The following is a 70,789-nucleotide window of genomic DNA, read 5'->3' as shown; positions in this document are numbered from 1 at the left end:
AAATGTTCCATATCCCAGGTCTATGGCACAAGAGATGCAAATAACATAAATGGAGCACACGCGAGTCTTCTACCAAATAAACCAAGCAATGATGAAGATGCTCAAGTACCTATCCATCTCCAACTAAGCCAGCCGCATCATCAGAACTGTGAGACGTCATCTAGAACTACAAACTTAGGGTATATAGCTTCTCTCGACATATACTTCAATTTTTGAAGGTCACATGCTTACAAACTTTTTGACCAAATTCTACTTTACCGATATTGAAACAGATTGCAGCTGCATTAGCAAACTGGGTGCAACAACTGCAGAAGTACATTATTGAGTCTCTATCAAGGGACCATGCAAACAAAGTAATGTTTCTTTGACTGAGATATTGTATAAGAGCCAAAGCTATTCAGCCAGACATGTTCATAGGGGTTGATTAGATTAGCTTTGAGCAACCATCTGTTAATGATATAAGCCGATGAGATCATATTAACTGTCACAAATAAAGACGAATTCAAAAGCCGAAATATCATTATGCAATGCTTAGTGAAACCAGGGAGGAAATATAGGCATATGTATCTGATCTATCATTCTCCTAGGAAATTAAGAATTACATGGAACAAAAAACCTAAGAAGATTCACACACTTGGAAAATGTCAACACACTGAGATTTCGTTCAGCTTTACATTTGTACAATCATATGATGCAGCAACTCCTAGAGATTAGTTTAGCCCAGAGATTATTTTATAGCTTCTGCCGTTTTCAACAAACATCAAAACAGCCCAAACTAAGTTGCAGCAGCAAACCGCCTTATGAGATAAAACAGATAAAAAATTGCTGAAGGTAATGAACACAACGAGCATTGAAACGTTCTATCCTAACGATGTAAGATTTGATCATTTTTGCTAGGTGAAGAACATGAACATGCGTGTTAACTGCGAACGGCAGACTCAAGTGTCTAATGAACTAGAAGAATCAATGAGAAAATTACAGATGCTGCTTTTCTCAACACAAAGAGAACCATGGAATGAATGAATTACAAAGTTTCTCTTAAAAAAGAAATCATCTAAGTCAGATCAGCAGCATTCTTCCTGCCATTTTATGATGTAAGGCACTAGAAAATCTCAAATTCTTCTGTCTAAAATTTTTTATTTCTTCTATACGACAGGACCAGCGTCATGAAATACGTGAAGTACCTTTAATGACATCTTCAGATCCCTCTTTCCATTAAAACTTAGCCACACAAGAACTATTAATTACAGCTTTTTAGGCCACCAAAGAGATAAATTGTTCTTGGGGAATGCAAAAGGCAACACACTCAGATTTTCCAAGCTAGGGGCAACAATAATGTTCACAGAATAATTTAATGATCAGAAGCTCATGAATACAAAGAATATACTCACATACTTCTGCTAAATCTCTGTTCCAACAGCAGACGGTCTTCCCCTTTCCTTACAAGAACATAAGTTACCTTGTATATTAGGATGTTAACATATGTTTTTCTTTATGCAGGGACAACCGGGAAGAGCTATGAAAGTACGATGCAACTGGAGATCAAGCACACACCTCAATAAAGAAGCTAATGACCCAACTGCAATTCAGATAGATAACTTTCAAGTTGATGGAATCTACTAGGTGTAGTGTTTCTGGGTTGAATATTAAACTTCGATCTCAGAAACAAAATGGAATCAACAATCTACACCGGTATTGAGCATATTCATGCTCGTGAAATTATCTGATTGAGAATAAGCCAAAACTTTTCACAGAATTCATAGACACTTTCTCGTGTGCATATTTTGGCTTCTTCAGCCCATAAAGACCCATTATGGTTACATATGAAAGTGTGTGACATACAAAGTGGACCACAACTCAAATGTCGAATATGATTGCACTTGCTAAACCATTTTATCAGTTCCCCTAAGAACGATAACAAGTTTTGCCAGAAACAGCAAAAGTAGAGAATATAAAGTGGCAGAGAAGTCTGGTATTGTGCAGATAGGAACCAAGAGCCACACCTGCCATTAAGATTTGCCACCTAGTAACATCATGTTTAGCATACAATAGAATCTGCTAAATAATGTTGAAGCTGATACGCTGCACCTTTTACCATAACCAAAAAGAATGAGCTGAAGCTTCATTTTACAATTTGAATCACAAGCAATTGGTAATTTGATGTCCTTCATGGCATTGTGTATCACTTGACCGTATGATTAATTTTTATATCTTTCATGAACATATGATGTAGTAAAGGATCAAGTGATTTCTTGAAAACATAACCAGGAAGTGAATACAATTCAACATCAGTATAAGGCATTTCAAGCATGCCAGCAAAGCAGTTGACAAGAGCCTTGTCAAAGTCACAAAATGTGGGAGACTTTGCTGAAATAGTTTGTCCAAGTACTAGACTCATGAGCACTGATGTGAAGCTATTTAATATTTTCTCAAGAAGCTACAGCAAAGAATAAGAATCTTCAATTAATCAATCCCTCCACGAGAAAGCATTCTCAACATATTCTCAGCTAATACCCAACTTGGCAGCATCCACTTGGTAACGTTTTCTGGTGGGGTGCCAAAAATAATATCCTACCTTGATACTACTAGCCCAAAAGGATCAAGATAGAAAACAAACCCATCCATCTTATAGCCCAAATAGATTTATTTGGCTTAAGCCAGGCCCCAAGATAAAAGACCTCGTAAGGAATTCTAGATGCTAGAACCCATCATAGTCTGATAATTAAATAGTCCTCCCATGTTTAAATTAGTCTTCATGGACCATTTAAGTGCCATGGCACAATGGGCATAAAGCATCCCCAAAACATTTTTAATCACGAGGTTCAACTTTTACAAATAAATAAATAATACTCAAGCATCTGAGTCTAAAGAAATCAAATCCATAGAATATGATGGCAAAGATACCCTGAGATATAGAAATTCAATACAGAGTGGGATCCAACAGAGAGAATACAGTGGACCAACTGGAGGTTTTTCAAGTTCATCCCGCATCATGCCCTCGCAAGGATCATTTAACTTCTCTAGTGGATGAATGGTGTGGAATCAAGATGGCTAATGTTGGGACCTTTACTAGGTAAAACTGCTAATAAGATAATAAAACTTGAATACCATTAAGAAGAGCTGGTTCTCTCATTTAAAACCTCGTCCATTCTGCATAACGCATACAGGCTGCACATTAAGATTTTTTCAGGGGACAAAAGACCTAAGTTGCAAAGAGCAAGAGCTCTGTTCCAATAAAACCTACATGTGGATGCAATATATATATATATATATAAATATATATATATAAAACCATGAGTCTCCAGATTAATCCATGTGAAAAGAATGTGTGTGTGTGTGTGTGTGTGTGTGTAACTCTACAACATAACAATGCAGGCATTACCTACTGCTACTTGTTCCATTCAATTGCATTTTGCCACTACGTTCAAAATAGTTAAATGTGTGGAGACACCAAAAATAAAACTCATCATGATAAAGATACATAGATGATAGAAATTACAATTAGAAACAAATATGCCGCAAAAGAAGTTAGTATTGCACCACGTAAGTGTAAGATCAGAAGTTCTGAATTTATATGGGGGCACTTAGCCACATCAAAATGGCAAATTTCGAATTCTCTAGCCATAAGATTTGACTCAAGAGAGACTCTAAACGGGGATTGAGACAAAAAGTATACATCATGAGGACCCTTTATCTTGGCATCTTTTGCATTATATTTCTTTACGTGGACTACATGGTGGGTACTTTCATAGAGGAATCTTCGTATGGGGATCAAGGATTTAAATGACGTACACATGATAGAAGTACGGTACAAAACGCCTTTTCCCATGATTGGTGAAAACAACTTAGTTGTACTACTGGTCTTCCCACTGAAGTAAATGGTAATCTAATGGGCCTTCTAGAGGCCATTTCTAGTTATATTGCTAGAGATCATCTCCTTAGGCTTTTGAAAAAACAAAGCACGAAAAGAACCATCTAGGAATAAAAAATCCCCTAAAGTGGTTGCGAAAGCCAAATGAAGACTGAAAAGTAGTATTAAGTGTTGAACCATTCGAAGCCATCTGCTACCTCCATTTTAATAACCTGGAAGGGTAACAAAACTATTGCCAAATCCACCAAATTCACAGTCCAATCTCTCTACAGTGCCAGTCCTTGACCCCTTTTTCTACTGAGGCCACATAGCCATGAATGACTTTGACCTCAACTGTGTATTTGAAATCTTTTTTCATTTGTGTGCTCTTCTTCACTCCACAAAAGGATTACCAGCCAAATGAAGAAGGGAAATAAGTAGCAAACACAAGCAAATTACACTACATAGTCCAAACATTACATCATAAAAAAATAAAAAAAGGTTACGAATTGATAGATTTAAAACATAATTCCCAGGTAAAAAGTTCATTCACGTGCTTCTCATCATGCACCGTTTATGATTTTCCCCTTTTTAACGAGGGGTTTCCACAGAGTACTACACAACTGACTATGGACTTTTCTTCCTCTGCTGAAACCTTCAGCTTTCACATCTCTATAGCTTGATCCTAAATTTTTTATAAATAAGATCCTCTTCATAACTTCTTGAGTTCGAATATTATATGCGTTCATTGTTTATAAGCTATCTGCATAAGACAGATTAATTTACGGTCAATAATTTTTTCCCTATTCAGGAGGATTTGTCTTTTCTAATTAAGAATTAATGTCTTCCGTTGTTACGAACCATTGGTCATATCTATACAGGAGGATCTTAGAACTCAAAAGAAATGACATCGATGGTACAAAGATGAGAGATAAATGCAGTGAAGAATTCCCGCATGTTACTGGCATTCGAGGAATTTGGGAAGAAATTATTGACCAAAGCATTTTTCATGAATTCTACGTGCAGTTGTTAATGGAACAATTCTTAGAATCCAAATAAAGTAGCCAACCAAAAATCAAAATGCCTAAGCTGCAAGAACTTCCAGTCAGTTGGCCCCCATCTTTGGCTAGAACCGAAAGAAATAATGTATTGAGATTAACATTCAAGTGCAAATTAAGTGATCCCACCAAATTCTAACTCACACCTCTGGTATTTCCTTTAGCAAAGGCTGCAAATTCAAGATCATTCTCTAACTTCCCACAGACAACACAGAATGGCGACACAAATGCCCTAGAGGAAGATGTAGACGGTGCCAAGCAACTCCAAAGTGTAACAGATATATACTCCAAGGCATATGATTCCTTGAGTTGACCAAATACTGCAAACAGATAATGAAGTCTTGGAAAGCAATTTAGACAATACTACTTACCACGAAAGGGATTTAGAGAAATCTTTTGGTGCTGGCTCATTCTTTATCTATCATACATTTCTAACCTAATTTAGCCTTGTGCACTCCCAAAAGAACAAAAAAAACAAAAAACAAAAAACAAAACAAACACACACAATTTGAGTGATTCTTATTCGAGCACTCCAGCTAATATTCTACTGCATATGTAGTTTCAAGACAAAGCCAATATAAAGAAGCAACATACACCTGCCACTAGTAGTAAATGACCCCGAACCGACCACTTCGAAACGTATGGCGATCTAAACTATAGAACAGATATTCCCTCTCAGTATTCAGTTCTTGTTGAACCGTAACTAGGATGATCCAGGTAGCTACGCACCGCACCAAAAGACCAGGAACGCCCGAGCACGACGTATCTCGCGTCGAGCGACATCATCAAGGCGCGAAAAACCCTAACCGAGCTAGACTTAAGAAGCCATCATCGAACAAGGCAAGGATTTCCTCTTCGACCAAAATTCCTCGCGGAAACATCGAACGGAATTCCGAACCGTAATCGCGAGCCACACCTCACACCGACCAAAAAAAGAGAAAAAACCGCGAACGGCATCGAACCGCGTCCGGAGTACACCTCCGCCGATCCAATCACGCGTCGCGTAAAGCCGTCGTACCTGCGCGAGCCCGAAGCCGCTCCGCCGCGCGGCTCGATTCCACCGCCGAGCCGCGGCGGCGCTCGAGAGAGAGAGAGAAAGGCCCGAGCTTCGTCTCCGCGCGGCCGCTTCCTCGAGGGAGACGCGGAGGACACCTGGCGTGGCCGAACGAAAGCGAGCGAGAAAGAGAGAAGAAGAAGAAGGAGAAGAAGGACCAAGGAGAGGCGGGAGAGAAGAGGAGGAAAGTGAATATTAAATATGCTAGTCGACAATAAACGAATCTGTTGATCTCGACGGGTCCTGGGGTTAAGCGTGGGATTAGGGTTTGAAGCAGCTTCGTACGATCTGTGCTAATCATGATTAGGGAACAGATCACCTGGACTTGCTGCTGCTCCCGCCGTAGCTGGCACCGATTATAATACAAAGTAAATGTTGAGAGTTTAATTTCATGAAATTAACATGTTAAACAATGTGCATAGATTCTGATTCTCAGTACCATAATACAGCTGGTTGAAAAAGCCTTGAGTCTACCTTTTCCATCCAAGAGGCCCCTAAATTCTCACCTAAACTTTCAAATTTTTCTTCCTAGATGAGTAGGAATACGAAAGTGACATTACTAGATCTCTTGTCCTCGAGCGAATCTCTCACCTATTTTTTTTCCTTGAGCCTTTTATGGGTCCAACGCAAGCCTTCAATGTGGCTTATTCAATTACATGCCCGTTGCAATTATTAGAGGTATATTGTGATGCATCGAAGTGTCATGCATGACACAAGATCTTCCCTTAATTTAGTTGTCGTTCCCTTAAAACACTTGGAACAATAGTGAAATAGTCACATTATTTGGTAATGAAAATTTAACAGGTTTAAATGATACGCCTATGCATCTTTCTTTTATGTCCATCTTCCAAGTATTAATATGAGTATTCGAAATAATATAGAAACCAACACATTAATCCTTGGGAGAAGGTTGGATCAACTAGCATCATTGCACCCATAATTAGCCAAAAGACTGTCTATTCGTTATTCAAATCATTGTCCGACCCAAGGGTTTATGACCTCGGGTATCATCATGACCAAGTGGACCATCGAATCCTTCAATGGTCCTAGGATCTCACATTAATGTCAAAGTACATCGTCATGACGAGGGATTAACTCTGGCAACCCTACTTCAACCCAAATAGTGGAAGTACATTTAATACACTAATATGAACTCCGGTACATGTACATTCTAATAATCACTTTCATAATACGTAGGTACTCCAAATCATAGCATGGAATGAGGATCCACATTACATATTTGTAAAATAAATGAGGAAGCCAAATCTTAGTAATAAAATCTTTAAATCTAAGGTAAGAAATCATATTACTCCTCGATTCAGTACCCAACAAGACAACATAATATCATGACGAGTATGAGAAATTGGTATATGCTAAATAAATGAAATAAATGCACTATCATTAAGTATTCATATACTTGGCATATACTAAGTGAATGAATAAATGCACTATCATAAAGTATTCATATACAAGCAAATGATATATTATTTCGTAATGTGCCTACCGCATATTCCCTAGCGTCACTAGCCAATACCCATATCGACTAACAAGACATCATCACTGACAACCATAGGCAACGAAATCATATACACCTCTTTGCCACCTATTTATCACATATATGATTCTTTAAAAACCTAGAACCTCTTTGCCCTCTTCCTTTCTACTTGATATGATTATTTAAAACTAGAAATATCATGATTAATCTTGATAGTATGCTTTACACTTGCCACCAATATGGAACCTATGCATCATGATTATGTTGCCTTTAAATTTTCTATGATATGAGTCAAAAAGTGAAAAATGAATTTGGTGGCTAACGAGTAGTCCCTATTCTAAGGCCAAGGAAAGGCTATGCGTGTGAGATATCATAACCGCCACAAGTTTTGTTTTTGTTTTCCCTAGCTTGTATTATAGGCAAATTTTCTAGTATTAAAGCCATACCATTTTTCAGTGCATTTCTAGTTTGAAGTTGAATATTTAGTGCAGAAAGGGGGAGAACTTCCTTGGCATGACTAAATCCTCCGAAATTTCCACACTTTCCACTATAAATGCTCATGTTTCTCGTAGTCCTTCTCTTGAACTCTACACTTCCAATTCCAATGTCTCCAAGATTGACTGTCTTTATGAGGTTTCTACCTCAATTAATATAGCAAAATCTCCGAGACTCATCTTCCACTTATAAATCCATATTTTGCTTTTGCTAAACCATCCTCTTTCCATATTATCCGTTCTATCTAGTAGCTTGTCAAACATATTCCTAAAAAAGTTAAAAGAGTACATCTAGTCCTCAAAATTCCACTAGCATCCTCTTCTAATTACTTAGCATGACCATTTTGTCATCCTTCAAATCCCTTCTGTTTTTCCAAGATAGTGGATATAGCAGGGCTATACACAATTTTATTTTAGTGCATTAGACTTGCTTTATCCTTTCACAAAAGGAAAAGGTTACCCGTGGTTGCTTGAATGGTACTCTTATGTTTGATGCAAATTGTGCAATCTCAAGATCTCCATAATCAGAATAAGAACATGCATAATTAATTAGAAAGATTAACGCACTTATTTTGGCATCCATCGTTCTTGAAGCGGAAAAGGAAAACTAATGTTTCACGCGCAAATCATTCTCTTCTATTACCCTCCGTATCACTAGCTCAATGAGGCAGACCCTTCACCCTTTAACATTAGGTGAACACTTCTTATATGAGGATACATGTGAGAATTAGGGTTAGAGGAAAGACTTAAGCACTATTTATAGAGTTTCCAGCTAGGCCCTTCATTATAGGTTAGGCTATACTAGCCAGTCTAGCCAGTCTTATATTAGACTAATTAAGAAACATTCTATCTCACCTTAGACCAACCCCGTTTATAATAACCGTAAAACGGTAAATTACAATATTAATTAATGTAGCCCACATCAAAAAAACTCTTACATCTTAGATACTCATTTTTTGGACTATCGGCATGCTTGCATTGGTACCATTCAAACCACCCTCAATGCAAAAATGGCGTTTGTTTCACTGTTTCCTAACTTTAATATGGTTGTCTCGAACCAATGACTTATTTCAGCACTTAAGGTCCAGGAGCTCCTCAAACTCCATATTCTATTATTACTACCTTACATTACCAAATGGTTTATTGGGTCTAGAATCATGTTATTGACCTCAACTTCCTTGGTTCTGAAGATGCTTTATTCATCTCAGTGGATAATGCAGATAATGCTCAAATCTTCTGTATGGATGTTCCTAGACAGATCTTTCGCGATCAATTAGTTAAGTTACTCCCAGACATTTGGGTAAGTAATTATGAAAAAATCCACCAAAACTCCAAACCAATTCAATCAATAGAGTCCTAATTCACTAAGAAGAAGAGGGCACGGTTGTCATAAAATTTAGCAAGGAAAAGGAAGAATCCACATCTTCTATTTTTCCTATTATCTTATGATGCAACCTTGTGCAACTTATGTTCCAACCGATGATAGCCATCCAGATCCAAAATTTATGATTGAGTCTTTTGATAAGGAGAAATGCCCCCTAGTCATTATTACAAAAATCCCCATATAGGACACTATTTCCGAGGTCTTGATGGTTAGTGCTCTCCTTGCACAAATCCCCCAAATGACGAAGAAAACGATAGACCGTCTAGAAAAAAAATGATGAAAAGATAAACTTTATTAAAGGTACCTTGACGAAGACCCCACTGTCGAACCTCTTGGTGAAGATGAAGGAAAATATCAATTTATGGCCTTGTATGGACCACCTCAATCACATTCTCCTCTGAAAATCCTTGAATCATGTGAACTTCCTCCACCTCCTCAGTCACTACCCAAAAAGAAACCTTCACCCCAAAAGCTAATTGTCTCACCATTTTATAAACCATTTCACAATTCACAATTGGGTTAAAAAGAATTCATTTCCTCTTAAAGTACCCAAAACACTTCAGTTCTCATGTTCCCCAAGACAAGAACTACCGCCTATCCTTCCATTTGTCCGTATGTTCTACTCCTCAAACTTTACACCTTTGGAAAGATCTAGTTCCAATGCCCCATTCTTTGCATTAGTAGAAAGTTACGGTTTTTGAATCTATCCTGAACTGGCAATCAGAAAATGCTTTAGCCCAAAATAATGTTGTCAAGACAATTGATACCAAGCTTCCAACTATCCAAGGTTGATCAAACAACTTTGGTCATAAATAAATTACTTAAGAGACATTCCAAAAGAAACTTCATCAGATGAAATTTGGTAGATATGTTTCTCATCTTTATTTTGAAGACCAAATGGCTAAAATGGAGAAATTGAGAAAACAAATCAAGCTCCTACAAGACATAAAATTTACCCCTTTTCTAGATACATTTTCTCAGCCTTGGCGAACAATTCAAATGGACGTGGGTCCTTCTAGAGGTACATCAATTGCTTCAATCATTGACGAATCTCCAAAATAGGATCATCTTTTGTTGACCATGCTTCTAATGGAATAACTTGATTTCGCCAACACAATATCTTATGTAATTCCCGATATTGTCGAGGATAAAGTGAGATTCTACAAGGAACGGAAAATTTGCCTATGATACAAGCCAAGTAAAACAAAAGCAGAATTTGTAACAAATATACCATCTCACAGCACAGCCCTTCCTTGGCCTTAGAATAGGAACCGTCTCTTAGCCAACAAATTCCTTTTTATTTTTTTATTCATATCATGGAAAATTTTAAAAAAAGTAGAATTTTGATCCACATGTTTCACATTTATGGTAAGTGCAAAGCATACTATCAGGATTGATCAAAACATTTATAGTTTTAAAGAATCATATCAAGTAGAAAGGAAGAGGGGAGAAAGGTTCTAGGAATTCATAACAAACCATACAATATTATTTATGGAGAGGATGCGTTCTGCTCCTTAATGCATACATATGCTGCCTTTTATAAACATAAAATAACAAGCTAGAATTTTCCAGACTTCGTTTGGCCAATAAAAGCCAATTATTTGCACTAGTCAAGCTTTCTACTGACAGACTGACTTCTTCACTCATTATCTCGATTTTTTCACTTTTGTTACAATCCCACGGTACCATGGATAGTACGCTACAATACAGTATATGAACAATGCTAAACAATACGTGAATGGTATGTTATAGTACTTTGAGTCAAATTTCTCGTTTCATTCACGTGATTCATCTGCTTCTTTTGTTTTATCTTGAATAGGATTCTAGGAGAATCTTCTTTTCCTTCACTCATTATGCCCATAGATAGGCTCTTTAGTGCTATTGTCCAAGTCATCCGAGTCTTCTCCATACTTTTGCCTTCAATATTCCTTGAGCATTCTTTCAATTTCTAGAGTTTCAAGATATTATCATCTAAAAGCCAGTATAAAGTATAAATTAGACCGAATGTCAGGACAATTAGGAGTGCTTTTTTCTTAATATTGTTGTTTGAGCACTTTGGAGCTTTTCTACCTCTTCAATAGCTGGAGCAACTTCTGCATCTAATTCAACCAACCTTTGTTTTTTGGATTATTGATGAGAACTTGTCGAAGTATCGGTAGAACTTGCTAGAATACCATATTAGGGTAGACACCCAAGCTGGAGGGATAGACTTTCTCTGTCAAGACCTACATTGAGCGCAAATTGTAATTCACTATAGTCAAAAAGATCTTGTGATAGTAGTTCTCCTCATGGATCTTGCAATGGATCTTGCAATGATGAAGCTAGATCCTATGAATTTGTTGGTGATTTAGAAATGTCTGATACATCCATTCCATAATATCTTTTTAGGTAAGCATTAGTCATCTTTGTAATCCCAAGAAATGGGATCATCTTTTGTTAGCCATGCTTATGGTGGAATAATTAGATTTCATTGGCATAATATCCTCTATAAATCCTAATACTGTCGAGGATAAGTTGAGATTCTACAAGGAATTGTTATAAAAATCTCATTTTGAATAGGTTGGGATTTATATGTAGATACTCCAATATTTACCGAAGTTTTACACGTCTCCACTAGGTCAAAGAAATACCCATGGTCTAAAAAATTAGGACAACGGTGTAAAGTTCTGGGTCAAGCCAACATGCTCAAAGTTGGGCTTGGAAAATATTTTTTCATGCGCCTAATGATTTGAGCCAACTAAGCATTTCCCCAAAATATTTATACTTGGCTTCTCCTTGAATAATACTAGTTATAATAAAAGGCATCTTGGCTGTTGAAAACTCAATGGCAATGGCATAAAGATTAAATAAATACGTTTTTTTGGAAATTCTTCTTCTGAGAAGAAAGTGAGAGGATGAAAAAATAGATATTTTGGGTGCAATCCATCTAACCTAAGGAGAAAACCACCATATTCATTAAAAATCTGAAAATGATACTGCCGTATAAGTCTTCTAAGATTTTAAATAAGAACATTGTCTTGGATAAGTCCAAGGAATAGGAAGGCTATTTGAGCTTGATTTCTCATGTCTTAAAATCGCCTCTTGAATTTCTTACAACACATATTTATGGACATGATAGCTATAAATTCTTTTAATCTGAACATAAAATCAACAAATACATTCTTTTTTCCCGCAATATGGTTGGTTTCAAATTAATACTTTGAATACCATTTTGCCCACCTAAGAAGTTGTGGATAAGAAATTTACTTGTATTTGAATTTCAACATTCGAGAGGATGAGGACATGTCCATCTCCACATGGAAACAATGTCCTATGAGATGAAATTTAAACTTCTTGATGCAATATTTTACTGTCAAGATTTCTTTGAATGTGAAGTGATTTATCCGTTTGCGTGAATTTTCCACTCTTATGTCCACAAACTCGTCGCTTTCCATCTATTTCTTCAAATAAAAAAGGCATCCTAGTATTTATCATTGGCATTTGTCTGCCATATCATTTTTTCCATAAAAGGGATTTGCCAAGGAGGAAGATAATGTAGCATTTCTTTAAGCCTGCATAGAGACTTAGGGCGCGCATGGTAACGTTTCTACTCCGAAAAATAGCCCCGTTCATCTTCGGTGCAAGAGCGCTCGATCAGTGAGCTTTTCTTTTCAGAAATAGTTCTTTTCTATTTTTACCGGAAATAATTTCTGAGCAAAATAACGTGTTTGGTAATTTATATTCTTGGAATAGAAAAAGAATAAAATATATTTGGTACGATTCATCAATTTTTATATCTATTTGTTTTTTCTTCTTACTCCCGGACCGCCAAATGACGACCGCCGACTGGCGCCGCACAATCACCGACCATTGACTGTCGCTACGGCCTGCTGCCGACAGTCGGTGGTCGTGTAGCGGCGGGAGGCAAGAGGTAGGTGACGGTAGCAATCGCCCGTTGGGTGGTGGTGAGTGGTGGGCTATGGGCAGCAGTCATGCGGTGGCAAGTCGTGGTTGATAGCGGTTGGCTAGTAGTGGCTGGCGATTAGCGAGCGGCCAACGATGGCCGCGACAAGGAATAAGCACAAAGGAAAAATACAAAACAAAATAGATTATTTCTAAAAATTGTTCCTGGAATAAGAAGCAATTTTTTTTTTTTTTTAATATTCCAAATCTATTCTCCAGCTACTTTTTTTATTTCAGGAAATAAAAAAATAAGCTGACTTTACCAAATAGATTTCTATTCTTTTTTTGTTCCGGAGAACAAAAAAAAAATATAAATTGGGAGAAACAGAAACGTTACCCCCGCAGACCTTCAATTTGTTGTGATTCCCATGAAGTAAGTTAAGGAATTGTTGACCCTACTTGGGAAGAGATTTTCATTAGGAAATTTTTGCAACTCCTCAACAATATGAGGACCATGATAGCAAGTTATATCTTTAAGATGCATCCCAACAAATTCAATTTATTTCTGGGTAATAATCATCTTCTTTTGAAATAGCATGATGCCATGCTTTCACATCAAGTTTGCAAATTGGATTAATAATTTACAATGAGAATTCGGCTGGATTGTAGAGGAGGATATCGTAAATGCAAATTTGAGCATTAGTCAAGATGGGTTGGATAATTCTCCACATAATTTTCTGGAACAGCGAATTAAATAATATTTATAGACTACTCAAGCCACATATCATATTATATATAAATCACAAAGACTTTATGTTTTCTTAACCTTCTAGAGACTTGTCCCGAACGGTAAAATATTTGACTAACTCTAGAATTTTATATACATACTCATACAATAGAGTTCACTCCCTTGCTCCCTTGCAAATAAACTATGACAAAGGTTTTCATCATGTGGCATAAATGACAAACAAATCATTATAATATAACAAGTATGTACATCGCAATAGGATACTAGCAATGTTTGCACATAATATCAACTAGCCAGGTTGAAAATGAAAATCCATTTTTCTATTTATCATGATTTTCAAACCTATTCATGAAGCAATCATCATTCAATAGTACCTTTGTAAATTCATAAATTATTGGGATAAATTATCATATAAATCCATTTTTCCAACATTTAAGTAATTATTACAATTTTTCAATTCTAAGAAATGTGAATATTTAATTTATACTCTTGTTGACACAAAAACTGACCATTTTGGATGGTCAATTGATCACTTAGTTAGAAAACCAATAATTATTTCCCAAATTGCGACTTTGGCCAACCTTCCTTTAGGTTCCCGATAAATTGAAAGAGTTCAAGGATGCAAAAAAAAAAAAAAAAAAAAAACAGCTTAATCGAACAAAATCTCTTCCTTTTAATAAACCTTGAACATGCAATTCTAGGTTCACTATTTTCTCGGTTCTTAGTAAAAGGAAATCAACAATTAGTCAATTTTATACTTAGTCTCAAAATTGACAACTTGGTCAAGTCTTACACTTAGTCTCCATATTAATGTCTTGGTCACTTTTTATACTGATCACATTTTTCCCATCCAAAATGCTACCAAACCTCATGGAAGTAAGATGTGTTTGATCTACCAAGTCCTTAGATTTCTCTTACTTTAAACACAGAATTAGACAACTCAAAACTTTGACTACCTTCAAAGCAAAATAAATAAGAACAAAAGTTAACAATCTCTCAATTTTTAAAGCAGCAAAACTAATTTGATAAAAAGGTAGTGAAGCCCATTAATCACCCCGTAAGCACTTGTAAAATGGAGTTAGACTCTATAGCGATAGAAGATAGAAGCATTAGGTCTCTTTTTTTACTCGAAAGATTGGAGAGTGAAAATTGAAGGGGAAAGTAACGTGTGATTTCTTTTCTTTCTTTTGACACTTGAAAATTGTGTGGTAGATTTATAAGATCAAGAACGGAAGTGTGCTAGGAAGACTACATAAGTGTTATAAAGGGACAAGAACAATTAACCAAGGTTAAAAACAATGATGACATTGGGGTTAAAATACTAGGTGGAAAATGGACAAATGGGTGTTCAATTTAAAAGGCATTTGATAAGTTACTAATGTATCTTGTAATTCAGTAAATAAACAAGGAAATTAGTGTCCAGTTTAAACACCAATAATTCTGGAAAATCATATTGAACTCACTAAAATTATCTACAAAAGCTATCCATCATAAAGAAAATCTCGACTCAATAAACATTGAATTTTGAAAATTATCTAATATATATTTCAAAGGATATTGCTCCCTATCAACAATTATTATGGTTGAAAGTTAATCACTGTTACTCTACACAATGTATATATCAATATCTATCAATCTAATCTACCTACCCAAAAAAAAAAAAATCTAATCTTAATGCTTCGCAATCTGCGAACACGAAAATCATCCTTCTAACTTTCTGCACATCACAAAATTAGTATTACACCTGAGATTTCATACGTGCCATCCAGAATTCTAAGTTAATTGATAATTAATTTTATATCCTAAAAATTATTAATGAACATAAAAATTTCACGTCACATATTTAAGGATTGTGTATACATGTCCATCATTGATATTACAATATCTTGTTACTTTAAAAAGAATCTTTTAAATGTAAAAAAATATTTTTATGTACTTTTTCATCATGAAATACATAAAAATTATATCCGCATATTCATATCTTCGTATACGAGGAAATTGCAAGTGCACTCAAGCGCACACATGAAGCACACATCTAATCTCGTGTCATTTTTTTCTCAATCGCTATTTGTCGTGATCTCTCTTTTCTATTTGAATGAGGAAAAGATGTAAGTTTAGGTGTACTACATAGGCAAGCCAACGACTCTTGATTAGGTGCATGCTTTTCCAAACCCATACTTCGCACAACTTTGATTTCATTTTTTACGTTCTTAACAACCAAAGCACTTTCTAAGATCACCACCAACCATTTGGGGTTAGCTAGAAACCAATTGAGATATAGGAGCATCATCTCAATTCCTACAAAACCAAAGAGTCTAGAACCAAAGAGTCTAAAGCAGGGGGGCTTAATTACGTTAACGTTACACTTAGTGCCATTTCAACATCTCTAACTTATAGGGTTGTGTAATATAAGCGGTCACGCATTCTTGATTACCAATTATGAACCTAAAGATTATAAGCTGCTAGGTAATCATGCAAATGTTTTTGTAGAGTTATTTTTATCAAAGTCTAAACTAGATCTAGCCTAACCTAGAAAAGCAATTAACACACAATTTATTGAAAAGCGGTGTGGTAAGAAACACTCAAGTAATTGAAACCAACTAGGTAATGGTACGGAAGGTAATAATCCGATACGAGTTGGGTAAAGAATATACATCGCCTTGTCATAAACCTCAAGACTTAATCCATCGGAAGCTTGGATCCCTAACTATGGTGAGCTTGAATCTAAACACATTATGATAGTAGACGGATCTAAGCCATCCTAATTATCTATTTAGAAAGTGATCTTAAGGGTCCGTTCATTTCACGAAAAATGACTTCCGAAAAAACATTTTTCACGTTTTTTGGTGTTCGTTTCACGGAAAATTAACTAGTCAAGGAAAATGTTTTCCATCATTGGAAAAAATAACCTTTAAAGTGAGGAAAATATTTTCCACTTTTGAAAGTGGAAAACGTTTTCATGACTTCTTCCCTCTTACTTCTTTTTATCAATACATTTTCATTTTTTTTTTTGCTTTTTTTTTTCTTTTTCTTTTTTTAAATGGAGTTTTTAATTTCTTTTCTTTTCTTTCTTTCCTTTTCATCTTATTCTTTAGCGGCCGATAACCGGCCATGGTGAAGTTCGGCGACCGGCCGCAAACCGAGGTTGACGACCTCACCGGCCGGGGCAAAGCTCGCGGCTCGCTAGATCCGATGAGCCGGGTGGGGCTCGGGCCTCGCCCGAGCTCGCCGCGAGTTTGCCGAATCTAGCGGCAAAGCTCGCGGCTCACCGATCCAACGAGCCGGGTGGGGCTCGGGTCTCGCCCGAGCTCGTTGGATCTAGCGGCGGAGCTCAAGCTACCGATCCATGTGAGCCCAAGCTACGCTACTAGATCCGGCGAGCTCGAGCGAGATCGGCTAAGCCTTGAGCTCGCCGAATCTGGCCACGAGGTCTTGGTCAGCCGTTGGGCAACCGGACATCGTCGGGCAAGAAAGAGGCGGTGGTGGCGAAGGAGGAGGAAGAAGGAAAAGAAAAGAAAATTAATAAAAAAATTGATATTTTTAAATATAAATAATTAAAAATTCATTTTTAAAAAATATACAAAAAATAAAATTAATTTTTTGGTCAATTAAAATATTAAAATTCAATTTTTGATATTTTTCCAAATAATTAAATGAGCTAACGAACGGTGAAAAATATTTTCCACTCAAATTTTAGGTTTTGACCGAACACCTGGAAAATGACTTCCAAAAAAATGTTTTTCGGAAACATGATATTTTCCACGAAACGAATGGACCCTAAGTCTAATTTGATTTTATCGAACGAAAACTAAACTAAACGTTTGAAAATAACCTAATTTCAATAACTAATTGGCCTAATTAAACTAACTAGCTTATTCGATCGAAAAACCAAAAAACTATCTAGCCTAAACTAGCTACGTTAAGCCAAGTGTCGCCTTGGGCCACCATGGACCGCCGCTATTGACGTTCAGTCTTTGAGGAGTTTGTAATTACCAACCTCATTGGTTTTAAACATTCGTCTCGTCTGACGGTCACATCATGCATACAATCAAAGCAGTCAATTAGCAAGTTCATCAATCAACTGCAAATGAAGTCCGTCTCGAGAATTTGATCCTAACCATGCCATACGATCAGCCCAGCGACTCCCTAATCAACTAGAGCCTACTTAATTATGGTTAATGATCATTAACCCCCATTTGCGTTTTCAAGATTATAGGCTAACATTAAGTTCCAACTACCTTCTTCCTCTACTCGCTAAAAGGCATGCATTGAAGTCCTAACATTAATTTAGGCATTCACATGCAAAGTCAACTTAAACATCCAATTTAGACATACGAAACATTAAACAATCAAATAAGCAAGGGCACTAATTAGACTAAAAAGACAAGAAGCAGCTTTTTCCTAACCAAAATTCTATTTTATATTTTTTATCTTCGACTTTTTTTAAATAAAAAATATTTTAATATCAAAGATGGACCTGGGCCGGGCCCTAAACCCAGACCAGGCCCAAAACCCAGGTCTATCCGGGCCGGGCTGTGACGTGGATTGGGCTCTCATTTAAGCCTGGACTAGACCTAAGCCCAAACTCACGTTTCGTCTAGCCCAATCCCTAGGTCCACCTCTAATTCGACCCAGACCAAGTTCAAACTTACTAAGGCCTAGACCAGCCCACAGTCGGCCACGAACCCACGCCCATGGCCGGCCTCCTCCTCCGCCGAGCAGGTCCAGCTTCGTCCCGTCGCTGCCAAACCCCTCAAGATTCAGGCGTCACTCCCCCCGCCCGGCGACCGATTCTGGGCGCAGTACGTTTACCCGAGAGCCGGTCACCGACCAGCAATTCAGACCGACGCCAAGCACTACTAAACATATCCAGGGCATTAAACACGAAGCTTTGAAATAGAGCAACCATAGCAATGAACTGCGACGAAAACATGCTTAAAGAACAACACGGGCCCGAAACCCAGAATCAGAGAGGTTCAAACATTTCATCAAACATGTCCGGGGCATCACTCGAGTGGGAACATAGATTCACTAAGGACTCGAGTCCGCATCCGGGCTTAAATATAACCAACCATCAACAGATCAGATGAACGAGGGACGACCCACTTGAACTCAGCAAGAGTAAGAACAGGTCATAGCGAGTATCGGCCTAATCCAGACAAAACAGGGCAAATCAGGGCATCCGGCCTTACCTTGTTCGAGAGAGGTAACTGGTTGAGGCCACTTGCAGAATCGGCACGTGAAGAGGTCCCTGGAACGTCTCGGTCGAGACCGGGCAGCGGTAGCGGGGTTGTCACTGGGAACCCGTCACTTGGTGACCTTCCGACGCGGAACAGAGCCGCCGGTAACAGAGCGTGCCGAGAAAGCGAGGTAGTGGCCGTAGCAATTGAGGGCCGGAGAGATGGAAGAACTAAACGATTTCTCGGGCCTCTCTCTGGAGAAGAAAAACTGATTCCCTCTCCCTCTCCCTCTCCCTCTCCCCTCTCTCGGTCCCTCTTTCTGGAACGACAGCAATTCCTCTCTCCACTCTCTGACGTTTTCGTTTTCTCTCTCGTACGCACTGAAGATCAAAACAGGTATCACGAGGAACCTTCGGCTGTGGTGGAATTGTGATGACGAGAGACGGTGAACAAAGATTATATAAAAACAAAAAAAAAAAAAAACTCCAGAAACCTCCCTTCCTTTTCATTTTCCTCCTTTTCACTTTTTTTTTTTTTAAAATTAATATTATAAAAAATTTAAATTAATATATTTATAAAAAATTATATTATTGTCTTTCATGTTAAATTTTACTATAAATTATTGAATTAAATAATAAGAGTTGATGAATGTCTTAGTTCGGAATTTTACGCTTTTATTTATCATGGATAAAATCTAATTTAATAAATAATTGACAAATTTATCATAATTGATAATAATTTTTTATTTTTTTTCTTTCCAAGAGCCGCCTCGTGTTGTCCACGTCGAGACAAAATCTTTCACCCTCCGCTCTACAGAAGTCACTGGGAGCGAAAATATCTCGCCAGCTCGGTACCTTCCAGAAGCTCTCGTGCGTGGGCCTGTCCCACGTGCGAGCGTTCGCTCGCTCGGCCGAAAGGAGAGCAGAAATGGAGAAAGGGAGCTGGGCTTCTCATTGTTTGTGGGCTGGTCAATGGCCTTTTTTTCCTTTTAACATTGGCTTGTGGGCTGATTAAGGGCCCATGTACGTAATGAAGCCCTGATGACCAGAGCAGCGGATTCATGGGCCTTATTTGCTGAAGGGCCTCGTTTTATGAATTGGGCTACATGCACTAGTCAACCAGGCCTCCAGGTTTTTTCCAGTAAATATACAAAATGGGTTTGGTAAAATATATATTATATATGTATGCTTTGGTGATAAAAAAAATTATCAAAAGAAAATAAATAAAAAATTGACCGAAAGGGCAAATGACCGAGAAGGGCAAGTGGCCATCGGACGCCCACGAAGACCACCCGGCGAGGGTCGCTAGACGTCGGGCGACCATTGAAGACCACCGCCAAGGGTCGCCGGACGTCGAGCGACCACCGAAGACCATCACGGAGGGTCGCCGGACGTTGGGCAACCACCGAAAACCATCGGCCGAGGGTCTCCAAACGTCGGGCAACCCCGCCGCAACCTAGATCGGGCGGCGAGATTTATTTATTTATTTAACCTTTTTATATATATTATAAAAAATGATGCTACACCACTTCGACCGCAACCATGGGAGTTGTCGCGGCCGCTCATTGACAAAATCAGATGTCAACACTATTAGCATCCCTCTTGACATCGATTCTCAACATTATTCGTCTGGCATAATGAAAATTCTATTGTTAACAGCTTTCAGCAAAACAATGCACCCATCATATGTATGCCTTATTTATTTATTCATTTCAATAACCATGTTATTCGTCTCATTTTATCATCATGTCAATAACCATGTTAGTTTATCATCATGTAGCCTCCACATGTTATCGTATTGTTGTAGATTATGCCATGTCTATAGTCACGTCAGCTTGTTATCATGTGGTCTACTTGCATTAAATTCAAATAGTTACATGTATGATTTATTTACGTATTTATTCCCCATATATATCTTATAAAAAATGGCTTACGGGATTGACAAAATCGGGTGTCAACAACACTTTAGCATCCCTCTCAACATCGATTCTCAATATTGTTCGTCTCATTTAATGGTAACATCAACAACCATGTCAATAACCATGTTAACTTATTATCGCGTAGCCTCCACATGTTCGTTTATTTTGATAGATTCAGCCATATCTATAATTGCATTGTCTTGTTATTGTGTGGCCTACCCATGTTGAACTCAAACAGTTATCTACCATGTCAGCAGGCGTGTTAGCAACCATGTTGACAATTTATTTTGTAGTCTTGCCAGACCAGTTATCTACCACCGGTCAATCAAACTCCTTATGCCTTTGCTAAGGCACATCCACTTAGGTGTTTCATTCTCTTTGGACACTTTCTACAAACTTTAATTGAATTCTTATGAGTACTTGAACATTTGAGAGGATGATTGAGATATATATTTAGAAGATCCTTCACATATCCCTTAATTCTCAATATATTTCAAGGTTGTACATACATTTCCCTTAATTATGCATATTCATAATTGGCATTACAATATTTTGTTATTTTAAATGGTCATATTGTAAAGCTCGTATAAATACATCACGAGCTCTTCATGCATAAATTATACATTTCTCTCTTCTACATATTCTTATTTACAATCATTTACATCATCAAATGTTATAGTGAATGCTTTGGTCTTTTCGAAAGCTCATCTTAAGGAGGAGGAAGACAACTATGGTACAACTGTATTTAAAGTAAAAGATGCTCTAATGGAATTGTTCTTATGGGTAAGCTAAAGCTGAATTTCCATCAATAATAACGTGGGTTGGCCGATCCCACTCCAAGCCACGACAACTGGGCAATCATTTCTCAGCACTAGAAAGCTAACAGCAAAACACAACTGGATAACAATGCAAGAATATAAACCCAATCACCTAATGCTCCATAACAAAGGGTTAATACCACACAAAATTTCAAATTATTCTCACTATAATGCTTAAATGCCCCAATTTTTCCAAATAATAGCTTGAAATATCCTCATTTAAAAAAAAAATAAAGGTATAAAGTAAACATCATTTTAAATAAAGACTTAAAGTGCTATTATTTTCTCAAATAAAGATCTGAAATAAACCTTTTTCAAATAAGAACTCGATGTGGCTATATCAATTTGAAAGAATGGCTTAAACTCACTATTTAGTGAATGGTGATTTTTTTTTAAAAAAAAATTTTAAATTTTTCTTCTTTTTATTTTAGTTTTTTCTTCCAAAAAAACTTTAAAAATAAAAGAAAAAAGAAGATGAACACACACAAGAAGGAGGCTCATTCCCGCCTATGGCTGCCACCCCATCGCTAATGGGGTGGCCACGACTCTCATTAAAGGCGAGGCCTTGTTGGCCCGTTGGCACGAGAGAAGGTGATGACTCTCAAAATCTAGGCGAGGGTCACCCTCCTCACCCCAATTTAGGCAAGGGTTGCCAAGTAGGCGTGAGGGTCCCTCGCCCTCACCTCAATGACCCTCACCAGCTAGAGGTGAGGGGCTACTGGCCCTCGCCAGAGACAAGAGGGACCCTCCCTCCCATGCATCTTCTTCTTTTAATCTAATTTAATTTAAATCTAAATTATTTTTGGATGAAAATATCCCTAATCGTCTGAATTTTTTGGCGGCCAATGAAGTTAGGTCCTTATTTGAAACAATCATAATTACTCAAGCCATTTTTGAGATTGATATGATCATTTTAGCCCATTATTTAAAATAATGTCAACTTTAGGTTTTTATTTGAGAAAATGAAAGTACTTTGGGCCTTTTATTTGGTTCCATTTTTTTTTTGTGTCATTACAAATCCAAATGACAAAAATATCACACTTTTTTTTTTATGTCAGTTTTTTTTTTTGAATTTATACTTGTGTAACAAATATATCTTGAATAAAAGTCTGAAATAGGTCACAAAAAAAAAAAACAAGTATATATAGCGAAATAGTATATATATTACACATGTATAAGTTTAGAGTTTTTGGTGACACAAAAAAAGTTAGAAGTATTTGAGTCATAGTTGGTACAGTTTAGGGTTTTGGGTGACATAAAATAAGTTTAAATTATTTGTGTCACAATTGACATAATTTAGGATTTTTGTGCCCGCATGATAAGAGAATAGTGAGCCACCAAATTCTGCCAAACTCAAACCATCTAAAGATGCACATGCCATTTAGGACAAAGAGCCAAGAATTGAGGAGAGTTGCATCTTGTAATTCAATTTCCTACGGCCTTCGAAGGAGAAAATATTAGGTACACAAGATGTACCAACTCAACAGATTACTAATTCACTCATCGAGTGACATGTATCTCTCATGGGCCCAATGTCATATCTTCTTCGTCTCTCTCCTCTCGCAGACTTGCCCATCCATTTCTCTTCTTCTTCTTCTTCTTCTTCATTTCTCCCGCTCTTTTTTCTCTTTCTTTCTATTTGGCAACCGGCCATAGGCAAGGTTGCCCTCACCGAATCCAACAAGGGGACTAGTTGGATTTGGCGAGGGGTTGACTCTCGCGGCCAAGGCAAGTGAATGACATTGTCTCATCCCATGCAAGTGAGGGAGAGGGCCGGAGGGAGGAGAGGGGGCTTATGGAGGAGAGAAGTCGTCCATGGCCTGCAAAAAGAACAAAGAAAGCAGTGGGAGAAGAAAGAGTGGGTAAGAAGGAGAGAGAAAAGTTTAACAAGTGAGCTCTTTATGGATACATGTCCCTCAATGGATGGGTTTTCAATTGTTGTGTCGGCATAACAAGTGCATCCAATATTTTCTCCATTCAAAGTGGCCATTGAGAACGAAAAAAACTAATTCAGCTACAGGATGTATGGAAAGAGTAATCTGATCAATCATGCAACAGCTCGTTATTAGCTTTCCAAACATAATAGATGCATCCACTCAAAGCAAGCTTGAGAAGAGTAGCACCTGAAACTTGCACCTGGAGTGGCCTGATTTGACCGTGCAAGTTCGTTTTCCCCCGCTGCCAGGAAGATCTGTCGATGCCACCAAGCAGCAATAATTTTCTCCAAGAAAAGTAGATGATCTCGATATTCATTTTGCTGCATAAATGGCAACCAAAAGGAGAATTTGGAGAGGATTTCCATCCAGTAATATTTTCTAAATTAGGCAGCTTACTCGAGATTTTTTGTTTTTTTGGGTTAGCCATCCTGGCTATTAGGGAAAATTTAGGGAAATTTGGATAAAACCAGGTAAGTCCATGCCGATTAACTTTTAACATTTCATCCCCCACAAGCTTCCACATATTAGAAGATGTCAACGTCACATTAATCGTGCAGTATGGAAACATAAGCATAACATGAACACAGCTACTCCAATCATGGTTGGATGTGTTTAATAATTGTGTTGAACCGTTTGGCCACGAACACGACATGCCTTATAAAAGGAGGTTACATGATAGAACTTGATTAACATGATCATCAAATGTATCATCATGTCAAGTGTCAGTATAATACGGTACATAAAAATATGTTAATCGGGTACACGATTAGTGAAAATTAATTAATGATAAATTTATCATAAATGTATCAATTTAAATTTTTTGTAAATTTATCGTGATATTAACCCTGTTAATATTTAGGGGTACAAGAGGTTGTTTATCAAAGAAAATCAGCTGTGCTTCTCGCCTACTGGGTTGGGCTCTGATTCACTTGGGCCGTGCACGAGCCTTACTCCGCCATGCCTAGTCCAATCCCACGCGAGTCCTCAACCTCGCCGCGAACCGCCAAATCCCCATCAGTCCCTTCGCAAAAGGAGACAGAGGTTGTTGGATAAGCGTTCAGCAGTCCGCCAGCTCTTCGCATACGCCGCTCGTGGTCGCGCTCTTTTCAAGTGGGTGAGCTCTTCTTCATCTCTAATCCTAACTTTTGCACCGAATTCTGAGTTCTCAGTCACCGCCTTGTTCACGGAGACACGCTTTGGTAGTCGTTCGCCACCCGCAGTTTGGTCCCTGACCTCCGAAGTGTGGAGGGTTTAGTGAAATATGCGCTTCTGCTGTTGAGAGTTTTATAGGGTAAGCATCAAGCTATGGACTTGGCAGTGCCTGCCAAGCATACCCATGATGGGTTTTGCTCTTTTCACCAGTTTCCTAGGGAAAGTAGGAGGGATAGTGGTTCCAAATGGAGTGTTAGGGCGAGTTCTGATTCGAACTTGGGCAGAGTGAAGGCATTTGGCGACGGCAGGGCGCGCTTGATTGTGTTGTCTGTTGATGGTGTTGGGAGCAGAGGTTTCGGGGTTTCTGAGGGATGTAGAAGACAGAGGCTGGATTGTGTTTTCGCCATTTCAAGGGTCGAAATGTTGGATTCTAATGGGAGATCCTCGATTCTGGCGAAAACCCCTCGTGGGTATATAAATGGGAGGAGCTCCTCGCTGGTCACTTCATCTTCTTCCCTCGAGGAATTCGAGAGCAACAATCATCTCCGCCGGCTGGTCCGGAACGGCGAACTGGAAGAAGGGTTCAAGTTTCTCGAGAACATGGTTTATCGTGGGGATATTCCTGATGTCATTGCTTGCACCAGCCTGATTCGGGGGTTTTGTAAGCTTGGTAAGACTAGGAAGGCGACTCGTGTGATGGAAATTCTAGAGGAATCGGGGGCTGTTCCAGATGTTATCACATACAATGTATTGATCAGTGGATATTGCAAGGCAGGGGAGATTGAAAATGCTTTGCAGGTTTTGGAACGGATGAGCGTTGATCCGGATGTCGTCACGTATAATACTATATTGAGGACCTTGTGTGACAGTGGGAAACTGAAACAAGCGATGCAAGTTCTAGACTTGCAACTGCAGAAGGGGTGTTATCCCGATGTAATTACGTACACCATATTGATTGAAGCTACTTGTAAGGAATGTGGGGTTGGGCAAGCAATGAAGCTCTTAGATGAAATGAGGATCAAAGGATGCAAGCCTGACGTTGTTACATATAATGTACTTATCAATGGGATATGCAAGGAGGGACGGTTGGATGAGGCAATCAAATTTTTGAATAACATGCCTTCCTACAATTGCCAACCTAATGTCATAACTCATAATATCATCTTGCGCAGCATGTGCAGCACTGGGAGGTGGATGGATGCGGAGAGGCTTTTGGCCGATATGCTTCGAAAAGGTTGTTCTCCTAGTGTTGTTACTTTCAATATTCTGATAAATTTCTTGTGCCGAAAGGGTTTGTTGGGTCGAGCAATTGACGTTTTGGAGAAGATGCCTAATCATGGTTGCACTCCAAATTCATTGAGTTATAATCCTTTGCTTCATGGGTTCTGTAAGGAGAAGAAGATGAAAAGGGCAATTGAATACTTGGATATAATGGTGTCCCGAGGCTGTTACCCTGATATTGTTACTTATAACACTCTGCTCACGGCATTATGTAAGGATGGGAAAGTTGATATCGCAGTTGAGATACTTAATCAGCTGAGCACTAAAGGTTGCTCGCCTGTTCTGATCACCTACAATACAGTCATTGATGGGTTGTCGAAGGTGGGTAAAACTAACCGTGCTATTGAGCTTTTGGATGAGATGCGTGAAAAGGGTCTTAGACCTGATATTATCACCTATTCCTCACTCATAGGAGGTCTTAGCAGAGAAGGGAAAGTTGATGAAGCAATCAGGTTCTTTCATGAATTGGAAACACTTGGTGTGAAACCTAATGCTATTACGTACAACTCTATCATGCTGGGACTTTGTAAGACTAGGCAAACTGACCGGGCAATCAACCTCTTGGATTATATGGTCTCCAGAAAGTGTAAACCAACTGAAGCTACCTACACCATTCTCATTGAGGGCATAGCTCATGAAGGGTTTGCCAAGGAGGCGCTTCAGTTACTCAATGAGCTTTGTACCAGGGGAGTCGTAAAAAGGAGTTCTGCTGAACGGGTAGCTGTCAAGATGTAGCCTAAAACGCACAATTATATGGTCATTAGAGAGTTCTGGTTCTCTGTTTCCTGATTTCTGGAATTTTTGGGGCACACTGTCTCTCGGGAGTCTGAATGTGTAGCCTTTTTTTCACTTATCACATGAGGGAGGTTGAAACCATATATTGCCTTCTAAAGCAGGATCCAGTATAACATTACAGGGCAGTATCAGTACACTGAGTGCACCTTTGTTCTTTGAGCCATCCATGGTAGAAGTAGCTCATGTCGTTCCTTTCATAGCAAGTTACAGATGATCACCTTATGAAACTGCTCCCATCTGTGTTGTAATGTTTGCCTTTGCTGTTGGTATTATAGTCCGGTAATACAACAGATAGTCTTATTGTCCAGCTCTGCTGATCAGTGATCGAGAAAGTTCTATTGCCTTTACACAGGTCAAACAATTTCATCTAGTTACCTAATGTAATGTCAAATTTTGGTTATTTCACTCTCCACTAAATTGGAAGAAACTGACTTAAGCGTGGTGGGTTGTCTGGCCTATGTGTTCTACGTGATATTTGTGCATTTTTGGAGGCGCGGATGCTTGTTTAGTTTGCTTAACTTGACACTCGATATGTTTTGATTGTTCTGTCTCCACGAGGCCTTCGTCTTCCATCATTTACCAACTGATTGGGTCATCTCCTGGCCAGAGAAGAATCATGCACACTGTTGTGCCCATAGGTTTAGCCTTCCGTAAATTTAACCAACGAGATATCTTTTTATTTTAACAGTAGAAGCACCTGGGTTGGTTCGTCTATATGTGATGTTTTGCCCTTGTTCTGGAATGGGCTTCTTTGGCCGAAAGCTCTAGCATGTATCTATTCATCACCGATTCGCACAACAGTATCGCTAGGCCTGCGGGGTTCTATAAATATCCCATATCGAGCTTCAAATTGAAGACTCTCTCGCCTTTTGATGGCACGAGGTGGACCCTTTTATTCAGCCTAATCCGAACGTTCCTCGTCTTTAGCGTCGTCGTTTTCTGCTGCCTGCTGGTCGACTGCACACGGCGTGCGCTCATGTCAATTCGAGTCGACATGGCCACGGTCTTCTATCTGTTGCACCCCACAAGTTACTGGGGTCATTCAACAGCGTTGCGGTGCGCTCTTGTGCCATGCTGATCCGACTTTTCCATGATTTGCGTCTCGACCAATCAGAACAAGAGCCCTCCCCAAGAATCCAGTGCTCGGCTGGGAGCGATACAGTGGGAAAGGGACCGATCCCTGCCAAAGTGGACTGATCCCTGCCAAAGTGGATGAGCTCGATAAGGGCCATTCTGAGTCACACGGCTAAAGGATTATCCTTCAATCTGGAACTTCCCTTTGCATATATATATTATTGAGAAAAAAAAAAAGGGCAGGAGCGGAAGGCAAAGATGTGGTGGCCATTCCCAACCCAATTGACCGAATGGTCCCGGATCTCATGCGTTATTCTTCATCCTTGCTTCCGAATGCTAATCATTGTCCGGGTTGCTAATCCAAGGAGGAAAACTGTGTGCTGCAAATGATGTCGATCGCCCTTTCGCTATTGAGTAGTTTAGTGACTTCTTAAGGCTAATGATGCTTTGTTAGGTGTTACTGTCCGGTAATTATAGTTGGTCCTCTGGCTGCTAGGTGTTGCATTCTTGGGATGGAAGTTTTGTCCAAAACCTCATCGATTGATTTTATTGGGTTCTACTTTCTCTCTCTAGGAAAAATACCCAAAGGTAGTTGTCGAACTTTAGAGCACTTGCTAAATAGTCGGACTCCTCGATGATAATGAAAGCTTAATAATTGAATGCGAGAATTTTCTTATTTTTTTACGCTATTTTTCTCTGATTTTGAAACAGCTCATGTCGGGCTTCAAAAAAGAAGAAGCAAAAGGAAAATAAAAAAAGAAAGAATCCATTGTCATCAGCCTCTACAGAGATCTTTTCCATTTTTCTGAGTACGTAGCTTTTATTTGTCCACGAGGTGATAGAAATCAAAACCGGTCTTAATCCAATGAGCAAAAGTTGTTAATATATTAATGAACCGAGAAAATATGCCCAACAAATCTTTGAAGTTGCGGGTGATTAATAGGCTGTGGACCGGAAGCTAAGCTGTTATACATTGTCTTTGATGGAGAACAAAGTCCAAGTGGAACAGAAACATGTTCAGTGAAATGTTTAGAGTATATTCTAATTCCGAATAATTATACTAAAAAATAAAAAAAGGGGGATCCCTCCTTCAGCTTGACTTATTTATGAGAAGAAACCCCGAAATTTTACAACTTGAAACCTATAGTTACTTTTTCAGAAAAAAAAAAAAACAAAGTAAAATTGATCATTTAAATGCCAATTTCTACAAATCATCATATATGGATTTTTGAAATATTTTTAATTTTTAATTTTTTTCTTTTCATTTTTCCTTTTTCGCTGGCTAGCCCTAAAAAAAAAAAGAAAAAGGAAAATAAAAACAAAAAATAAAAATTTTAAAAATAATAATGTGTTATTGGCACTTAAATGATTGATTTTTTTTTTATATAAAACTCAAATAAACGAAATAAAAGTTATGGCATTCAAGTGAGTGTTGTATGAAAGTTATGACACATTTGCTATTCTTATCCCAACATAAATTATTATTGACAGTGAAAATATATTTTATTGACTAATTATTTCAAATGATTTAAGTGACTATTTCATTTTTCAAAAAAACAAATGGAGCCAAAAATGGAAAATATGAACCAATAAAGAAAAGCTAATCCAACCCACCGGTAGGCAATGTGATGGTTCGGGGCTTTCTCCTCATTGCTGAGGTCGCAAGTTCAAATCTCAGGTGCTAGCGTCTTAAGTGGGGAGCTATGATGGTGGGGTCCCGTGCTAGTCTTCCCAAAGGTATAGAGACCCAGTCCTTCGGTGATGTTCGAGCACAGGGGCCCGTGGTGGAGTCCTTGGTTACCAAAAAAAAAAAAAAACCCATCCATTGACTTCGATTTAGACTTGTATGGCTTAGGTAAGTCACCATGTCAACCATGCGCTCGAGATACTCTTATAGAGAAAGCAACTAGTGACACCATAGTCTAGCCTTCGACAATGCAACGAGATCGCGATTCTAATACGATGTTAGCTCAGTGATAAGGATCCGGATATAGACCGGGATGGACACATTGTTTTTCCACCATTTTTCATTATTAGGGCTACTTTTTTTTTCTTTTTCTTTTGGGTTGTTTCCCTATTTACAAATTTTCTTTCTCTACCAAAAAAATAAAAATAAAAAGAGTGGAGGGGGGCCTCTCTTTGGCCACCACACACTTAAAAATCATTCCCATCTGAGAAGAAGAGGGAGAAACATCATTCTCTTTTCATCACGTCCCTAGCGAGCGAGCGAGCGAGAGCTCTTATTACAGGCTACAAGGCCGAAAGTTCGATGGAAACGGAAACCATTTCCAACAAGAGCCTCTTGTTCTCGTGCTGGGGTCGTCTCAAGCTGAAGCTCCCGTGGCCGAGGAGAGGCGGCGCCGACCGGAGGCGGCACAAGAGCTTGACAGCCAACCTCGACTGCAAGTCCATCGCCACCACCCTCTCCGTCCCCCAGCCCAAGCCCGTCGGCGGCTTCCGGTACGACCCCCTCAGCTACTCCCAGAACTTCGACGACGGTTGCTGGCGCGCCGACGGCGACGCCCCCTCCCGCGGCTTCTCCACCCGCTACGCCGCCCCTCCCCCTCCTCCTCCTCCTCCTTCACTGCACGCAGGCCGGCCCCGTGAGCTGAGATGAGACGGGGCGCCCGTCCGTTGCGCATCGCCGATGGAATCATTCTCGTGGATGCTCTCGAGCCGTCGCTTTCTGTCGTTGGAGGGTTGTGAAGGAGGAGAGAGGCGGGTGTAATGTGTCAGCCAATGTGTTGTCGGAAAAAAAGGGGCATTTTATACAATACAGCAACAGTTATTCAGCATCGGAATGTGGTAACCGATTCTCCACTCTTGAATTGAATTCAAATCTAACTTTCCAACCATAGTACATATATTTCTTGGAAAAAAATCATCTCTCTCTCTTTTTTTTTTTTTTTAATTTTCGCGAAATAGGCATGTCCTAAATATTTAGTGATTACATGTCGGTATAGGGAGATAAATGGCACTACTTGAATAACTTTGTTTTATTAGACATGCATATTTCAGTTTTCTCCATTTCATACTTCATTGTCTAACCGCAAAGAAAACTTATGAATCGAGTAGGATTGCCTAATAAAGATTTCTTGCTTGATTACTCAAATAGCATAATTTTGCTTAATCGAAGCGAAAAAACAGGAGAGAACATCACCAATTGAATTTCTAAGTAAAAAATAATTATTATAATTCAATGGGGGGTGCTAATTTGTTTTGGTTGGTGTTTTATCTTTGTCTTGAACATGGTACCCGTTTCACCATTATCTTTGTCAGATTAGTTTGCGTGGAATTAGGCAACATCACTTGAGCTTTTTGCCTCTGAAATTGTCTAAGCCAGTTCTTACTTCGAGAGCTATGAAAAAGTTGTTTTTGCAGGCTCAATGTCGGCATACTTGAACTTTTTTTTCCCTAATGGGGATCAATGCAGATACAAGATTTGACGTTTTGGCTGTTGCTCGATTGAGAGTGTACGATTTTGTTTTGATCACTGGAAGCTCCACGTCAAGGGGGAAAATAAAAAGCACAAATAAGATATCAACTAAGACATTAGTGGAATCTGTAGTGTTTTTAAAATTTTGTGGGACCACAATCAATTACTCTAAAATTTTAAACCTTATGAGTAAATGAGATGTTGGCCTAAAACTAACACTTGGAAAAATCCTTACCAACCCAATAACTCGATTTGTTCAAATTAATGTTGAAGATGTAAAACTCGCCCAGATTTGAGTGCCTCAAGCATTTTTACTTTGTGTTTATTGCCTCCTGATAATTTTGAAGGTGCTCTCAAACTATAACACATCAAATCATTCAATTAATTATATTAATTGTTTAAGGAATTAGGGGTGAGCATAGAAGACAATTCAAACCAGGAATCGCTAAGATCGAGATCGGTTGGTTCTAAGTAGTTCTAGGGGGCGCTAGTTCAATTTCTGGTTTCATAAAATTAGAACCAGTTATTTTCGGACTGGTTTCCAGTTTCAGTGGGACCTAGATCAATTATATATTTTTTTAAAATTTCTTAAAGAATAGCACTGTTAAACTAAACCCTAATCTCCCTCATGCGGCTCAAGCTCCTCACGCCTCGTTCTTCAGTCTTGCTTCTCTTTCCCTTTCGCCTCTTATGCCTTGCTCTTTCAGTCTTTCCCTCTCCTGCCTAAGTCAGAGAGTCGCGTCCCTCTCACTCGACTCTCGAATGGCGCTTTCGCTTGAGCTCGAGTGGACGCCTCCCTCTTGCGGTCTTGCCTCGACTCTCGCCTCCTCTTTTGCTCTGTTTTTTGGCATCTCATCAAGGTAATGCTCTGTTTTTTCGCCGTTTCGTGTGGCGTTCTTCAAATTTGGGTTGGGAGCTTCACGTGCATCCCCAGATTAGGTTCCCCATTTTATCGTTTTTGGCTTTGGAGACTCTCTTCCACGGCACGAGAGTTCGTTTCATCCAAACTACCCAACACTCGGCGATTGTGAATCGTGCATGCAGCAATTAACGGCATAGTCAACATCAATGGTATTGTCCGTTCTCTTTGTCCAGCGTCTTGCATCCTAATTGTATACTGAGTGAAAAATGAGGCATACCAACTGAGCCCTAGATCACTTGCTCGATTCTGACAATGGTAATGAGAGTAGCATATATCATGAAACTAACACTAAGTTTTCACACTACAAAAGTTCAAGCCGAGAGAAAAAAGAAATTCCACCAGTTCCATTGAACCGACTAAACTGGCTGAGAGTTGAATCAGACTAGTCAGTTTAGTTCCCGATTCTTAAGTAGGATCGGACCAAACTGAGAATCAATCACCTCAATAAGGAATAGATTGAATATTTATAAAAAATTTAATGACCATCTTGAAAAAACTAAAAGTTTAGAGTTAATATTATATATTAGGCTAAAATTCAATAACTATTTATGTAATTTTTCCTTAAAAAAAAAATACACTTTGTATCATGCGGCTAAAGAGAAGTGCAAGAATCAAGCCTTTTCCATGTGGCCCGTGGGCCAAGCCCTCGATACTAAAGACGGTGGCCTTATAAAATTGGCTTGTATCTATCAATCATTTCATAGGACCTTTTTGACCTTTTATGAGATTTGGGGGAGTTACATCCTCCACTCCACAAGCATTGACATCCTTCTTAGTATATACTTTCCTATTCGGCGTGTCAATTCGCCAGTCTATAAACGTGCTAGGAGTCAGCACATTTTCGAGCTTGTCTCGCTCTTGCTGTTACTACTCTCCCCCTCACTTTCTTCATCACTTCACATCCTCATCGAATTGGCTTGGCCTTAGCCCATAATCAAACCCTATATCTATTAAAGGGGGTCATGTGATAATACGCTATGTGACAAACCCGACCCGTTCTACATGAGTAAAGCCCCAAAAGAATAGGAGGCCAATGCCTCCTTGAAACTCTCCTTCAAGATTGAAAAGATTCCTAATACTATGCTTGAAAAAACTCAAATCATAAGCACTCTCCATCCACTGGAGCTAGCCACTAGCATAGTTTTGACTGTCCCTCTTGAAGTTGTCGGAATCCCTCATTCAACTATTCCCACATTGACCAATCGTCGAGATGAGTTGAATGGCATCGGATCAAGGTGGTTGATGTTGTAGACAACTTTGAGATGAGGCTGCGATGGCCATGGCGATCTTGTCGACTTAGCCTCGGGCAGCGTGGATGACCTCCAAGCGGTATAAGGCAAAGGGTATCGAATGTATTCCTTCATAGAGTTAAACAATTCAATTGATGCCAAGAGCAAGTGATGAAAATTGGAAAAGAAAAATTGCATAAATTGAGAAACATGGTGTAATCCAAATTTCCTTTTTGGCCTTCTAATGATACTAATGCACTAATCACGCGTGATAAGAGCCGGGTGTGGTTTATTTGTTTGGGACTATATGAAAATATAAAAGTACATTCTTTTACCATTTCATTAAAATTTTAAAATATGATATACAATTTTAAAAAAAATAACGGAAAATTTTCAAAATGACTTCGCACTTTGATATTTACTTATTGTAAAAGTTTCAAATATTTTGAGTTAGAAATGAAGATAGGAGAATTATCCAACTAGTTATAAAATTATTATATGAATATTAATTCAGTTTTTATTTTTCTTAATTTAGTTTCAAATTTGCGTGCAAAATTCTAGTCTAATTCCCCGACTAATTTTCGCCTGAAATTTCTAATATGGCCGACGTGAGGACTTCAAAAATATTGATCGAGGGGACTATTGAAATTTGGCCAAAAATTTAGTAAAAAATTGATAAAATCAAATGATTTAGAATTGAACTAACGAAAATAGTAAACACAAAACGCCAAAATTAGACAAATCTGCGCTTGCTGCGTCGGAAAGGGAGCTCGTCTGTCTCTCCCCTTGTCTGTCCGGGGGCCCCACCTCGTGTCAGAATCCCACACCAACTTCAAGTGGATTCTCCATTCTCTCAATTTAAAAAATAATAATAATAATTTATTATTTTTTTTTTTTTTTTTTATTCAGACAGTAACAAATCAACCTCGCCACCAACCCCGCCTCCGCCACCCCCAACCCCCTACTTCCCTTCCCGCGGCCCAACCAGATTCTCTCTCTGCAACTGCAACTGCAACTGCATATCCAGAGAAAGCGGAGAGAGAGAGGATGGCGGCAATGGCATCGCTTCTCCGGCGTCTCTCCTCGCCGGCGACCGGCTTCCCCTCCCTCCGGCCCCTCGCCCGCGGGCGGCGGCCTCCGTTGCGCGGTTCGTCCCCCCGGCGCCCGACCAGCTTTTTTTTTTTTTTTTTTTTTTTTTTTGGTGCCGCACCGTTTGGATTCGGTTTCTTTCGTTTGATTTTTTGTATCGCTCGTTGGCGATCGGGAACTCTGGATCTCTTCGCTGACGCATTTCCCGATCTCGAATTCGTGCTTCGCAGTCTTCGTTGCCGAGTGAAGCGGTTACGGACAAGGAGTCGGCTCGCGCCACCGTAAGCTCTTCTCTCCGTCGCGGTCCGTTTTTTCGGTTCGGCTTTTCTGTTTTCGACGAGTGCGTTTTGCCAGATCCGCGACGAGGGTCGAGGTGGCGGGAAAATAGTTCCGTCGATTCGGTTAAGGTTGATATTTTTGTTATAAATGCGGGATTTGAAAACTAGATGTTTTTTTATTGTTATTTTTTCAGTGGATTAAGCAGCTGAATGAACCGCTGGAGACCATTGATCCTGAGATCGCTGACATTATCGAGCTCGAGAAAGCGAGGCAATGGAAGGTGCGTCGCCTCTTCGAATGGGGTTGCCCTTTTATCTTCGTTGAGTTGAATGAGGATTGACTCCTGATGGATAGATGTGGCGATTTCTCTCCTTGGATAATCTGATGTGATAGTTGATACAAGTATGATTTCTTTAGAATTTGATTTGCAGGGCCTTGAGCTTATTCCCTCGGAGAATTTCACTTCGGTGTCGGTAATGCAAGCAGTCGGTTCAGTGATGACTAACAAATACAGTGAAGGGTATCCAGGTGCTCGATATTATGGAGGAAATGAGTATGTTTAGCCCCCTTGCTTCTGCATTATTGTGGATGTTGTTCGTTACGATTACCATTTTTTAGATATTCATGTAGGGCATCATCAATCAGCTAGAGTCAATATTCTTGCTGTTTCCATGCTAGGTATATAGACATGGCAGAAACCTTATGTCAGAAGCGTGCATTGGAGGCCTTTGGATTGGATCCTGCAAAATGGGGAGGTAATGCATTATAACTTCGCATAGTCATTGTCGCTTGTTGTGGCCCTGAGAACAGTTAGTTTGGACTCTAGACATTTTCCTTCTCTCCAGTGAAGGGGTATCTCCATAGTCTATAATATATGATGAAATAATATGTAGCTATTAATAATGTAAAATCCAACACTGTGGAGAAAATGGTGTTTAGAAATCAACGTGCAGTTTTTGGGTAGCACATGGAAGAACACTCTGTTTTTTATGCTCTTCTTTCTTTCTTTTTTCCCACTTTTACTTGATTCAAAGTTGGGCGAATATTATCTATAGTCTATAAGACTGTGCAGGAGTGTATTTAAGCATAAGACCTTAGTAAGTTAAGCCTACTTTGTCTCTCTCTGCAGTTAATGTTCAATCGCTATCGGGATCACCGGCCAATTTTCAAGCTTATACTGCATTGCTGAAACCTCATGAGAGAATCATGGCACTTGACCTTCCTCATGGCGGCCATCTTTCACATGGTTACCAGGTATATTCAATGTTTTCATTCTTCGGTAATATACTGCTCCTGTCGTACAAAGGACTTTCATGCTGTCTATGGTTCATTAGAAGTTATATGCTAGTTATTTTCTGTGTCTACTTATAAGCTTCAACTTTTTTCTCTTCAGAAGTAAACTTCCAGGGATGTTTAAATGGAGGCTTAAGCTGGGAGAAATTCTCAATACTGTACCCATGTTATTATGAAGCTTTGCTTGATGAATATATCTGGCATAATCTGTCTTTTTACTTGAATTTAGATAGACCACTATTTAACATAAAAAAAAAACCAGAAATACTGTACAGTTGCTCTTGAATCATAGTCCTAACAGAGCCTCAGCTTGGAAGAGTGATTAATTAAGAGAAATATAGACCCCCAAAGACAGTAGTAAGTTGTTCTCAAACAATAATGGATGGCCCTGGCTTGTGGACATGTGGCGTATTGTTAAGCTGTCTGAATTGTGTTTTATCTCTTTGGAACACAGTTAGTGTACCAGAGATAATTTCTCTTTTGTTATTTCTATTGAAGAAGGAAAATTCTCGTACTATTTATGGTGTTCAGTGTAGCTTCTGAATTTTGGTGATGAAAACAATTTAACCGAAAAAATAAAAAAACTGAATGGCTTACAACTTCAACAAATTATTGCTTTTGCACGCAGTAACAGTTTGGCCTTTACAGTGCCTGGTTCTGATAGTCACATTCTTATTTTGCAGACAGACACGAAGAAAATATCTGCAGTTTCCATATTTTTTGAGACAATGCCGTACAGACTGAATGAAACCACTGGCTATATTGATTATGACCAGGTACTTTTGAGTTGTTTCTCATCTGTTGCTCTAAATTAAGGGCAGGTGAAGAAAATCTTCATTTCAGCATGCCTTAGTTGTGCTTAGTTGTGTTATATCTACTTCTACCATTAATATTTTGTAATTTCTATTCTCTGGAAGTATATATCAATTTCAATGGGTGCTTAGTTTAAAACTATGTTATGTTCGCCATGCACGAGTTTTTATGCATGAATGAATTGGTGATGCATTCAGTAGATTAGGTACACTTTACATATAAGGAATCCAATGGTACCCTGTACTAAAATGTGAGTCATGGTTTAGTTGCTGTGGCTCTCTGTCCTGTTTTCTTATGTCACAATCTTTTCTTTTTGATATATACTAAATGTAAATATTTTTGCTAGAAAATATACCACGTGTAAATAAATACAAACATAACCAAATAATGGAACACAAAGGTCACAATGACACATTAGATCATTCTTTCCCTTTTTGTTTTGGCCGAGCATATATTAAACCATTCAACTGCAAGAATTTAACTACATTCTGACTTCTTTATGTATGTTAGGCAGGCTAGTTGATGTAGCAAGCGACATCTATTTTCTTTAAATTGCAGGAAGGCTAAACAGCGAATTAGCCACATTAGTGTTTCGCATTATTACTTTAGAAAAGTTTATTTTCTATTTCCCTTATAGCAATTGATCGAATTAGATTCAAGGCAATATCTGAGTATATTTGGTTTTCGAACTATGTCGATATTATGGAATACGCTTGACATCGACTTGAAATAAAGTTACCAAAACAATCTGAAGACTTTTATGCTTAAAAGTGCGATTGTGCTTTCCATTGAAAATAGTCAAATGGTCTGATTTTCTTTCAAAAAATTTCAGATTCAGCAATAACCTTGTGGAATTAGTAATTGGCTAAATTTAACTTTACTTGAACATTACAGTTGGAGAAAAGCGCGATCCTCTATCGGCCAAAGTTGATAGTAGCTGGTGCTAGTGCCTATGCACGACTCTATGATTATGAACGCATTAGAAAGGTAAATTACCTTGACGACTTGTATTAAGCAGCTTCATAATCCTTGCCGCAATTCTCTAACACCTTTTATACTTGCTATGCTGTTCCCTACTGGATTCCACAGGTTTGTGACAAACAAAAAGCTATACTGCTGGCAGATATGGCTCACATTAGTGGGTTGGTCGCTGCTGGAGTCATCCCATCTCCCTTTGAATATGCTGATGTTGTGACAACTACCACTCACAAATCACTTCGTGGGCCTCGTGGAGCAATGATTTTCTTCAGAAAGGGGGTGAAAGAGATTAACAAGAAAGGGCAAGAGGTGGGCTGCAAATCTTCCTTATTGTGCACGTTAAACATCCAAAATTTTGTAGCATAAATGGGTAAAAGTTAGGTTCATGAATACTCGTGGATTGATCATTTATAGAATTTTGTTCTTTAGGTTCTCTATGACTATGAAGACAAGATCAATCAGGCTGTTTTTCCTGGACTTCAAGGAGGCCCTCACAATCATACCATTACTGCCTTAGCTGTTGCACTCAAGCAGGTTTCACGAGTAGAAAGGATTTTTTGGATTGATTTTTATTTTTTTGTCTGTTTTGTACATTTCATACTGCAGCAAACCATTTTGAATCATGGGTTTCCATCTGATTGTAGGCCATGACTCCTGAGTACAAGGCCTATCAAGAGCAAGTTCTCAGCAATTGCTCAAGATTTGCTCAGGTGATTAAGGGCCATAACCCATTTTTCACAAGATTCCTGATGGTTGTTTACCTTCTGTTTCTATCAATATCACAGCATAACTCCATGTGTCATTTACTGTGGCATTAAATGTTCAGAGTCTGTTGGAGAAGGGCTATGAACTTGTATCAGGTGGAACTGAGAACCATTTGGTCTTGGTAAATTTGAGGAACCAGGTAAATAAATTTGTCAACTTGTTTTTCCTTTTTGTTTTTTGGTTTCATGTGCTGCTTCATCTGCGAATCACATACTTCAACACCGGGGATATTATTTCCAATGACTGATATACACTAGGTTTAACATCTTCAATGAAAACCTTTTTTATGCCGATTATGAAAGATAGTTTCTCTCTTACGCAACTCTCTCAGTAATGTTTCCTTTGGCCATGGAGCAAATCTTTTAAAGCTCGGTAGTGTGATTGCATTTTACTTGTTCACTTTGTTTCTCACATCTTAAAGTAGGACTTAAGACAATTGAGGAAAGTGTAATATATTGATGAGATAGACTGTTTGTGCCCTTTTCCTATTATTTGTGTTTGTTTATTGGATGTTAAGGTGCTTTGAAGGTATCTTATCATGGCAGTTCAGGTGACGTTTATCACAGCCTCTAGTTTTGCAGGAGATCCTGATTATTTTGATGATATTGATGCTTTAAGTGTTTGATTGATGGTACAATTTGAGGAAACAAAATATATTTATTTTAAAGTGGATCTCAATGACAAACCGGAACTATTACATTCCTTTCACAGGGTATTGATGGATCTAGAGTCGAGAAAGTTTTGGAGTCGGTTCATATAGCTGCAAACAAAAACACCGTCCCTGGGGATGTGTCTGCCATGGTTCCTGGTGGTATCCGCATGGGTGAGAGCCTTTTCCCTTTGATTATTTTGAAGCTATCTCTTCTAAGTACTTGATTTTTTTATCTCACCTTGTCTGGTGCTTCAGGGACTCCTGCACTCACATCCAGGGGCTTTGGAGAGGAGGATTTTGCAAGAGTAGCTGATTTCTTTGATGCTGCTGTCAAATTGGCCTTGAAGGTCAAGGCTAATTCTAAAGGTTCAAGGAATCTCGCCTTTTGTCCGCTGACATGAATGAATTTTCAGAGGCACCATGATCCATTGTTTGTGAGCTTATCTCAACTTTTCTGATTTTCTCCAATGCAGGAACTAAGTTGAAGGATTTTGTGGCAACCATGCAATCAGATGCCACTATTCAATCTGAAATTACAAAACTCCGTGAAGATGTGGAAGAATATGCCAAGCAATTTCCAACAATCGGCTTTGAGAAGGAAACAATGAGATACAAAAACTAAAGGAGTCATCCTAATGTTGCAACGTCAACAGTGGGTAATTTTCACTAATTAGTCAAACCACATTTATTAAGTCATTGCGTTTTTTAGAAATTGAAGTCAGAAAAGTTGGTAGAACAATATTCTGCACTCCACCATTTTGTCTGGCAATAAAAGAGAAATCCAGAAGTAGGATTTTACATAGGATGTTGCAAGTTCTCTTCTGGATCACTGGCATTGTTAGATTTCCAGATGATTAACAAATGAATGAGTTGTTGTAAGTGGAAGAATTGTTTGTCCAATATGCTCATAACATTGATAAACTGAAGCATATCCTGCTTTACAATGTGCTTTTACTGGTTGCAAATTTGGATGGACATAATTTTATGCATTGCGAGTTACCAGTATGCATTATCCTTGCTCCTAAATATTCCTTGCGGTGTTTTTGATACCTTAAGCTCTCCACAGATTTGCTGCCTGCACGCATAGGCCATCTCATGTCTATTCTTGTGAAAAAGGCTGGATCTTCGGACATGGCTGGTGGATCGGAGGACTCAATCCTTTTGCTTTCTACTGCAGCAGTTTTCAGGAGATTTATATACTCAGGCATGAATGTTACTGACGTCAGTGCCCAGCAATTGGTCTGATAGTGTCTGATTTGTGTCCCTCAATATTTGGTATGTTATGAAAATTGAAGTACGTTTATCAACCCAATAAATAAGAAAAATAAAGGGAATTTCCCTTCCAGCCATGGGGCATATCAGAGTGCAGCTGGTCTCTTAACTCAGAAGAGGTTAGACAAAGTTAAGACAGACTGAAAATTTTAAAATTTTTTAGCAGCAACGCGAACCTGTAACCCAGATCAAAGGTCGGTGCCTTCTATCCATTGTAATGCACATAAGAAACATGTCTTCTTGCAATAACGAAATGGTTTGAGAATAGCCATTGTTTACCCAATGATCAGAATGAAGACATTGTTAAATGCTCGAACGCACTGCAAAAAAAGAACTCCCCAGGAGTGGATGCACGATTAGTAGCTGGGCATGATGCACCAAATGCACGGGTTCATGGCTTGTTGGTTTGCGTCATGAGAAGTAAGCTCGCACCTGCATCGTGCCGAGTTATGGTATACTGCTGTTAGGGAAAGACCATAAGCCACCGTGACAAAAAAGAGCTGCATGAAGTGTTTCTGATATTCAAAGCTGACAGACTTATACAGGCTAATTCTCTAAGCATCTTATCGGCATTCCCCTTCTAAAGGCTTGTTTTCCACAAGAAGCTCGTAGCTTTGTATTGGAAGGAGAAAACAAGAGCATGTGATGATGGGTAAAACGAAAGGGAAGAATGCGCCAAAATGGCTGTCGAGTTAAGCAAAACCTTGAAGTGTTTGCGGACCAAAAGCATAACTTAATAGTACCGTAACATCATCTATCATCGGCAATCCTTCCCTTTTCGAAACTTCGCTTTTAGCAGCAGAAGTCCAATCATTATTTACAGTTTTCCTATGGAGGGAGCGTCAATCCTATTTATCTTCCCTCCTCGTCCCGCAAGTTAAAAAGATGAATGGTCCAGATTTCTCAGGTTGTCAAATCAGTGTGTCACGGAACTGGTGCCTAAACGGCAAGTGTAAGACAGTGATGCTTTCAAGCAGGAAACAATAATTAATCCATCAGCCATGTTGCCTATTGATTTTCTTACGTAATACACAAGCCTGGATTTGTGCTCCTCGGTTGCACAGTCATACAACCGTTTTACTCATTCAATCTCAGAGGATGAACTGTTTTCATACATAAGAAACAAAATGACGACAGTAGTGGTCGGAACTCGGAAGCCTTCCCGCAAGATATTGCAGGTTGTATACAATCCTAGGACTGCAGTGATACCGCTATTGCTAGCGCAAGTGCAGTTGAGGGCAGAAAACGGGGCAGTATTTCATAGTTAGACAGACTCTTTAGGTTCCTTCCGAAGGTGAGAACACTATGGAAATTCTGTCTGCCCCCACAAAATTGCAGCTGGTGATCCAATCCTAGGAAAAAAAGGAGAATACGACATCTCCCCGCGCTTCAGTCTCCCATTACAGTGTTCCATCGTGGCATCTATCGACCATGGGAATCAAGATCGATGCCGATGCACTAGTTACTAACACGACAAATTGTCTCTCCAATGAGCTGTTGGAGGAGATCACATATAACTTATGACATAATCGATGATACCCAACAAGAAGTGAAGTTTCTTGCGTGCATGCCGAAAACTCTTCACAGAACTACAACTGAATGCCAATAAAGCGCCCAAAGTGTGACTAGCACCATAACTCAGAAGAGATTTCTTGTTTTCTCAACCATATCCAAAGATCAAGTTCATTCTCCATCTCGCTCCCTGTTCATCCTAGGGAATCCATAAATATCAACCTCCTAGACAACAGCTGAAACAGGAGAGAAACAAATCCAGTTAGACATTGCACTTTCACCATAAAGAAGGGTTAAGACTCCTCGCCATCTTTGCCTTCTTAGTTGTAGCATTTCCTCGGAGAATCACAAAAAGAAAGAGCCATGGTAAGGAATTTGTGGCGCATGCATAGCACAATATTGCGTATTGCAAGATTAGTTTCGCAATTTTACATTCGTAGGACTAGCGAAATGATGATCTGAATTGGAGATACAGAGCCTACATATGGCCTACTGTGAGTAGGATAGAACCGTGAATTTGTTATCATCTAATAAAAAGAAAACTGATACAGGTAACGTAACTTCGTCCTGCAAAGTTTCGAAAAATGGCTTAACGGGTCTTACATTAGTTTTTCAGAGTTAATTTGCATTACCCGCCCTGCAGACATTAACAACTAATGAACCCGCATGACCTCTTGTAACTTCTACTCTCATGATTTTAATTCATCTATGCAGTGTTTTGCCTTTTGGGTCACTTTTAGTTTAATTTCATGAGGAATTCCGGAAAAGAAAATCAACCGCTTTAGCACATTAGGATGTGCCTACGTAACAGCAAGAGAATTTTCTTTCCCATTCTGAAACTCATGGTTGCTGCCGACCTCTATGCAGGTGATGGAGCAGAAGCAACAAAACCTGGAGTGGGCTGAAGCACAGCAGATAGTCACAAGCACAGACCTCGTGGCGGGTGCTAAGCAACAACTAAAGTTTCTAGCAGCAGTAGATAGGAATCGGCATCTCTACGGCGGCCCAGTGTTGGACCATGCCATTTGTCGGTGAGCAGTGAATCTCAGACCATTGAGTGAACCAGATACAGATATTTTAACAGTATCTGTTGCGCCTTGCTTGGTCACAAGATAAAACTTGTTATGGAGCTTTAGTGCATTCTTGACCAATTTTTCAGTTTTAATCAAAGCTAATGAAATTTCACTCTCCCATCTTGAGATAATTAACTTTGCCAGAGACTCGAAGATGGTATTTCTCTTTTTGCACACCTAACAATATCTTCTGGTTCTCAGATTTTTCAATTTTGTGCTAAATTCAGATACAAGCATTGCTGGCTTCCCCTGCTCGCCAAGCACTTAGATTCTCCGATTTCTGAAGGACCCCTGGTGGTGCCTTTTGACTGCGAATGGATATGGCACTGTCATAGGCTTAACCCGGTAGAATATAATGAGGCATATGTGTCTTGCTCTCTAGAACTCTATCATCCTCTTCTGCTTTCTCTTTACCCATTGAAGGGAAACTTTCCCAGGTATTCACGTTTTTTGGTCCCCAGGTGCAGTATAAGATCGACTGTCGGGAATTGTATGGGAGCATTTTGGACAACTGGAATGTTTTATCTTCTGTCCAAGGAACCTGCGCTAAACAAACTGAAGCAATCTGGAACAGAATGTATCCAAGTGAACCTTATGAACTCAACATTAATGGCAACCTGTCAAAGAGTGGAGCTGGAAATACCATGGGAGCTCCAAGAGACAGTGATTATGACTTAGTTGCAGCTGTCAAGAGGCAGAGTTCTTTCTTTTACCAGGTACAGGGATGAATTTATCACGGCATGACAGTAATTTATCACCTAAAGGCTATGATTCTTTCGGAAGGATCATTGTACATGATCTCTTAACTCCGAGTCCTATTTTCACTGATCATTCTACATCTCCCTAAATTTGAATTCATATATATCGCCCTTCCCAGTTAAAGTTGTTCACATCTAATGGACTCTAGCGCTGGGGATACTGGAGGTACAACAAGTAACTCAGAGAAACTAAAAATTGCATCTAACTAATTGAACTGAACCCTGAATTTTGGGGATGATATTGTTTTGTAGACACTTGAGGTTTACGAAGCGACCATATTATGGAATGTCAGAGGAAAGAAGGAACATAAAAATGGACTATTTAAAGATGTGTCTTTTACTCATGTTACTCATATCTGTTAAGTTTGGCTCTTGGCCAGTTTTGTATGGATCTTGCCACATAACTATAAGCTCAGGTCACTTCCTGGTGAAATCCATCGAAGCGCACCTTTGGCACATGGATTTTATCTAACCTCTCTTTGGCAGTGGACAATTACTCACAGGATTGCTTCTCTTGTCAGGTGTCCCGTCCCTATATGAACGACGATGTACTTCTTAAAGAAGCCGTGGCCAGATACAAGGCTTTTCTCTATCTGATCAAGAGAAACAGAGAAAAGGCAAACGAATGCTTTTGTGTCCCGACATACGACATTGACCTCATCTGGCACGCTCACCAGTTAAACCCCGCTTCATACTGTAGAGATACAGTGGCAATCATCGGGAAGGTGTTAGGACATGATGATACTGATTCTAATCGAACTGAGGGTGGGAAGCTCAATGCGGGGTTTTTGCAAACCACAAAGTTGTGGGAAGAGACATTTGGTATGAGCTATTGGAAGGCAGGAGCAATGCATAGAGGCAGCGCTCCATCTCCACCGACAATAACTCCTACTCAGCTGAATACAGTGGCCAAGAAGGCGGTTTCATCCGGCGGGATTCAGAATACCATTCTACTTCCCCAAAAAAAGCTAGTAGAGGTAATTAAACTCCCGAAGCAATCCATGTCTTTCCTATATTCCTTTACCGTATGGCACAAACCTCATGACGAGGACTATGAAACCGTGCTCAGCCCAAATACACATGCACTATTATCTGACCGTAGAAGCTGCACTTAACGTGTGGCTTCGTCCAAATACAGAAAAGCTGCCCCCACTCAATTCTTTAGTCGCGTGTTGGAAGAACTAAATGAACTTCAAATGCAACTGGGACGCCAACTGTTTCTGTTCTTTTATTTCAACATAAAGCCAAGTCTATTTATAGCATATAATTTGTTAATATATAGAGGGAGCTGCTCAAGTATTATGCAACTCTTTCCTTGTATGCTCGTTGGAATTTGGAACACTGAAGAATTGCATTACAATTAGCTTCATGCTAGAAATAGCTTCATAGACAATCGTATAAGTTATGAAAATGTGGGCGCACCACCAGGTAGAGGATGTGTGACTTTCACTGCCTTGTAATGCATAAATTGGATGAAATCTCATTCCTAATATTGTAATTGTTGTAAAGGTCATGGTGGAGATTGCAGCAATCAAAGACTTACCAGTTAGGCATCAAGGCAATCTCTTTGTAACCTTAAGAAAAGCTGAGCCAGATGTGCACTTCAACACTAAAACAAGACTAAGCATACAGTCTGAATCAGGGTACAAACAGGTCGCTAGCTTTCACTGTGAACTTGAAGGAGAGCTCGTTTTTGAACTCATGCGTTATACAACTTACACTAAATCAGAAACACTGCTGGGGAGAACTTCTGTCTCTTTGACCAAACTGTTGGAGCCTGGATCTCCCCTCTGGATGGACGATTGGTTTGAGCTCCTAACAGACTCGGAGAATTTGGATTCCAGCCCCATCAGCATCCGTATCGCCATGTCTTTCACTCCTCCGGTTCCAATGGAATACATGTTACAAATGATTCCTGCCTATCCATCAATGAAAAGTGCTCGCTTCCTGCCACTTCTCAGGAGGACTAATCTTGACAGAAGCTGGACAGTTATCCTACAAGAGGAAGGCAAGGAAATCATCAACATGCAGATGAGGTATATGCATTACTGAATAACTATGTCATTCAATAATTAATTTGCATTTTCTTTCTAGTATAACGAAGTCAAAGAATACAATTTACTGGAACGGAACTCACTGCTAGAATTTGCCAAGCCGCTAGAAATGACAACACCGTTTGATGCATGAATCTAAGTTACATTGAGCAACATATTTAAACTGACTACGGTTTTAGGATCCAGACCATCCTGATTATTGGTTCCCAAGGCTTGCATTCTCCTCCCTTGGAAATACAGATGGCCGCTGTCCATATAACCTTACATGTGCACGATTATGCAACTATTAATCAGTTTTCAGTATTGACTGTGATAGGGATTCCAAAGTAGTTGTGGCAGACAAAAATCGGCTTCCAAGAGAGCTGATTAGAACAGCAGGAGATGGGAAAGCATATCTACTTGCAGAATTACAAGGAACAGGATGGTCTCTGATGAACTCAAAATGGTTCTTTTGCCTAGAAAGAGATTCCTCAGGAGACAGCCATGTTTTTAAGCTCACGGGTGATAGACAAGTAGGCATCTTTTATCCTTCTAATCTTATTCACAGTCCATATTCTGTACGTGTAGAATTGCTCGCAAAGAAATGTCTCAGCCAGAGATTAAATGATGATACGACAAGTGCTTTTGCAATCTACCAAGTCCTTCCACAAGTTCCACTATGTATCATTTCACAATGAATTATACAGTTCACTCTGGAAGAGTCTAGGCTATCAATTAGCAACTCATCGCGCGTTCTGTACTCTTCAGGTCATTATATATCCTGGGAAAAAGCTAGAATATGAGGTTAGGAACTGTTGTGAGAAGGAAGATGAACAAGGATTCATGACAGCAGTGGAATATTCAGAAGCATATCCCTATGGGAAGTTGGTGGCATTGCTCAATTTGAAATGTGGCATAGTGAAGGTAAAAAACGACCATCTTTTACTCGTTAAGACCATTTCCAGAAAAAAAAAAAAAAAAAAAAAAAAAAGAATATGAAGAATTGCTAGGACACATCTTCTCCAATTGACAGGTGAAAGAAGATTGGATGGTACTGCCCGCAGTAATATCAGCATTCATACTGTCAAATATGCTGCAACACAATATGAAGAACAAAGATAATGGGGAATGGATGGATGATGCTCTGGATACAAGTGTTTGCAACAAGGAAGAAAACAGAAAAGAGGCGGAAGGCAAATATTCGAGCGACGTTTATGCAGATAATTACCAATTTTTGGCGACCCCCATCATGTTTTCAAATTGTGTCGATGCAGTTGATGTGCAGGAACGAATAGAAACACGAGTGAGTTTTAGTGGCAGCAATGAAGGTGGCCCTGGTGCAAATAACCACAATGGTTCCTCGGCAGAAATGGTGGCTGGTGGTGCATGCAGCAGTTGCGGTGGCGGTTGTAGCGGCGGTTGCAGTGGCTGCAGAGGGGGGAGCTGCAGGGGAGGTGGCTGTGGTGGAGGCGGCGGTTGCAGCAGCCGTTGCAGTGGAGGTCGCTAGAAGGGATATATGATTGATGTTGAAGTCTAAACTAATAGTATGTCATGTCAATTTCTGGTCCTGGCAGTGCATATTACTCAGCCTGAATTATATAGTTCGTTTCGAGTATTGAGACATTTTCAAACATGATAATAATGTTACTGGTGTTGCAGCACTGCTCGCAATTTCCTTTCTTAACATGTGCCGGGAAATTACAGAACTAAGCAATTCGAAAATCTTCTGGCTGAAGAAGACAAGCAGTTTGACATGTGATTAACTTGACTGATGTTACACTATATGGAACCCCACATTCACAATTCAATTCATGTAAAGCTTTATGGGTACAGAGTCTCCATGGGTGACTCAGGAATTAGGAATTTCTTCAAGCCACAAGGAATGCGGATTGAATGTGTGAAGAAGAAAAAGGAAAAAGAGTTGCAAGTTAATGCACTCCAATTTCACTGCTGGGCCAGAACATGATAGCAGAGAAGAGAACGCTCACCAACTAATTAAATAAGAGAAGATCAAGCTCGCGTTGGACAGAGACGATTAAATCAATATTCAAAGGTGCTCACATATATTCAATTCACCAATATAGACAGCAGTTTCTATCATATCGAAGAAGACTGAGGACCCCTTCCAACAACCTTGCCCTCCTGATTCGCCGGCCCAGCGCCGCCGCCCTGCCTCCCGTCACCTGCTGCTTGATACGGTGGCGCCATTGATCCTGGCATGGCTGTGTAGTAAACCTGACGGCCCGACCCATCATACATCACCTGAGGCACCTGAGGGAAACCCGGCTCAGCTACGTGGACCTTTGGCTGTGCCTGCATCACTTGTATTCCCTCTGTGCTATAAGCCATGAGCTTTGGCGGCTGCTGCTGCTGCTGCTGCTGCTGCTGCTGAATTGGTGCCTGTGGCACTGCATTGTACACCGGCTGCTCCCGGAAGATATCCGGCATCGCCCTCTGCATTCCGTAGAAAGGCCCCTGGCTGGGTTGTCCAGTCCCCGGACGCATCCCCTGCGGTGCCCCCATGTAGTTGCCTGCTGGAGCCTGTATATAATAAACTGGCTGCTCATTTCCGGCTCCCCCAATTGAATAAGTTCCGCTTGTCATGTGGCGCTCCGACGGGAAATTCGCCGGAATCTGCATCGGAACCGGAAAACCCACCGGCGCCGGAGCCGGCGATGCTACCTTCTCCGGCGGTCGGTGTCCGTAGTAGTCACCGGCGGGAGCTCTAGGGTTGACAATTGCGTCCTCCATTTTTCTATTCAACATATGAACTTGCTCGTGTCCGGCTATCTGCATCCTCCGCAGCTCCTGAATCTGGCGGTGAATCTCCGCTTGTGAAATCACCGGCTCTCCGATGACGTGCCGGTCCTCCGATCCGCAGTCCGATCCAGCCGTAACGTCCCTATCGAGAGCCGCCGCCGCCGCCGCCGCCGCCGCCGCCGGCGGATCCTGCAGCTTCCTCGCCGGGAATCCTTTCTCCAAGCCGAACAGGAAGTCCGGATTCAGCGCCCCCACGGCCGCCGCCGCCGCCGCCGATTCCGGGGGCGGCGAACCTTCGAGGCTCCGCATCTGAACCGAATTGAGGGCGTCCACGAACCACTGGCTCCCGGCCTTACCCTCGCCGTCCGCGAAGCTGGCGGGAGCGGAGCCGGTCTCCGGGAAGAGGAAGAGCCTGAGCCGCGCGGGCTTGGCGGAGGCGCGGCACAGCCGATCGTACTCCAGCATCATGTGCTCGAGGTCCTCGTCGTTGGTGACGGAGATGAGGGCGTCGAGGTCCTCGCCGGGGAGCTGGTACTTGAAGCAGGGCTCGGGGGCGGCGGCGCCGCAGAGGGAGGAGAGCTTGGACATGAAGGGGGCGAACTTGACGCCGCGGTCGACGGCGAGGATCTTGGTCTCGCCGCCGACGTAGGCGAGCTGGTTGTCGTGGGAGCGGGGCTGGATCTGGCCGCCGTAGCTGCACATGAAGCGGACGCGGTAGCTGTTGGGCACGGGGTCGTCCCAGGAGGCCGTCTCGAGGTCGACGTCGCGGGAGCGCGGCGAGGAGTTGCCCGAGTCCGGGTACGACGAGTGGGTGTACGCGTTGCTGTCCATGGCCGGAGCGCCGGCGATACTCTCTCTCTCTCTCTCTCTCCCTCCCTCTCTCTAGCTCTCTCTCTCTCTCCCTTTCTCTCTCTAGGGTTTCGAGGTCAGGAGCGAGTGGAGGAGGAGGAGGAGGAGGAGGAGGACGCCATGGGAGATGTGATGAAGCTTTGGAATGGTAGAGGGGGTTGTTGGGAGTGGACGACGAGACCGAACACGGACTAGAGAGAGAGAGAGAGAGAGAGAGAGAAGTCGATTCCTGTCATCTATCTGACGTGGCGGATTTATATTGGTCGGTGGGCCCCATAGCGGGAGATAATGTTTTAGATTAATTTTTTTCTAAATTAGGAAGGAAAATTCCGAGAGATTTTTAGATTTAGGTGTGTGAGTAGATTAGGGGCCAGCTGTTTCAGTTCACTCCCATCTGAGTAAAAAATATCAAACTGAACTTGAAATATGATAGTAATAATTTTCGTTTTTTTAAAAAAAATGCCGAGCTGAATTGAACTACGTAAGGGTTCCAAAACTCGGTTCGATTAGATATCGAGCGGAACTAAAATGATTATTTCTCTTAAAGATAAATATTACAAAAACCTCAAATTATACATATATGATAAATTTATCTTCAATTGATATTTTAACCAAAAAAAAAATTATCTCAAACCGATTAATTTATAACAAATTACCAAAAAAAAAAATTAATTATTAAAAAATCAATCTAGTATATTTACAACAAATTTAACCCACCGTTAATACTGAAATGATCATTTCTTAATGCTTTTAATTCTCATGACGTCCCGACTCTACCAAAACATGAATTGGCCAAGAAAGTCAAGTCTTTATTTAATGATGAAACTACGTGACATAATTGAATTGTGTCCACCACTTTACACGTTGGTCTCCATTTTGAAAAACATGATAACACGACTCGAGGATATGTAGTTGAGAATTGGTGGTTCGGTTCAGTTTGTCAAAAAATCAAATCGAACCATATTCTAATTTAGTTCAAGAAAGCATCTTTGCAAACGAAATTAAATTGACAATCATAATTCAGTTCAGTTTGATTAGGCAATTCGGACCAAACTGTGCACAACCCTCATGTAGAAGGAGTCCATATGCTGCACATCATGCATCTATCAATACCAACAGATCTAATAGTCTCCCCCCAATTAACACAAGATATGCTGATTTCAACCCGACAAAAAACTTCAGATAAAAAAAAAAAAACGAAGGCCCCTTGTGCAAATGTTTTCGAAACATCATCTGCCATATCCATTCTTACTTGTCCGAACCTTAAGGCTGATAGGCATTGAAAGCGAAGTTTGATGCACCCATCGGTTACCCATTTGTACAATGTCCTTATTTTGATTGTCATTGTCTTTTGATTGAGAGGATATTCAAGTAGGCCAAATAATTTAGGTCGCCGCATCACTCCACGTAACAACACATGCCATATTCTTTTCTTTTCTTTTTCATCAGTGAAATAAATCAGATGTAGTTCCTTATGGAAATAGAAGTCGATTTTTTTTTTTTTTTTTTATTCTCATCAGTTATGAACATGGTTGGAACTCTACAAATCCGAAATTGTCCTTATTATCTTTTTTACTCTCTCCAAATCGTTTGTCCTTAAACTCAATTGCAAAATCATGTTTATCGTGAAGGAAAAAGGGGATTACCTCGCCCTCCATCATGGTCAAATCGTCGAGAATAAGAGTGTTTAAAGAATCTAATCATTACGATTGCATTCAATTATTGCAGTGGCCACGTACACCGTCGGGTGGGGCTAGTGGGCCCAGTGGGCCCACCTGCTTCCCTTGGGCCGGGCCCACCTGGTTGAATCGATGAGGGGAGGCGGAGGGAGCGAGGATGCGTGCAAGTTATGCCTTGAGAGCGACCCTTTCTTTTTTTTGTTGCTCAATTACACGTTAACAATACCCCCAAAATAAGTACTCTTCTTTTTTTCCTTTATAATATTATAATTTCTTTCCTTCTTAATTTTTTATATATAATTTTTGGACCGTGACATCTTTTTATGGTATTAATTGGAGGAGAGGATAATGTAAAATATGGGATTTGAATTGATGAAGAAGCTCCAATATGCTGGAATATATTTTTTGCACACGTTCGAGAATATTCTCATCATTTCGCGCGGTCATTATCCCAGAGGAAAAAAATTAAGGTAACAGAACATCTCGTACATGTGTTGTTTCCTTATTTTGACTAGTGCTACGTCACAGCCTTAGTGAAATGTCAAAAAAAAAAAAAAAAAAAAAAAGCAAAAGAGAGTAGTCAAAATATGATCCCAAAATTTGCAACATCATCCTCGTGCTTTTTTTTTGGGGGAAGGGAGAGAGGGTGCTAAATTCATATGGATTGCTAACTTTCCTAACTAGTACTTGAGTTCACGTGAGTACCACGTGATCAACAATTATGATGAGCTTGGATATAGATAATTGTTTCTCGTCTTTCAGATATTTATATGATTAAGTGACAAGTGAGCATGAAATTTGCAAAATAGTGAATTTGAGAAAGAGGTAGGAAATCATGTTTTAACGTGATGTTCATCAAATTTAATTCACTCTAGATAGTGGGATCTAAAAAAAAGCTATAAGTTGAGATGGTTTTGCATGCGAAATCATAGAGTTTATATACCTCATGAGAATTTCTGTTTTTCTCAAGATTGGAAGTGCATCTATCGGTAAGAAAATTTTCAGACTAAACCTCAATTTCATTGAGAGACTTCGCTATCATGTTATTATATGTGCAATCGATCATTTGTAGTGATCGATTATAGCTTGAAGGCTAGAACTCGATATGTGTATCTAAAAGAATTGTTAAATTGTGTCACGGATAACATAAGAGAAAAGGGAAGGAAGATGTCGATGATCAAGCAGAAATTTGCAACATTTTGATAGTGAATCAAAATCAGGACTACACTACAAGGAATGGCAGGTGATGAAAAGAAGAAAAGAGCATGGGGCAATGGGCTTCAAGGACTTGATTGCATTCAACAGGGCAAGTGAGAACACAAGCTCTGACGATCTTCCAAAAGCCTTCCGGTTATGAAAGGTCTCTATTTTAGAAATAGCAATTTTAAGTGCACGAAAGGGCATCCAAAAAGTCTTGGATCTATTTTACGGCAATCAATTAAATTCTTAAATTTTTAATTGTGTCAATTTAGTTATAAATCTTTTAATAATTTATCAATTTAGTCCTAAATCTCTTATTGATTTGCCAATTTAGTTCTTTCAATCGATTTTGATTGTAATCGTTGACTTGATGGCCTAATCAGCTCTAGTCATCCTACATAGTATGGCCGATGGATGACCAACGTTGATGTGGACAATTTTTGCAATTTTTTAACTTAATGAATTTCTTCTTCTTTTTCCTTTCCTTTTCTTTTCTTTTTCCCTCCGCTAGCCATCGCCAAAAAGAAATGATTTTAGTAGCACTTGCATCAATCTTTTGCTCATTGCTATCAGCATATGTTCATTAGGAGGACTTGTATATAATATCTTTAATCCATTTTTGGTGCCGTTGAGTTACATCTTGTTATATTTTGCGAAAGTTTTTCAAAATCTTCATAAAACTTACTCACCCCTTTCAAATTGTATTATTAGCCTCAACAATTTCAAGTAATGAAAGCAATTTATTTATAACAAAAGAAAAGTACAAGATTTCTTAGTTCTAATACTATATTAAACGAGCAAACCATCACGTTGTTTAACAACAAGCTATTACAGAAGACATGTTTCACAACTTAAAAAGACTACTAGTACAATGGGCTTGAAGCTATTTGACATTAATTGTTTCTAATGTCTTAAGCTTTTATTAACTAGTACTCATATACCCATACTATTCAATTCTAAACTTTTCAAAACATTTTAATGATTTTTTGATATATTCCATTAGGCTAAAATTTATTGGAAATTGCTAATGTGAGCCCTAGTCAGCATCGACCGTTCTATGCAATATGACCAGCGATCTTGTGATAATTTTTATGATGTGGGTTACATTAATTAAAATTAAAATTTAGGGCTAATACCTTGAAAAACCCAAAACTGGTACACTTGTGACAAATTTACCCCAAACTATTTTTTTGACCACCAAAAACCCCAAACTAGTATACTTTTGACAAATTTACCCCAAACTAGTACACTTACGACAAATTTACCCTATGTTAGTTTTCGTTAAATTTTATTCTCAAATTATTAAGTTAAATGACACGTGACAGTTAACCGGTATACCAATTTAGGATTTTACGCTCCGTTTGTCACGATTTACAATTTTTGTGATTTTTCTGTGGTATTAATCCAATTTAGCATAAGGTATATTTGTCACAAATTTACCAGTTTAGGGTTTTTTACAGTCGAATAAATTAGTTTGGGGTAAATTTATCATAAATGTACGAGTTTAGGGTTTTTTATAGTCAATTGGGGTAAATTTGTCACAAGTTTACCAGTTTGGGGTTTTTCATGGTAAAAAAAAAATAGTTTTGGGTAAATTTGTCACAAGTGTACCAGTTTGGGGTTTTTCAAGGTATTAACCCTAAAATTTATTACTTTATGAGATTAGTTTAATAAGGTAAGATATAACAATTCTTAATTAGTTTCATATGGAGCTGGTTACTTGCAAAGAGATGGCTTGTGGGTGAAAACTCTATAAATAGTGCTCAAGTTTCTCCTTATATATAAATAATCTCATATAAGGAGCGGTTATTTATGTAATACGAGGGACAAGTGATATAGATGGCATTAGAGGAGATGTTGAGCTGTAATTGTCGATGTTGAGCTCTAATTGTCAATATTCCATATCAAGAACAATGGATTCCAAATAATGTGCACAAATCTCTCTTTCTCCATTACCATATTATAGATTCTAATTATGGAGATCTTAGGATGTCATTTTCGCTACTTCTATCATAATTGTTTGGAAGCGACAAAAGTGGACTCAACAGTCTCATATGCTACTGTCACGCCTCGAATCTTTGAGCACGCAAAAATCTCTCAACAGTCGATTAAATTGCGATGTGCAAGAATGCGTCTTTGACCCATTCTTTTTATCTTTCAATTAAACGCAAGCGAAATCATTTAATAAAAACACCCAATCAACCAATCTAAGAACATGAATAGTAAACACATCAACTATTTCTAAAATATTGCTTTTATTATTTATAAGCAAAAGCCTTTCTATAGCCATTTCCTACCAACCAACTCAAAAACCTTCAATGTCAAGATTGGCCTAACTTCTCTAACGTAGGAACTAACCAAAAGTGACGCCAGACATTGAATCTGCTTGACAGAAAAAATTTTGGGTTGTGTTCAGTGATTTTCTGCTTTTTCCATAGCATGAATTGGACTTGGCTTTCTCATGAAAAATGTCATTTAGGGTATTATCTATAACATATTTAAATTTTATTATTTTTCGAGCCCATTTGATAAGGTATTGACGCTGATTTCAAAAACTGCTCAAAATTGTTTTCACCACAGGATAAGAGGGCCACACGCCCAACTTGGAAGAGGAGGGGGCCGCCCGCCTAACTGAAGGAGCAAGGCTAATCTAGAGTCTTCTTAATTTAGGATGGGGATGCATTAAATACTTTTGGACTCTAGTCCTTCAATGCCAAGATTGAGGTGTCCCCAATGGCATAGAACTAATTATCCCCTAGGATGAGACTAGAAGACCAAGCCGCCTTATATTTAGTGCCCTCCTCCAATGATTCTTGACTTAGGAATTATTAGAGGCCAACAGTGGAGCTCTTAAAGAAGATCTTGGATAGCAATTATTGGGGGAGATAATGAGGATCACTTCATTTATTAAGAGCCATCAATATAGATTTAGATTGCCACTCGAAACTTAGAAGCCTTTGGAAGAACCTATAAATTTGCCACCTTACTTTTAGATTTTCCACTTAAGCTATTGACATTAAATGTATTATTAAGACCATTAATGAAGGGTGTTCTATAATTAGGGAGAAGGCTCATTCTCTCCCAAGCATGCACACACAAACAAATTTCTCTTCCTCTTTTCTTCTTCTTCCTTGGCCGCCCACACCGACCCCTCCATCTCTCTCTCCTCAACTCTCTCTTTAGGTGTCCTTGCAGCCGTTCGCTGCCACTTGAGGCCGCTAATCTAGAAAATTGTTAGTAGACTTACTAACGTTTGGTTAGGACGTTGTGTTGCGTCCATTCAAGCTTGTAACAAGTCCATGTTTGATTTGTTGTTTTGATTGAGGTTAGATTCATCTTTGCTTGAGTTGATTTTAGATTAATGATGGACCTTGGTTTAACCTTTGGCTTGTGAATTTAAAGTGCCCCAATTCTTGTGCTTGTTCGACTATGCCTCTGTTTTACTTTGATCTTAATAGTTTTGAAAGATGTTTCGAAGAAACTCGATATTGTTTTATAAACTATTTTAAATTACTTTTGAGTAAGGGTTTCGTCGGCTTTAGACAAACGCAAGGCCACAACGGATTGGTCCCTTTCAGGGCCTCGGTATGATATTGAGGCGTATCGTTCCTGAGCCAAGCTTGGTATTAAATTGTTGTAGTGAGCAAATCGAACCAAGCCACGAACCCTAATTCATGTTTGGCATGCTCAAGGACTTGGAACCGGTAAGACATTCCACACACTTATTATGCATGGCATGCCTTCAGACCTTGAACAAAAGACGAAGATAAAAACCGGATTATGATGCTTAATGCATGGACACACGATGGACTAAATTCTAGCTATCGACCAATGGATTTGGTGACGTTGCACGATTAAGTTTGGATGCTTGACAGACTCATTGGCGGAGAATAGTCGTCTCACTTGGATTATGGGACATTGCCCGATGAATTTCGGATGCTTAGTGGATTTTGGAAGACTCGATGGATTTTGACTATTAATAAATGAATCATATATGCATGAGTTTCTGACATTATGGAATGGATCCTTGGTGCATGCTTGCATTTAACTATTTGAGGGTCTATCATGATTTTACTGAAGGCATAATTTTCATCTTGCTATTAATCCGTCATCGACAAGTGTTTGGAATAAGTTATGTGCTTGTAGAAAGACGAGGCATCATCCTATTTGGATTTTAGTAAGTTTTACTTATGGAGTTATAATCACTTGTTATCTCTTTTCAAACTTTAGGATGGCCACACCGCCCGTGAAGTTCGGTGTCCCCCCGGAGATGACCGTGTTGGAGATGTTGCTTTACTTTGCTAGTATAGATAAATACTATCGAATGGTCACTACGACTGTTTGGGTGGATGAAAGGCTAAATAAACTCATTCCCCACAGGTATTGAGCTTGGTACAAGTGTATCAATGGGGATTTTATTGGTCCACTCCGTGGTTTCGATGGTCCGCCAGGGCCTGATGGAGATGCTCCATCTGACGGTGCTGTAGAAGACTACTAGTTATCTGGTCCCTATAGGGGGAACCGTTTTTGGTTAGAATCGCATTAGAGGAGATAGGGTTACCCAAAGTTGATGTACTTTTGGAAATGACCGTATGCTTTTGTAGTGCAAAGTTTAGCTCAAGTAGAAGGGCTTGTAATATTAAAAGGAAAGACATGTAATCATATGTAGTATGTCATGTATATGTAAATATATAGTTGCACTTGTGCTTTCCTATTACTTTTAATGTTGTGATACTATGGTGATTGGGTGTTGATTTATTGCTTCCGTGTATGGATAACTCAAAGACTTACAAAAAGAAAGAAATATAGGTTGGCGACACCTGACATGTCGTGAAAAATATAACCCTTACCGCTTATGACCCTAAAGATGAGGTCGAGGTCGTTACAAGATTACTAGAATGTTGTAAATAAAGTTCTTAGATACTTACAAGAAATAAAAATCATATGCTCACTTATAAAAGATTCAATTATTTTGAGGTGATTGGATATTCGAATTCAAATTTAGCCAGATGTATTAGTATGAGAAAATCAATGTTTGGTTATTTTTTTTTTTTTTTTTTGCCGGAGAGGCATATCATGAAAAAGTGTGAAGCAGTCGGTTATTGTTACATCCACTATAGAGGCTGAGTTTGTAGCATGCTTTGAAGCCACTATTCATGAATTATGGCTGCGGAACTTTATTTTAAGGCTTATAATTGTCGATAGTATTAGCTGGTTGTTAAAAATTTGTTATGATAATTCTACAGCAATTTTCTTCTTTAGAAACGACAAAAATGCTAAGTATGAAAATCAAATACTTGTCTATTAAAGAAAAAGTTCAAAAACACAGTGTTAATTGAGCACATTAGCACCAACCTTATGATAACAGATCTCTTAACAAAAGAATTGACCCTCGAAACATTTAATGAACTTATTGAAAGGATATACATTATTAATGATTGTATTATGATTGCATTAAGTTTGTGTATTTGACACTCTTAACTTAATTATGTGTTTCTGATATTTTCTATTTAATATACATTATGGAAATAGATGAATGTTAAATAGGACAGTATCTAACAGAGACATCATGGTTGGACCATTACTGTAATTTTTATTTATGGATCATGTTAAGTAGAGAGCTATGTTGTAATACATCGAAAGGACTATATCGATTAATGACATACAACCATTATGACTCGCATTAATTTTCTTTATTTAATTATGATTATTATGCGATAGCTAATTTAAGAAAAAATTTAGCATTATATTATTAAGCACATTTTGATCTTTATTAAATCATGAAAGGGATGTTATATGGGCTAAGTGGGAGATTGTAAGAATTAGTGTGTGATTCACGTGATATTATTAATTGATGGTTTAATAAAATATATAAATGCTAAGATGTATTTGACTATTAAAAGTTATGACTTTAATTAAAGGGTACAATATTTATTGAGAAGTTACCAATTCTTCCAAAGATATGTGACTCTCATAGAAGTTAAAAGACATTTTGATGAAAGGTACCTATTAATAGAATGTATAAATAAGAGTTTGGTCCTCCCTCCACTCATAACATGAGAAAAAGAACATTATATTCCACCCTTCATCGGACAAAATACGTTAAGGAAAAAGTGGGTTAAGGGAGAGAAATCAAATTTCGGCAATGAAACCTAGTCTACATACAATGTGTGACAATGACGTACAAAATGACAAACTAAAATGGTATGTAACATGCAATCTATTATGCAAACTATATGTCACATGTCATTGATAATTTAACATAATCTAATAATAGTAAAATATTAAACGTAACTATCATAATATGTCATGTACTCAAATGATCCAAATGTGCAATGACTAGATGACATGTAAGGGATGACCTAATTTTAGGTGACTCACGCATGCTATTTTTTATGTTTTCTTTTTTCTTTTCTTTTTATAAAATTCGAAATTAGAATTGCCTAGTAATTAAATGTGCAATTTAAATTAATGAAAAGAAAATCTAACATCCTAAATTAATGTTTTTGGTATTTTTTATTTCAAAAATTCGAAATAAATAAATTTTCTCAATCCAAAAATACAAGCTATCCTAAAACAGACAATATTTTAGCATAAATCTAATCCAACTCAAATATATATATATATATATATATATATATTTGTTTTCTTTTATAAAACAAAATCAATTCACGCAAAAGCATAAAAAATAACACGGCAGCAACTCGGGTAATATATCCGATTGACCAAACGCAGCCTAATGAGACATTTTCACCGGTCTCTAAAAAAGACTCACTTAGAATCATTATAGTTTTTGTGACTTATTATGACTTAGAGTTACACCAAATAGATGTCAAATCCACTTTTCTTAATGGAAATTTAGAAGAAGAAGTTTACATGGACTAATCGGATGACTTTTCAATTAAAGGAAATGAACATTTGGTGTGTAAATTAAAGAAAACGATGTATGACTTAAATAAGCTTCTTGACAATGATATCTTAAGTTTAATGATACCATAAAATTCATTTGATTTAAGGAAAACACTATTGATCGGTGTATATATGAATGTTAGTGGGAATAAGTTTATCTTTCTAGTTCTGTATGTTGATGACATTTTGCTTTCTACTAATGATATTGGTTTGTTACATGAAATCAAGAAGTTTCTTTCTAAAATTTTTGAAATAAAGGATATGGATGAGGTAACGTATGTGATAAAAATAGAAATATTTAGTGATAGATCACAATGATTGTTAGGGTTGTCTTAGAAAGCCTACATTAAAAGAATTTTAGGGAAATTCAATATGGATAAATGTTCATCAAGAATAGTTTCAATTGAGAAATATGACATATTTAGTCTTATGCAATTTCCGAAAAGTAAATTAGAACAAGAATAAATGAAAAATATTCCTTATGCATTTGTTGTCAAGAGCTTAATATATGCTTAAATTTGCACCAGACTAAACATTAGTTTTGTTGTCGGAATACTGGGTAGATATCAAAGTGATCTTGGATTGTCACTGGGAGATTGTAAAGAAAGTTATCAGTACTTATAAGAAACAAAGAATCACATGCTCACTTATAAAAAATTCGATTATCTTGAGATGATTGGATATTCAAATTCAGATTTAGTCAGATGTGTTGATATGAGAAAATCAACGTTTGGTTATTTGTTTCTTTTAGCTGGAGAGGCATATCATGAAAAAGTGTGAAGCAATAAGTTATTGTTACATCCACTATAGAAGCTGAGTTTGTAACATGCTTTGAAGACACTATTCATGAATTATGGTTGCGGAACTTTATTTCAAAGCTTATAATTGTTGATAGTCTTCTAAAGGTGCTAAGCATATGGAAATCAAACACTTGTTTATTAAAGAAAAAGTTCAAAAACATAGAGTGTTAATTGAGCACATTAGCACAAACCTTATAATAATAGATCCCTTAACAAAATGATTGCCGCCCAAAACATTTAATGAACATATTGAAAGGATATGCATTATTGGGCATTATTCATGATAGTATTATAATTGCATTAAGTTTGTGTATTTGACACTCTTAACTTAATTATGTGTTTATGATATTCATGTTTTCTATTTAATATACATTATGGAAATAGATTAATGTTAAATAGGATAGTCTCTAACAGAGACATTATGGTTGGAACATTACTATAATTTTCATTCATGGATCATGTTAAATAAAGAGCTATGTTGTAGTATATCGAAAGGATTATATCGATTAATGACATATAACCGCTTTGACTCACATTAATTTTCTTCACTTAATTATGATTATTATGCAATAGCTAATTTAAGAAAAAATTTAGCATTATGTTATTAAGCATATTTTGATCTTTATTAAATCATGAAAGGAATGTTATATGGGCCAAGTGGGAGATTGTAAGAATTACTGTGTGACTCACGTGATATTATTAATTGATGCTTTAATAAAATATATAAACGCTAAGATGTATTTGACTATGAAAAGTTACGACTTTAATAAAATGGTACAATCTTTATTGAGAAGTTACCAGTTCTTCTAAAGAGGTGCGACTTTCATAGAAGTTAAAAGACATTTTGATGGAAGGTACCTATTAATATAATGTATAAATAAGAGTCTAGTCCTCCCTTCACTCATAACACGAGAAAAAGAACATTATATTCTACCTTTCATCAGATAGAATATGTTAAGGAATAAGTTGATTAAGGGAGAGAAATCAAATTTCGTCAATGAAACCTAGTCTACATACAATGCGTGGCAATGACGTACAAAATGACAAACTAAAATGTAACATGCAATCTATTATGCAAACTATACGTCACACGTCATTGATAATTTAACATAATCTAATAACAGTAAAATATTGAACGCAACTATCATAATATGTCATGTACTCAAATGATCCGAATGTGCAATGACTAGATGACATGTAAGGGATGACCTAATTTTAGGTGACTCACGCATGCTATTTTTTTATGTTTTCTTTTTTCTTTTCTTTTTATAAAATTCGAAATTAAAATTGCCTAGTAATTAAATGTGCAATTTAAATTAATGAAAAGAAAATCTAACATCTTAAATTAATGTTTTTGGTATTTTTATTTAAAAATTCGGAATAAATAAATTTTCTCAATCCAAAAATACAAGCTATCCTAAAACAGACAATATTTTAGCATAAATCTAATCCAACTCAAAAAAAAAAAAAAAAATATATATATATATATATATATATTTTATGAAAACAAAATCAATTCACATAAAAGCATAAAAAATAACACGGTAGTATCTTAGGTAATATATCATTGATACCCATATAATTTTTTAAATAAATTGACAAATTGTATCTTGCGCATGAGATTTGATTAACCAATTTTTATCAAAATTACAAATCATATCTCGAACGTGAAATCGGATGATAATTTTCATACGATTATGAGTCATATTCTGAGAAGAAATCGGACTATCAATCATATGCACGTTATGAAATTAGAGAATAATCCATAATTTAAAAGGCTCTTTAGGAAACTTTAGACATACATGTCATCCAAATATTTGAATTTAATGACAAATTAAATTCGGATAAATATTTTTTACCTGTTTTTGAATTTGGACTCGTCGGACGGTGGCACTGGCCATGGCTCACGGTGGATGGCTGGCGTTGATGGTTCTCTCGCCAAGGCAGCGAAAGACGTTAATAAAACTTTCACCAATGAAAAACTTTACTAACTCCCAAATTCTTTGTACGAATTCCGCAGGTCTTATGACAAACCTCTTTGATTTCCATACTTTGACCGAGAGGTTTTGTGCTGTCGAATTCCACTTGCCGAACGGGAAGTTTCAGCTTTCGCCGGATCGGATTAGTTCGTTTTTTTATCGCGCCACCGAACCGAACCGGATCCGGTCGGTCCGTACTAATAAACTCCCCTCGCCGCTGCCCGTTTCTTTTCTTCTTCGTAACTGTAAACTCTTCTTCCGCCGCCTGTCGTCGCGAACGCGCCGCCCACCGGCCCTCAGTTCCGGCGCCGGCGAGATCCGACGGGAGGACGACGCCGGCCATCCTCCGACGCGTTCGAAGAGGCGGCGATCGATCGAAGGCGAAGCCGGCTCTGCTCGCGAGCTGGAAAGAAAAAGGAAGAATGGTGAAAGCCGTGGTCGGAGAAGAGGCCCAGCTGAAATCAACCGAGGACCGCCTGTCCAGCTCGTCGATTCCCGCTCAGGTACTACCCCGATTGATTTTCGCGACGGGCGGTTCACTTCGTTTCGATTGGATTTGTTTGGGAAAATGCCGGGCGCGTCGAATTGCAGGTCGGCCTTGTGATCGGCAAGCTTAGCTCGAGCCTGGACAGAGGCTTCGTTTTCAGCTTGATCCCCACGCCGCCGAACGACGAGGGGCGGCCTGCCTGTTCCCTCGTCGAGCCGGTCAAAGATGACAGGAGGAAGGGTGCGAAGCAATCCAAGTCGCAGGGATCTTCGGATTCTTCGTCGGTGGTGATAGACAAAGATTGGGTCGCCGAGCATGCACGTCAGGTAGTTTTATCTCCCATTTTGATGGTATTGTTGTGAATTGGTTGTTAGTCCTCCTTTTCTTTGGGAGTAATTGGGAAATTGTTAGACTTATTATTGCATGCATTTGTTGATGATGCTGTGGAGTGGATTGATTCGATGAAGAATATTTGTGAATACAAGGATTCAGGCCTTTGATGTGTATTCTGCTGTAATGTAGGTCCTGTCATAATTGATCGAGTCTGTCGGAATGGTTTCCGGGACAAATTCTCCATTGCAATATATTATTAGGCGAATTATGTTGTTTTATGGGCCAGTGGTAATTGACAGTTACTTTTCAATGGTATGCCAAAAGGACATGGACTAAGTCTTGTGAGTTTCAGGTGTCCAAAATGCTTGTGGGTGGCATTAGGGTGATTGGCATTTATGTATGGGCCAGTGAGAGTGCGTTCAAGAATTCAACCGTAGAACTGTGCCAGGTACTCAGTCATTTGCTTCTAGTTCTTCATTTAAAACTGGATTTTTAGTTGATCTGCATCTATGAGCGTGTTCTTGATAATCTTGTTAGTGAAAAGTGCAATTTAAGTTAGTCATACTCTTTTTTTTAAAGTTAGTCATACTTTAGCAACTGCAGGATAGGAACTGAAACGTTACTCCACTTGTGGCAAATCAGCATTTTATGTTGGCAAGTTTTCATAATTGATTTTACCCTAGGAGCTAGGCTGAGTTGTAAACTGATATCTGCCTGCCTTTTTTAATGAAGAGGTTATCTTTTCTAGAGCAAAGTTCATGTTCTTGGGTTCACTTGATGAAAAATGGCATTTGCAGACGATAAAAGGAGTTGCAGGGGCAGCACCACCCCTCTTAGGGACTGATACTGAGGAGAGACTGCTTATACATATTTCTTACAGTCCAAGGAGGTATAACTCGTTCCTATTCTTTCCAAGTCCACTTGATATGTTTGACCTTTGCAGTACTTGCTTTAACAGATTAAATTTGTAGGTGGACATGCCGAAATTATGTAATGGCATCAAATATCACGTCTAGCAGCCTTAAGCCTTGTGATTTCAAAATGGGAAAAGTCTTAAGTTCTCTTCAGAAATTTAGGTGTACTTACAACTTCAATCTGAGGTAATGTTACACTTCATGTTTATCTTCTGTTTCTGAACAATGGATGATTTAGTTAACTTTATTTTTTTCTTACCGTTTTTCACCAAAGGAGTTTCAGTTTTTCTGGAAGCCTTTGCAAGAGAACTTATTGGGCTGATCAAGAAGAGCACTCTTTTTCAGAAAGACTCAAAATAGTTGACTAGCCATTATTGTCAGAATTTTTTTTTTATTTGTTTCGTCCATTGTGGCCTTCAGCATTGTTTCACACAATGGTTAATGGGTAGGAATAATTCCACCTCTGTGGTAATGCTGAATCGCTTATGCCTTTGGAAAAAATGTTAATTTAGATTGCCCGTGAACTGTGAGAAGACATTTGATGCCCGGAAGCTTGGTGATGTACTTCGTAGTGGAATTTCAGTCATTGCTAAAGAGCTAAGAAGTGCAAGGGCCATAGTTGATGGAAACCTGGTGAGTCTATCATCTACTCTGTCAAAATCATTACCCCATAACATCTTTTTTACATGCATAAATTATTTGATTATCAGTTTTAGGATGGGAATTCCAGAATAGTAACCTTACTGTGCCTGCAAAAGCTATAGAAATTTCAGAGTTTTGCAAACTACACTTACTCTTTCAAGCAATAAACCCATACTCCATAGTCCCAAGAATTTGAAATCCACTCTAATTAGATGGCAAAAAGATCCTGTGAAAATGGCCTTTGCCTTTAGAGCATTTTGTCTTGAGAAGGAAGAATTGGGAAAGGGTATTAAAAACCCATTCATATAAAAGGTGAAGAGTATAGATATTTCTTAGTAAGAGTGATGTAATACACACCAAGGAAAATCAGATGCAATTAATTAGTCATTTACTGAGCCGAACTTTTGGGGCAAAACTATGAAATGAGTCAGCTGTAGTCAGCAGAACTATGATTGAACTTAGAACCACATCGTATATGTACTTGGTTGTAATTTGGGCATAGTGATTTCCCTGAGAATGACTCCCTCTCGTGAACCTTTGAACCTTGAAATCTTTAAACCTCTTTTCGACTACTTATGATTCGAACTTTTAATTCTAGACTTTTCATGTTTGGATAGAAACTTCATCTATGAATTGGATTTTGCAACATGAAAATTCTGGCAATAGGATGTCATTCCTTAAGTAATTCAATTTTAACGGTAAATCAAACAAGGCCCAAGGGTGGATTTTTTTCACTTTGTTCTTTTTTATTTGGCGGGATAGGCCGGTTAGGGTGTTGGATGGGATTTATGTTGAGTCCTCAATATGGACTGGTTTAACTCGTGTTTGCACTGAGTCACTGATGATTTGACTCATGTTTTGCAGTGGTACATGGGTCTCATTCTGTGATCTTTTCTGGGACAATGGTTAAGTAGGTGTACTGATGCATTTGTTTTTATGAGGAATTTGTTTTTGCAATCTGAAATGCTTGTTAAGGCATAGCACGATGCTGCATGATACCCCAATGTTTGACCAACTTCAAGAATGCTCAATTATGAAAATACTGCCTCAAGGTTTTGTTAATCTTAATTCCAGATGCGTGTCTTGTGTCATATATCAACTAATGTGAATTTTTTAAAATCTTGGTGAAGCTTGATGCTTTTTCAATTTACTGCTACTTTTATCGTAATTAATTATTTTGGCCTCGAGTAAACAATGTAGCAGTTTTCTTTGACAGATTGGCATATTGAGCTTCATTTGTTAATCTCTCTCTCTCTCTCTCTCTCCCCCCACCCTTCAATGTCAGGTCACTGATGATGAACCATGCACGTCAGAGGGTTTTCATGATGTTGAATTACTTCTGCCTTTTATGAATGATACATGTTTAGAAGGTGAGTGGGACTTGAATCTGGATTTAATTGTCCCAAAAGCTGCCCCAGATGTCAATCTAATTTTCTTCTTTTCCACTGTCTCAATGCTTGTAAAGCAAGCAGCTTAGAAAATGTTGTTGGCATACTTCTCTTCAGTGGCTCAGTGTGTTCCTTTGCTTTCCTGAGTTCAAAAGAGTCAATTTTGCAAGCTATTGCTGATATCAAGGTAATATCCATTGTCTCACTGCATTCTGACCCATTAATTGTTTTTTTTTTCTGTAGCATGAAGCTAATAATGCATTTCTGGTTTGCCCTCAAACGATTTTATTGCATGTGTGTGAGCACGTATGCATATGGGTGTAAGTGCAGACACGTGCATGCATAGGTTCATTGGGTTTGGCATTCACTTTAACAATTGGCATTCAAACCCCAAGTTTACAAAGGACAACAATACACCATTTATTTGTATTTAGTAGTGCAATCCATTTGTTTTCTGATGAATTACAAAATTTCATTGGTAACTGCTAAACTGTCTTTGCGCTTTGAAAGATAGTTTTTTTTTTTTTCTCTAGAATAATATTTTTTAAATTGATGTAAACTGGGAAGCCCAACCTACTGAAACATAGCTTTGTATATTCCTTGAACAAGCCTCCTCTGCAACTCGAGTATGTACCTCTAGATTTTATTCCCTTTGTCAGGCATTCAAGGAGCTTTCTCCTTTATGAAAAATGTTCAAGAAAAACATCTCATCCTTTTTTCAGTCATTGTTTTTCTCGTTTCGCAATCATGGATTTTTCATGTACTTCTAGGCAGATATTATCACAAGTCTGCAAAGTAGACTAGACATAATCCTTGATGAGGCAGATGCAGATCTAAGTCAGTCAGACAACAGTTGCAAGGAATCTAGCCCAGATATACAAACGGAAAATCTTATTTCACAAGTTGACCTCCAGTCATTGAGGTGTGTCTAACAACCACCTTATATTCTTTCTATAGCTTTGCTAGTGTAACTTTGGGTGTTATTATAGTTGTTTAGCACTTATTATTTTCCAGTGTCTTGTTTTGGGCTGTTCTTTTGTTTTCTCTACCATTTTTTAACTGTCATATCATCTGTGGAATCATTTCTTTCATAACAAGATCAGTGAATTTCCTCAATAATTATTTGGCAAAAGAAGCAAGGACTGGGAGCTGGTCTTGAAGATGTACAAGGGGAGGAAATGTGAACGAACTTGGATCATTGAAATTACAAAACCAAGGTTGAATGAACTCTGGTTTGTTATGGAAGTTGAAAAGGAAAACTGGGTCAATAGAGGATCCAGTATAACAACTGGTTGAAATAATCTCATGTCCACGTGTAAATTGTTTGTTGACCAGAGTTTGACTGTTTGGTCTGACAAATTTTAATTGACAATAATTTATGCTGTTCTATTTACATGCATGTATTTCTGAGGTCTTACAGCAAAACCCGTATTATCTCAAGGTAAGATTTAGAGCTGTGTCATGATATTGAGAAACTGGAGGAACTAATGATGGCGCTGGCAGTCTTCTGTGTCATTAGCATGACTTTAGTTGTTTCATGTGAATTGACGTGTGGATTGCAAGATTTCCAAATATCTTTCTTTCCACAATCATCCTAGTCAATGTTCAATAATGGAGAGAGAAACATGGATCCATGTCCATGAAGAGTTCCCTTTGATTAGTTTACGAGTAATTCAAGTACATTTAGGTCCATGCCCCGCCAAAAATTTAGTATTTCATGACACTGGCTTATATGTAGCAGGATTCATGTCTGTTTCAATTGGTATCCTTGACCACTATACTTGCTTCTGTTTGTGTTTGGAATGATGATATGGTTTTAAGAATGCTGCTCTGTTATTCCTTGCTGTCTACTTCAGAAGCTTTCTTGGGGAAAGTTTTTAGTCTGGCAGCAGAAGGCAATTAATTAACATGAAGTCTATAACCTTTCTTCAAGCTTATGTTGTCACATTCTACCTTTCCTTTTCAATTTGATTTAATTGCTTTTTTCAACTTCATTCTCACATTTTTTGTGCTTAATTCCTTAACCTTGCTTATATGAACCATGAAACTAGTACTTTGAAATTACATCTTTATTTTGGTCTCTTTTGTCCTGGTGGTCACATATTGTTGGCTCCCACTTGATATTCATGATCAAAGCAGGAAACCAAGCGGTCTTTCATTTCCCCGAAGAGTATTTGCTCCTTGGTTGGCTGGAACATTAATCTGTGACTATCTACAACCATCAGAGACGCTTGAGGTTTGTGCATGTGACTTGATATACGAGTGGTTCAACTGTGTTCTTAAGCAGTCGAACCACCAAAAGTTTGTCTCCACATTCAGAGTAGCATGGTTAAAATGGTTTTTTTTTTTTTCTGTTCTTGCAATGTTGTAGGTTCTTAAGGATCACTGTGCTGAGTTGATGTCTATGGAAGTTCTCATAGATTCTTCCAACATACTAGAACCGGAAGGAGAAGCCCCTGCAGTCGTCGCCAAGGGTTTTTGGGATGTAGCAGCACCATTGCATTCGGATTCTAAATCTCTCTCAGAAAAGCCTGGTGCTGACGCAAAGAGTGAGGGAAGTAGCCAGAAATCTAACAAGCAATCCAGTTTTAACGCTGTGGCAGCTATTCTTGTGCTTCTCCTCTCTGTTCTACTGGGGTTTTTGTTCCTTTCGGCCAGATCTTGAAATTTTTTTAGCAAGAGTATCTTCAAATACATGTTCACTGGAAGTTTCGCAGGTCTTCTAGTTTCTCTCACATTGAGATTATCTTTGCTTTATATGTAGTTTTTTAGGATCTGTGACCGAGTCATTGCAAACGAGAGTGACGTGCTACTGGGTATTATACGCTTATCCAAAATAATGGCTGGGAGAGGAGCAGTCAATCAAGGTTCAAGTTCTACACGAACTTGATTTATAGTGGGTCGACAACATAACGCTGCATCACTTCACTTGGCTACAGGTTGATCAGTTAAAGCTTCTTGGAAAAGCACTATTGTTATATTCCTTTGTTGTCCTTATATAACGAAATACGGTTTCTTTTCTGGTCAACTCTCTGGAAATTCGGAACCTTCTACTTCGGCAGAAACAAGTGAAGCCTGCAAGAACATGAAGCTGCTGTGCAATGTCCATGTAATTCATGAATTTCATGCCAACCCAATAAGTTTTCTTGGTAGAAATTCCTGAGGAAAGGACGGGAAAAAGAGAAAATGACCGAGAAAACTGGAGAATTTATAGGACTCCATCTCCACTTTTGTTAATGCGGTCATTCATGAGTTGAGGATTATCGCCATTCTGAAGGGTATGTCCCTTTACTCGACGCTCGGACCATGTTCTATGGGCAAATGTTTGATTACATTTAGCGTTCTATCTTCTATGCTTGATTACGCTGTATAGCAGTTATGAAGGCGTTTTTTTGTGTATATTGCGGTTTGTAGTGGCGTTTCTGGAAACAATTCATCAGCAACCATTTTCCTCCATTTCGGGATAATTGATTCACGTAAGTTAAACAACTATTGTATTGAGATTCTATCGCGGTCCCTGTGTAAAATACTTCGGTCGTCGATCCAACCATTTTGTGTAGGTAGGGTTGTCCCGTCCAGGAAGTTCCGATGCAAATGATTTCGTTTCACTTATGACCACCATAAGACTTGGCCATCCTCAGATATGATACTAGTCCAATACGCTCGCATGTGCATCAGATAAAAGTATGTCATATAAAGATTATGTATCGTGTAGTACGCGTATGCGACCACATTTAACCCATCGAGTGTGCATTTTCAAGATGCGCGCAATAACCAGAATGGCTTATGTACCAGGAGAAAGGATCACGCATTGGAACGAAGAAAAAAGCAAGAGAAATTACGGTGTCATGGATTGTAATTGATCGCGTTTCTTCCTAGAAGCACGCATAATCGACAACCGAAAGATTTTAGCTAATATCTACAAATGACTAACTTCACTACGCAAATACTTGCATATTCGTTTGATTCTACAAGAATGGCTTACCTTTTTCCACCTCCATAATAAGATGTTCTGCCCTTTTTTAAGTTACTTGACTTTGCTAACTTCTATGGTAATTTACCCATGAGGAAAGCCCAAAAAGAGGATTTTAAGCCAATTGGTCGACGTCCCCGCAATTTTTGGTCAATACCCGAACTACATGAGTCAGAGATATCATGTTTAGTGCAAATAATTATTCACATAATCCCCAGCTATTCAGGAAGAATTTCTAATAACCCCTCGGACAGCTAATCACGACATCCTAATGGAGGAAATTAGCCTTACAATTGAGACCAGAATTAACATGGACATGTAAATCCCTTTTGTCCATAACTTCAATTTCCCCAAAGAATTGAGAAGCCAATGGAAATAATCAATGCGTGGAAATAATCACACGCATTGATCTTGTGGCGTGACTAATCTCATTATGGTCCCATCATTAATTTGACTAGGATTACTGCCTAAAAATTCGAAAGAAAATCCTCCGTATTTGGAAGAAAGAATCGAGTGACGAAGACGACAACGCCTTGTAGACTTGAATGGGCTTCTTTAGAAACTAAAATAGACCGATTAGCATGGCTAATGAGAATTTTTCATATTAGAACTATGGGAACAAATGGTCAATTATTTGCGATCTTCAATACAG

General features: G+C 38.7%; 6 protein-coding genes and 2 long non-coding RNA genes across 14 annotated transcripts in view; 5 read left to right on the top strand and 3 right to left on the bottom strand.

Annotated features, from left to right (window-relative positions):
- LOC120294841 overlaps positions 1-115 on the bottom strand; it is a 1,970-nt gene extending 1,855 nt beyond the window's left edge. The window contains exon 1 of the long non-coding RNA XR_005552183.1: positions 1-115. This exon is cut by the window's left edge and continues 26 nt beyond it. This is a non-coding gene — a long non-coding RNA (uncharacterized LOC120294841).
- The window catches only part of LOC104451810 (MADS-box transcription factor 23), a 15,540-nt gene extending 13,784 nt beyond the window's left edge, over positions 1-1,756 (top strand). For 2 of the 5 annotated variants that reach the window (XM_039315545.1, XM_039315546.1), the window contains exon 8: positions 19-475. In XM_039315545.1, coding sequence (XP_039171479.1) covers positions 19-216 — 198 coding nt within the window. In that variant the 3' untranslated portion in view covers positions 217-475. Of the gene's footprint in view, positions 1-18; positions 504-1,500 lie in introns of those variants that run through there. The other 3 variants (XR_005552181.1, XR_005552180.1, XM_039315547.1) reach the window with 3 other exon arrangements.
- Positions 1,757-10,215: 8,459 nt separating this feature from the next.
- Positions 10,216-19,561, bottom strand: LOC120294842. The gene is made up of 2 exons (XR_005552185.1): positions 19,158-19,561; positions 10,216-10,495 (listed from the first exon to the last, which is right to left on the bottom strand). It is a non-coding gene; the product is annotated as an uncharacterized LOC120294842 (long non-coding RNA).
- Positions 19,562-24,824: 5,263 nt separating this feature from the next.
- Positions 24,825-27,482, top strand: LOC104449200 (pentatricopeptide repeat-containing protein At1g09900). Its single transcript, XM_010063264.3, has one exon. It carries the CDS (start codon positions 25,124-25,126, stop codon positions 26,984-26,986), a length of 1,863 nt encoding a protein of 620 aa, XP_010061566.2. The 5' UTR covers positions 24,825-25,123; the 3' UTR covers positions 26,987-27,482.
- A 2,907-nt stretch (positions 27,483-30,389) lies between these two features.
- LOC104451812 (serine hydroxymethyltransferase 2, mitochondrial) lies at positions 30,390-41,094 on the top strand. The gene is made up of 18 exons (XM_039314515.1): positions 30,390-30,723; positions 31,554-31,684; positions 34,696-34,854; positions 35,027-35,077; positions 35,269-35,355; positions 35,507-35,628; positions 35,754-35,830; positions 36,205-36,329; positions 37,052-37,144; positions 38,076-38,168; positions 38,271-38,468; positions 38,589-38,693; positions 38,804-38,869; positions 38,986-39,063; positions 39,636-39,747; positions 39,832-39,942; positions 40,050-40,232; positions 40,643-41,094. The coding sequence occupies exons 1-17, from the start codon at positions 30,390-30,392 to the stop codon at positions 40,196-40,198; spliced, it is 2,091 nt and encodes a 696-aa protein (XP_039170449.1). The 3' UTR covers positions 40,199-40,232; positions 40,643-41,094.
- A 1,241-nt stretch (positions 41,095-42,335) lies between these two features.
- On the top strand, positions 42,336-47,882 carry LOC104451813 (glycine-rich domain-containing protein 2). Its single transcript, XM_039315396.1, has 9 exons — positions 42,336-42,726; positions 43,228-43,391; positions 43,661-43,778; positions 43,895-44,149; positions 44,713-45,168; positions 45,701-46,227; positions 46,562-46,757; positions 46,993-47,148; positions 47,258-47,882. The coding sequence occupies exons 1-9, from the start codon at positions 42,724-42,726 to the stop codon at positions 47,729-47,731; spliced, it is 2,349 nt and encodes a 782-aa protein (XP_039171330.1). The 5' UTR covers positions 42,336-42,723; the 3' UTR covers positions 47,732-47,882.
- A 263-nt stretch (positions 47,883-48,145) lies between these two features.
- Positions 48,146-50,033, bottom strand: LOC104449201. 2 transcript variants are annotated; one of them, XM_039315398.1, is made up of 2 exons: positions 49,886-50,033; positions 48,146-49,845 (listed from the first exon to the last, which is right to left on the bottom strand). In XM_039315398.1, exon 2 carries the CDS (start codon positions 49,813-49,815, stop codon positions 48,322-48,324), a length of 1,494 nt encoding a protein of 497 aa, XP_039171332.1. In that variant the 5' UTR covers positions 49,816-49,845; positions 49,886-50,033; the 3' UTR covers positions 48,146-48,321. The 2 variants fall into 2 exon arrangements, with proteins under 2 accessions (XP_039171332.1, XP_039171331.1); XM_039315397.1 differs by having other exon boundaries at positions 48,146-49,855; positions 49,894-50,031.
- Positions 50,034-62,524: 12,491 nt separating this feature from the next.
- On the top strand, positions 62,525-69,620 carry LOC104449202 (protein odr-4 homolog). Of its 2 annotated transcripts, XR_726510.3 has the most exons (12): positions 62,525-62,903; positions 62,992-63,213; positions 63,573-63,668; positions 64,018-64,109; positions 64,192-64,320; positions 64,647-64,767; positions 66,062-66,146; positions 66,242-66,351; positions 66,935-67,086; positions 68,304-68,400; positions 68,536-69,103; positions 69,227-69,620. XR_726510.3 is itself a non-coding variant. In XM_010063266.3 (11 exons), the coding sequence occupies exons 1-11, from the start codon at positions 62,823-62,825 to the stop codon at positions 68,827-68,829; spliced, it is 1,479 nt and encodes a 492-aa protein (XP_010061568.1). In that variant the 5' UTR covers positions 62,525-62,822; the 3' UTR covers positions 68,830-69,563. The 2 variants fall into 2 exon arrangements, 1 of the variants encoding a protein (XP_010061568.1); XM_010063266.3 differs by having other exon boundaries at positions 68,536-69,563.
- Positions 69,621-70,789: the final 1,169 nt, after the last annotated feature.

The sequence above is a fragment of the Eucalyptus grandis genome, chromosome 6, assembly GCF_016545825.1.
Source record: "Eucalyptus grandis isolate ANBG69807.140 chromosome 6, ASM1654582v1, whole genome shotgun sequence".
In the NCBI taxonomy this organism is placed as follows: domain Eukaryota; kingdom Viridiplantae; phylum Streptophyta; class Magnoliopsida; order Myrtales; family Myrtaceae; genus Eucalyptus; species Eucalyptus grandis.
This window is presented reverse-complemented; position numbering and strand designations above follow the sequence as displayed.

Excerpts from the sequence above, each read along its gene's own strand:
- LOC104451813 (XM_039315396.1), top strand. Across the intron at positions 45,169-45,700 it reads CCCAAAAAAAGCTAGTAGAG|GTCATGGTGGAGATTGCAGC; the intron begins GTAATTAAACTC and ends ATTGTTGTAAAG. Across the intron at positions 46,228-46,561 it reads ATCATCAACATGCAGATGAG|GGATTCCAAAGTAGTTGTGG; the intron begins GTATATGCATTA and ends TGACTGTGATAG.
- LOC104449201 (XM_039315398.1), bottom strand. The coding sequence starts at position 49,815 with ATGGACAGCAACGCGTACACCCACTCGTCGTACCCGGACTCGGGCAAC.
- LOC104449200 (XM_010063264.3), top strand. The coding sequence starts at position 25,124 with ATGGACTTGGCAGTGCCTGCCAAGCATACCCATGATGGGTTTTGCTCT.
- LOC104451812 (XM_039314515.1), top strand. The coding sequence starts at position 30,390 with ATGGAAACGGAAACCATTTCCAACAAGAGCCTCTTGTTCTCGTGCTGG. Across the intron at positions 38,169-38,270 it reads ATTATGAACGCATTAGAAAG|GTTTGTGACAAACAAAAAGC; the intron begins GTAAATTACCTT and ends TGGATTCCACAG. Across the intron at positions 38,870-38,985 it reads ATTGCTCAAGATTTGCTCAG|AGTCTGTTGGAGAAGGGCTA; the intron begins GTGATTAAGGGC and ends TTAAATGTTCAG.
- LOC104449202 (XM_010063266.3), top strand. The coding sequence starts at position 62,823 with ATGGTGAAAGCCGTGGTCGGAGAAGAGGCCCAGCTGAAATCAACCGAG. Across the intron at positions 64,321-64,646 it reads ACTTACAACTTCAATCTGAG|ATTGCCCGTGAACTGTGAGA; the intron begins GTAATGTTACAC and ends ATGTTAATTTAG. Across the intron at positions 64,768-66,061 it reads CCATAGTTGATGGAAACCTG|GTCACTGATGATGAACCATG; the intron begins GTGAGTCTATCA and ends CTTCAATGTCAG.